The sequence below is a fragment of the Papio anubis genome, chromosome 11 (genome assembly GCF_008728515.1).
Source record: "Papio anubis isolate 15944 chromosome 11, Panubis1.0, whole genome shotgun sequence".
NCBI lineage: Eukaryota > Metazoa > Chordata > Mammalia > Primates > Cercopithecidae > Papio > Papio anubis.
Genome location: NC_044986.1, coordinates 39,123,069 through 39,192,663, shown reverse-complemented (window position 1 = coordinate 39,192,663; position 69,595 = coordinate 39,123,069). Strand labels below are relative to the sequence as shown.

Genomic DNA, 69,595 nt, shown 5'->3' with positions numbered 1-69,595 from the left:
CCTTGTTAACCTGGGATTCAATTATCTTCATTGTACCGAAGGATTCTAGTTCAGTTCGCATTATAATTTCTAACTTACAGAGAAGAACAACCGCAGAGTTCTTCAAGGATGCTGGGGATCCCCTTACAAATTTATTTCTCATAGCTGTGCTGAATGGTGATCCACTGGACCCTCCTTGGGATGTGTGAGCAGTTTTGATAAGATAAATTCATTCTGACATTTGAGTCTCTCTGAGTCTTTGAATCCCTTCATCTACAGTGTACCAAGAAGTTCTGCCATATTAACTTTGTTTGGTGTAGGCCATTTTTTATTCTCTGTTTCAGCCAAGCAGCCACCAACCAAACAAACAGGCTCTTTCTAGCCCATCAAGTTACAACATTGAATTTAGAATTTCTGCTTAGTGAACTCATGTCAATAAATTGGCCTGATCCAACTTTGTATTCCATTCACCGTTATCCCACACTCTTAGTATCCGCTCTTACACATACTATGCAGATTACTATCTGCATGAATTGGAAATATCATGCAGTCATTTTGGTGTTTAGGCTACCTCTTCATGGGTTACCCTTTCAGGCCTGCTGGGGCTTGAGTCTAGTTGTAGGTCTAGAAGCAAAGAAGGTTGTTGGGGGCCCTGCAGTGCCATGCAAGGCCTCAAAGGAGGCCATTATAGGTTCTTCAGGCAAAACAATAATAACCTCCACAGACAGGGCTGGAGGGCTGCTTCTACTGGCAAAGGAGCCACAACAGATTTTAAGGTTCAGTCTTCCCAGCTGCATTGGGATCTACTCTATATGCTCCTATTCCAACGTTCACAATTCCATTCCTTCCAAGTCCAGGCCCTCACTTTAACAGAAGACACCCTGCAATGTTGGGAATTCAATTTGTGTTGTAATTTTGCCACTTACAGAATGAAAGTCCGGGTTTGGTTTTCAGCAGTCTTAGTCTTGTAGCTACAGGAGATAAGGCTTTCTTTCTCTTTTTTTTTGAGATGGAGTCTCACTTCTGTTGCCCAGGCTGGAGTGCAGTGGTGCGATCACAACCCACTGCAGCCTCAACCTCCTGGACTCAAGTGATCCTCTCCACCTCAGCCTCCCAAGTAGCTGGGACTGTAAGCACACGCCACCACAACTGGCTAATTTTTTTTTTTTTGTAGAGATGGGGTTTTGCCTTGTTGCTCAGGCTAGTCTCAAACTCCTGAGCTCAAGTGATACACCCACCTTGGCCTTCCAAAGTGCGGAATTACAGCTGTGAGCTACTATACTGCACCCTGCCTTAAGCATATTTTTCAAGGAAGACATAGACACTTTCAGGTCATTTATGTGGAGCTTATGTGGAATTTGAAGCCCTGAGTTGAGAATTTGAAGCCCTGAGATAATCCTTTTCTATCCCCACTTTCTCCAGAGCGGTTAGGAACAGCCAACCAGTTGTTATATTCATTTTTTTGTACTAACATGTCCTAAGGTATCAAATACGTGGCACTCAGACCGTGCCCTTTATAAATATTTAATTATGAGCATTCAATGGCAATATCTTGCATATTTCTATTGCCACATTATGCCATGACCAATGATCTCATTATCACTGGAAATAAAGTCATTAGTGCCTTTAAATCTAATCAGACGAGAGAACCAATTTCAGACAGACCAGAACCAATTTAGAAAACTCATCCTTAAGATTCTGTTCCTTTAGAACCACTCTACCTACTAAAATCTGTGTTATTCAGGTTTCTTCAGAGAAACAGAACCAATAGGACACACACACACACACACACACACACACAGAGGGATTGGCTTACCTGTTTGTATGGGCTGACAAGTCCAAAATCTATAGGGCAAGCATGGAGGCTGGAAACTTGGGCAAAAACACGATGCTGTAGTTCCTAGGTAGAATTCCTTCTACTTCAGAAAAACCTGTTTTGCTCTTAAAGGCCTTTCAATTAATAGGGTGAGCCCTGTCCACATAATCAAGGATAATCTTCTGTACTGAAAATCAAGTGACTATAGATGTGAACTATATCTACAAAATACCTCTACAGCAATACCACATTACTGCTAGATCAAATAACCTGGGTACTACAGCCTAAACAAGTTGATACATCAAGTTAAACATCACAAATGAGAATAACTTAAATAATATTGATTTAATATGACTATCCTAAAAATTATATTACATTCAGGATATTTCAAAATTGCTGTAAGAGTAGATTTTTAAATATTCACACCATACAAAAATAAGTAGGTGAGGTGATGGATATGTTAATTAGCTTGATTTAATCATTCCACAATATATGCATATGTCAAATACATATATAAAAACATTACATTGCACCCCATAAACATGTGCAATTATTATTTGTCATTTAAATACTTTTATGAGTGGTTTTACTTTCCTCATGTTGCATTTTTAAAATTATTAATAATTAAATAATTATTAATATTTTGTCCCTTCTGTTTTGTGTGAACACAGAGAGAAGTAGCCATGTATGAACCATAAAGTGAACCCTCACCAGGCACTGAATCTGCCAGCACTCCATTTTTGAAAAATACAAAGTAAGCAAAGTAAAACCACTCATATAAAAAAGTATTTTATGCTAAAAATAAATATATAGATTGTAGAAATACTTATGAAGAAAAAAACCATAGACTGTCCCACAGGCCAGGCAGCTGCTCATCTCATAGGGGACCCATCTGAGCATAAACTTCCACAAAAAATCTACAGGAAAACTAAGAAACAAAAGCCTATCTAGAGTAGCTACATGATTCTGGTGACTGTTGGCCTTATTACTAGTAGTCTGGGTGCTTTCATTGGTTTATAATATGGAGCCCTAAGTTCTTCAGATAAGACATTGTTACCTTTTTCTTTCCTTCTTCTGTTTTTTTTTTTTTTTTTTTTGAGACAAGACCTTGCTTTGTCACCCAGGCTGGAACGCAGTGGCATGATCATAGCTCACCACAGTCTTGACCTCTCAGGCTCAAGCGAGCCTTCCACCTCAGCCTCCTGAGTAGCTGGGACCACATGTGCATGCCACCGTACCCAGAAAATTTTTGTATTTTTAGTAGAGACAGGGTTTCACTGTGTTGCCCAAGCTAGTCTCACTACACCTGGCCATAGGCCATTGTTTCAACCAAGCATGGTAAATATGAAGACCCATATTCACTCAAATGTGTATGCCCTTAGAAGGGACACCATGATCCCACATCCCAGATGACATTACTTTGGCCCAGGAGTTCACTACTAGAGATTACATCACCTCAGATGACATCACTCAAGTTCAAGACCTAATCAATGGAGATGACTTCACCCTTTTATCAGGGATGATTTCATCCTAGATACTAAAACCTCTGCCCCAGCAACACCCATGGATTACCTTTCACAAGGCACAAATTGAACACAGGACATTTATTTCTTTTCTTTCTCTGATATTAGAGGTCCTATTGTATTTCTGAGCTTGTTGACTGTTTAGCTTACCATCCTGGTATTCTCCTTGCTGTCTGCCAAAATGTACATCCTCACACTCCTATGCCTAAAGAAAAATCTGGTAGAGGTTTGCTATTGACTGAATGTGTCCCTCCAAAATTCATATGTTGAAACCTAATCTCCAGTGTGATGGTATTTGAAGGTGGGGCCTCTTGGAGGTGAATGGGATAGTTCCCTGATAAAACAGCCTCCAGAAAGCTCCTTTATCCCTCCTGTTATGTGTGAACGTAGCAAGAAGGGACAAAGGGACATCTATGAACCAGAAAATGGCCCCTCACCAGACACTGAATCTGCCAGCTCCTTGATCTTGGATTTCCCTGCCTCAAGTACTGTGAGAAATAAATTTCCATTGTTTATAACTCATCTGGTCTAAGGCATTTTTGTTATAGTAGCCCAAATGGACTAAGACAGGATTAATACTCTCTGTGCCATTCTAAAAATTAGAGGAGATTATTGCTTTCCCCAGGGAGCACCTGCCTCATCTGAGTTAACCCCTTGACCCCTGGAGAGAGAACCATGCACTCCTCCATGCCTTCTCCCATTAACACCTCTCCAGCTTTCACCATGGCCTTCTGCCCTGCATCTCTAACTATAACCCTCTTTTCTCCCTTAGTTACACACAACAACCACATCACTTTACATATAATTTACTAACTTATTATTTCATATTCTCCAATAATATAACTGCTGGACCTGCCACCTTAACTTGAGAAATACAATGAGATATTATTGTCAAACTCATATTTTCACTTTACAGCTCCACAAAGCTATTGTTAGAAACCCCTCAAAATTTTAGACCCATTTTATTGACTAATGCCATATAAGTGGGAACTTAGGACTCCTTATACCTCTAGTTGTGTTCCTCCTTTCTACTATCATAACACAATATTTTCTGTGCTCTTGAGGGCAACGTATGCTCTACTCTTTAAAAGTCCCCACTATTATCACCTTAAAGTTCTCTTAATATGATGTCAAACCATTGGAGGACAAATCATACTAATCGTGCTTTTTATTTTCTATGTTTTACGAAGTTTTAACATCGGGTCCTCACTGACCAGGGAGAGATTGCTTCTCCCTCCCCGGGTTAACTAATTCCTAGAGATAGTAAATGACTTTCCTGTGAGCGTGCCATGCAGACCAAGCAATCCTGAGTTCATACTCTCACCCATCCTCTCTATCTGGCTCACACACTCCAAGACACAATATTCCTGTCCCAATCATCCCAGGGCAGCTTGGGTCAGTTCTTACACCCCAGAGCCTGCTGAGATAATTCAAACTAGCCAGTCCTAAACTTACTCAGCTTACCTACTCGGTCTTGCCCGTTACTTCCCACAGAAACTGCAACAAAGGCTTTTGCTCCTGCTTCTCTTATGCCCCTCTTCTGGCTCCTGACCAACATGGGTGCTTTGCACGTGGCCTGCATTACATGGGGAATCTTGTTTGTAGGGGATAGTGAGTAAAAACCTCTTCCCTCATGACAAGAGTTTCTGTGTCTGCATGTCCTACCATACCTGATTAAAACCAATCTCAGGCACATTTTATTGCAAGTAGTTTTTAAGAACAAATGGGTTAAGTTTTCTACATATAAGTTCATGCCTTTGTGAAGAGGGAAAATTTTACTTCTTCCTTTCCAACATTCTGATCTGTTTTCTCTTTTCTTTGTCATGTTGCATTTACTAAGTCCTCTACCTAATGTAGAGTAGAAGTGAGAGCTTACCTTATTCTTAAAACTGTTGGGAAATTTTTCCATCCTTCACCATTAAAGATAAAGCTAGTTTAGACTCTTTATAGGTAAACTTTATTACATCCAGGAAATCTCCTTGTACTTTAATTTTACTGAGAGTTTTTTCCCCCATAATGAAATGGTGATGAATTTTTTCAAATGATTTTCTTGAGTGTATTGAGGTGAATTTATGCTTAAATTTATCATTTAGTTAACAAAGGTGGACTTCAAATATGGATTTAAAAAAGTTAACATGCCTTTCTGTTGATAAATACCATTGGTTATGTTGTCTTGTTCTTGTCATACGTTGCTGGATCAATATATGTACCTTTTGTTAACACTTTGTATAAACATGCTCTTGAGACATACTGGTATGTTATTTCATATGATGCTTTTGGCATGTTTGGTGTCAGGGTGAGACTGGTGCTCTACAACAAATCAGGAAGTGTTCTTTCTTCCTCCTCTTTCTGAGAGAGTTGTAAGGCTGGTGCTTTTACTTCTTTCAACTTGATAGAATTTGTGAGGAAACTCATCTAAAGTTGAAGTTGACTTTGTGTAGTCAATTTTGATTATAAAATCAATTTTGTTAAACCAATGTTGCTTACAGATTCCCTATTTTATCCTGTGTCATTTGTGTGACGTTTAATACTTAGTGTGTCTTGGGGCCTGTCCTTAGTTGAAAAGCTGTACACGTAGAGATCTCACTCCTTGTAGTTTCTGCTTCTCAGGTAATCCCCTCTAGGATCTGCTTGATTTGAGTGGCTTTTGAATGCATTCTGTGAATTATTTTCTGATGAATAAGTTGTTCAGAATTAATAATTGTTATCTGTAAGAAAGTGAGGCTGGACTAGTGACTCACCATTATTAGAAAGTGAAAGTCTCACACTGTATCAGTGAACAGAAATGAGAGGACCCCTCTTGCCTACAACACCCTTTTGCTCCAGCACCAAACAGTCTGCCCTTAAATGAATCACTGGGAATTAGGCTGGGCAACTCCGCTGCTAATTCTAAAGAATTTTGGATTTGGAATTTATTTATATTGGAAGCTTCCCAGGACCTCTGATATGCATTGATATGATTTGGATATTTGTCCCACCCAAATCTCATGTTGAAATGTAATCCCTAGTATTGGAGACTGGGCCTGGCGGGAGGTGTTTGGGTCATGGGGGCAGATCCCTTATGGCTTCAGGCTTGGTGTTGTCTTTGTGATAGTGAGTGAGTTTGTGTGAGATCTGGTTGTTTTACAATGTGTGGCAAGCCCCCGCAACCCCCACTCTCCCTTCTGTTCTCATTTTCACCCTGTGAGATGCCAGATCCTCCTTTTGCCCTCCACCATGATTGCAAGCTTCCTGAGGCCTCCCCAGAAGACAAGTAGATGCTGGCGCCATGCTTCCTGGACAGCCTGCAGAACTGTGAGCCAATTAAACCTCTTTTTTTTTTTTTTTTTTGAGAAGGAGTCTTGCTCTGTTGCCCAGGCTGGAGTGCAGTGGCTGGATCTCAGCTCACTGCAAGCTCCGCCTCCTGGGTTTATGCCATTCTCTTGCCTCAGCCTCCCGAGGTAGCTGGGACTACAGGTGCCCACCACCTCACCCGGCTAGTTTTTTTGTATTTTTTAGTAGAGATGGGGTTTCACCGTGTTAGCCAGGATGGTCTCGATCTCCTGACCTTGTAATCCACCCGTCTCGGCCTCCCAAAGTGCTGGGATTACAGGCTTGAGCCACCGCGCCCGGCCCTCTTTTCTTTATAAATTACCCAGTCTCATGTATTTCTTTCTTTCTTTCTTTTTTTTTTTTTTTTTTTTGAGACAGGGTCTTACTTTGTCACCCAGGCTGGAGTGCAGTGGCTCACTGCTGCCAGGGTCCAAGTGATTCTCATGCTTCAGACTCCCGAGGAGCTGGAATTACAGGCAGGTGCCACCATGCCTGGCTAATGTTTTGTATTTTAGTAGATATGGGATCTCGCCATGTTGCCTAGGTTGGTTTTGAACTCTTGGACTCAAGCAATCCACCCACCTTGGCCTCCCAAAGTGCTGATTATTACAGACATGAGGCACCTCACACGGCCTCAGGTATTTCTTTGTAGTAATGCAAGAACTGCCTACTACAGGCATTTTGTAATATTGGATCCACATACAGATAGGAAACCTGAGACTCTGTGGTAGTCAAACAGTCTGCAGTTTCCACAGTGTCATTACAAACTTTGATCTGGCTGACACCAAGGATCTGTGACACAGCTCCACTGAGGACTCTGACAGCTGCTTTGCTGAAAATGTTTGTGGCTCTGGACCAGGCTCAGAATCAGCACAGCCTCATCTGTCATTTGTAGTGTAAGACGGGTCTGAGCCTCAGACACAGGACTTGTTGCCTAAATTCCTGAGACCTCAGCTGTGCTTTCTTGTCCCATACCTTCCCACATGCCAACCCTGGGGATATGCTTGACTCTGTTTCAGCCCCCTCTGGCTGCTGAGCAGAACTACCTCTATACTTTGTCCTCAAGCAGCAAAGTCCCACACTCAGGCTTTCGGGGAAGATGTCAATGATGACAATAGCAGGTGAAGCCCAAAGATAGCATTTTGACAAGGAGGTGATATTGGGATAGGATTATTTTTCTTATGAAACATGTGAGGGCCCCAGTGGCCATCAGGTCTCCTGATAAGTTAGAACAGAGGAAAGGAGTCACAAGTGTAAGTCTTCCTCCTTCTTTAGTGAGAATCTACAGTAGGTGCTTGTAATCCCAGCTGAGGCAGGAGGATTGCTTGAACCCAGGAGGCAGAGGTCGCAGTGAGCCAAGATCTCGCCACTGCATTCCAGCGTGGGTGACAGAGCAAGACTCTGTCTCAAAGAAAAAAAAAAAAAAGGAAAAGATGAGCTGTAATATCTTGCTGTGCCAGAAAGTAAGGAATTGCTTAAGGATTGAGGGGGACATGACAAAAGGACTCAGAATCCAGTCATTAGAAGATAATTTGAGCACCAAAGTAAGTAATGTTATAATGGATTATAACCCATTGAACACAACTGAATTCATGATTCCATAATGATATAAATAAATACATGAATACATTAAAAACTTGATGAGGAATATATAGTTATGTAGTATCAAAGAATCTACCCACAAAGTATTTCTTTTTTTTTTTTTTTTTGAGATGAAATCTCGCTCTTGTCGCCCAGGCTGGAGTGCAATGGTGCGATCTTGGCTCACTGTAACCTCCACCTCCCGGGTTCAAGCGATTCTCCTGCCTCAGCCTCCCATATTTCTTAATTACAAATGCAGGAAGAATGACATTATGGTAGAGGACACAACCAGATACCATAATCAAAAATCAAAGTAAACGTCACCCATAATGGAACAGATTGAAATTATTTGTCACTAGATATGATGCAATGAGAAGTCAAAGCATCTTCTGTGATATTCCTGCCAAAGTTGCATAGCCAGAATCTGATTATGAAGAAACCTCAGATAATCCCAAATTGAGAGAAATTTAAAAAACTCCCAACCTATGCTTTTCAAAAGTGACAAGGTCAAGGAGGTTGAGGAAAGACTGAAGAACTGTGTCAGGCTGTGGTTGACTAAGGAGACGTGAAAACTAGTTGCAAAATGTGATTCAGGATTCTAAACTGGATTCCAAAATGAATATAATGAATATCATTGGGATTTATTGAGGAAACACTAATGGAAATGAGGATTAGATGGCCCTAATGCATCAATGTTAATTTCCTGAATTTGAAAGTTATATTTTGGTTATATAGTCAAATTGCCTTGCTTATAAGAACTGTATACTAAAATATTTCAGGTTTGGAACTTCAGGTCCAAAATTACTTTCAAACGTTCAAAATAGAGAAAATTCTCTGTTTGTACCTCCAACTTTTTATTACATTTATAGTTATTAAAATTATATAAATATATATATGCATTTGTGTATATATATGTATAGATATGCATACATATAGATATGCATATACATAGATAAATGATACATATAAAACCAACAATAGACTCATATCTAATCTATGCAAGCCCTTCACAAAAGATTTGATATTGCCAAAGGACATTTGAAAAAGCACCCGGCATCATGAAGCTCCACTGAAATGAAAATTAAAACTACAATAAGATATTATTACACACACATCAGAATGCTTAAAATGAAAAAAGACAATATACTAAGGGTTGGCAAGAAAGAGAAGCAGTTGGCACTCTCAGTAAAATTGTAATTTATTAAACCATTTGGACAATTATTTGGCAGTCATTAATAAAAGTAACACATGCACATCCAACAATTATGCTCATAGTTGTATCAATAGAAATCCTTATATTGGGATAACAATGTATTAGAGTAATAACAGCACTATTCACAATAGCCACAAACTAGAATCAACTCAAAAGTCCATAACAATACAATGAAAAGATAAATTTTGGAATTGTTATAAAATAAAACACTCTAAAGTAACCCTAACTTACCTACTGCTATTTATGACAACATGAATGAATCCTACAAACACAAAATTAAGTGAAAATACTAGATACTTAAAAATACATAATGTGATTCCATTTATATTAAGTTCACAAACAGGCAAAACTAACCTATGGCATAATACTGGAGATATCTAGTGGGGGAGGAAGGTAGGAGGAGACATAAAGGGACTTCTGGGGTCCTGGCAAAATTACTTTTCTTGATCTGTGTGTTGATTACACAGATATGTTTAATTCATGATAATTCATTTAGCTATATACATTTAGGATGTTTCCAACGTTCTCTTTGTATATTACATTCCAGTGAAAAGGTTTATTTAAAAAGAAGCAGTTTGCATTCACCCAATTCCACCCAAGCTGAGGTTTGCATTACTCTGTCACTGTGGAGGGCTTCAGCCGGATGCCCTCCTGACAATCCATTTGGGCAATAATAGGAAATCTCTGCAATGTGACAATCACTGAACTCGGAATTAAAACCTGGATTAAAAAAAAAAAATGATTATGTGCTGATGCACTGCTGACAGTTCACCTCACTTACTCACCAATTCCTTATTTCTAATAATAAAGTAGGGATTAGGCTCGTGGATCTCTGAGACCCCTTCTGTCTCTAACTGTCTATGTTTCTTTCATTCTTTGATGGGACCAGGCAGAAGTCTCAACAGAAAGGAGGAATAGAAACCCATTTTTCAAGAAATAAAATGATTGTTTTAAAGAAAGCCATTGAGGTCATTTTATCTAAAACAAGGTAGTGCACTTCTTTTAGAGTTCAGAGCTATGTGAACCAAGCAGTAAAATAACTGTTTCTCTTTGTCTCAGATAAATTATTCACCACAACCTGGACTGACTCAAATTCCAAAGGTTACAAAACCACACCCTAATTGTAATCAACCTATGTTGCACATGTTGAGTTGGTTAATGTGTATTTGAAAGTCACTGATTATCCTGAGTAATGAAATATTGCCTCATAGTACATGGTAAGTAAACGTTGGTGACTCTGGTTGAACTGAATTTCTTGCTTGGAGGGAATGATGTAAGAGTTAGGAGATAGGGTTCCAGCCTCGGCCCTATAATTTTCAGCCTCTGTGTCCTTGAACAAAATACTGAATCTCCAAGGCCCAGCTTCCTTATCTCTAAAGTGGGAATAATTTTACTATAGGCAAGGGTAATTGAGAGAATCAAAAGAGTTATGATGGGTATAAAAATTGTCTGTGAATTGTCAGAATCCCTGTAAATATGTTTGATAAAACATTGTTGATATGGGATCTTGACAAAACTTAATTTTTCCTTATTGCAGTTAGAAATAACTGCACGAATCCAGTATTATTTCCAATAGCCAAGATATAGAAACAACCTAAGTGTTCATTCACAAATAAATGGATGAAGAAATTGTGGTGTTTATTTATATACACAATGGAATATCTTTTAAACTTTAAAAGGAGATACTGCCATTTGCAACAACAAGGAATGAACCTGGAGGATATTATGCTAAGTGATATGAGCTAGATACAGAGGAAAAAAGATTGCATGATTTCACTTATATGAAGAATCTTTAAAAAGTCAAATACATAGAAACAGAGAGTAGAATGGTGGTTACCAAAAGTGGGAGGGGGAGAAAATGGAAAAAAGTGCTTTAAAGAGTCCAAATTTGCAGTTAGATAGGATGAATAAGTCTAAAGATCTAATAGACAGCAAGAGGACTATAGTTAATATACTATACTGAAAATTTGCTAAAAGAGTAGATTTTAGGTGCTTATACCACAAAAAAGAAGGTAATTATAGAATTGATGAATAATAAAATTTTACTGTCGTAATCATTCCACTGTTTATGTCTACCAATGTTGTATACCTTAAATATGTACAATGGAAATAAATAACTGTACTAGTCATTTAGAATACCACAATGATATCTTTACAGAATATGCCTTTGTACAAGCATTGCCATTAATGATCCAGAAATGTGTGTATCATTTTAGTGATACATAGAGCCTCATGACCACTAAATGTCATCTTCTGTTCAGGTCTGCACAACTGTGTTTGTTCTGTGCTGTGGGTCTGTTGAATGATTTCCCTACCTCCCATTCACCGCTGAAGCACATGCCTGTTGTTCTGCCTATAGTTCCCCTTCCTTGCTGTGGAATATTTCATTCCATTATTTCTGACATAGACCAAAAAAGCAATAGAAACAGTTGTGTCTGGAGGCGAGTGGGAGGTGGAGAAGCCATAGTTGCTGAGCTCTTACCCACTTAATTCTCTGAGATTGGCTCTTTCCTCAGTTACACTGACTAAGTTTCAGCTCTTCAGTAACAGAGAGGGGAGAAACTCTAGCTTTTATTTCTTCTCTTGAGAATGTACAGCCCTGTTATTTTGTGAACCGTGTGGTGTAGATTCAGACTGATGAATGTTTTTAGGATTTATTTTATTTTGCTAAAACTGTTCACAAGGCAGCTCAGGTGTAAGTGATAATATACTGCAGTGGGCATCAGAAGATCTCAGTTCAAATCCCAGCCTGCCATTTATGAGCTGTGGGACACTGAATAGGTCATCTCTTCTCCTAGAGTCTCCCTTTCCCCATTTGAAAAATATGAAATAATATTCTCAGCTGTCCAGGTTTTTCAGGGGGGTTAATGGAAAAAGGTGTGTATGTTTACTTAATTGATAACCGGTTTAGCCGTTTAAGATGAATGAGTTTGTTAGCTGCGCTATGTTTAGGCAGCTGTAATGTTAGTACTACACTAAAATATTTCAAAAGGATCTTATTTTCAAGGAAAATGATCCCAGTGTTTGAGAAAGCATTATAGTGTTGCAGTCTTCCTTATCCTTAGCTCAGCTAAGTCCGAGTTGCTATCTCATGCAGGAAGAATTAGGCACACAGACACCAGAGAGTGAGTGGAGTAGAATTTATTAAGTGAAAGGAAAACTCTCAGCAAAGAGAGAGGCCCTGAAAGCGGGTTGCGGATTGCCACTTCACAGTTGAATACCAGGATTTTTATAGAAAAGCTGATGAGGCTGGGATCCTTATTTGCATAAGGCGTGAATTCCTGGTGTTTCCACCCCTTCCTTCCATTGCGCATGTGGACTCAGTGTAAGCCACTCCATATTGATTTAATTCCGTTACTGCACATGTGTTAAAGGTAGGAAGTTTTCACTGCGGGCATATTTAGGCAAGCTCCCTGTGGAAGTTCCCTTATCTGCACAAAACATCTAGTGTAAGTACTTGGGGTTTTTGTGGATTGGGCTATGACCTGGAAGGGTTTGAGGTTCTCTGGGGACCCTTCCCTTACTGCCTACCTAAAGCAAGCTGGCTACCTCCTCTCAATAGGATAAATATTATTTTATATACAAGGGATATAATACACAGATTCCCCTCAAGGTCATATTTCCAACTGTTCATCAATCTAAGAATCCAAAATTTTGAACACTTTTTTGATGAAATAATTTATTTCATTTGTTCTCAATTTTGGCTGCACAGTGGAACCACCTGGGGTTTTGAAAAAAACCTAGGCCTGGCCGGGCACGGTGGCTCATGCCTGTAATCCCAGCACTTTGGGAGGCCAAGGCGGGCGGATCACCAGAGGTCAGGAGTTCGAGACCAACCTGGCCAACATGGTGAAACCCTGTCTCTGCTAAAAATACAAAATCAACCAGGCGTGGTGGTGCATGCCTGTAATTCCAGCTACGCCGGAAGCTGAGGCAGAATCGCTCGAACCCAGGAGGTGGAGGCTGCAGTGAGCTGAGATCTTGCCCTTGCACTCCAGCCTGGGCAACGAGAGCAAAACTCAAGCTCAAGAAAAAAAGAAAAACAAAATAAAACAAAACAAAAAAAACCTGGGCTCTGCTTCAGACTAGTTAAACCAGAATCTCCAGGGTGGGGCATTGGAAATGAGAACAAGAAAAAAGAACACCTTATTTTTATCTTTTTCAGTGAGCCAATGTTCATTCAGAAGAGAGATTAAAGTGCTTTTTGCTGACTAGTCACAGTCAGAGTTAGAATCACAGGTGGATTAACAGGGAGTGTTATAAAAACCTTGATGTGAAAGCCTACAGTTTTCTTACTAAGAAGAGAAGCCTTCAATGGATCCAGCTGTGGCTCTGGTGCTCTGTCTCTCCTGTTTGTTTCTCCTTTCACTCTGGAGACAGAGCTCTGGAAGAGGGAGGCTCCCGTCTGGCCCCACTCCTCTCCCAATTATTGGAAATATCCTGCAGTTAGATGTTAAGGACATGAGCAAATCCTTAACCAATGTAAGTATGCTTTATGCTCCTCTAGTAATGTACAAGGTGTATTTAACCTCACGATTCCTAAAGTTTTATTTCATTTTAAAGTGATAAATGGTAATTGAATATATTAATGGGGTGCAATATTACATTTTGACACATGTATACATTGTGAATTGATCATCAGGGTAATTAGCATATCCGTCATCTCAAATATTTGTCATTTCTTTGTAATGAGAACATTTAGAATCCTCTTTTTTAGCTGTTTTGAAATATACAGTACATTAACATTAATTATAGTCACCTTGCTGTCCAGTAGAACACCCGAGCTTATTCCTCCTATCTAACTGTAACTCTGTACCTGTTGACCAAAGTATTCCCTTATTTGGCCCATTTCCACCTGCCAGCCTCTGGTAGCCACCATTCTAATCTCTACTTCTATGAATTCAACTTTTTAAGATTCCACATAGAAGTGAGACCATATATGATATTTGTCTCTATGCCTGGCTTATTTTATTAATATGATGTTCTCTAGATTCATCCATGCTGTCATAAATAAGAATATTTTTTCCTTTTTAAGAGGCTGAATAACATTTCATTGTACATATATGCCACATACAAAATCGATTAATTTATTGATGAACACTTAGGTTGTTTCCATATCTTGGTTATTATCAATAGCACTGCAATAAACATGGAAGTACAGACATCTCTTCCACATACTGACTTCAATTCCTTTGGGTATATACTGGTAGTGGGATTGCTGGATCATCTGATAGTTCTATTTTTAGTTTTTTGAGGAATATCCATACTGTTTTCTCAAATCACTATGCTAATTTACATACCCAAGGTTCACATTATTCCACATCTTTTTCAACACTTGTTATCTTTTTATCTTTTTAATAATAATAATATCTACAAGTTGTGATGAGATATCTCATTGTGGTTTTAATTTGCATTTCTCTGATGATTAAATTTGTTGAGTATTTAAAAAATATATCTCTTCGCCATTTATATATCTTCTTTTGAAAAATGTCTACTGAAATCCTTTGCCCATTTAATTAATTAATTAATTGATAGAGACAGGGTTTTTCTCTGTTGTAGGCTGCAGTATAGTGATGGGATCACAGTTTGCTGCAGCCTTGAGCTCCTGGGCTCAAGCCATCCTTCCACCTTAGTCCCCCAAGTAGCAGGGACTACAGGTGTATGCCACCATGCCTGGATAATTTTTTAATATTTTGTAGGGATGTGGTCTCTCTGTTGTCCAGGCTGGTCTTGAACTCTTGGGCTCAAGCAATCCACCCACCTTGGTCTCTCAAAGTGCTGGAATTACAGGCATGAGCCATTGCACTTGACCCTTTTGCTCATTTTAAATAGAATTATTTGTTATTGAGTAATTTGAGTGTCTATATATTTTGAATATTAGTCCCTTATCTTATGTCTGAGTTGCAAATATTTTCTCCCAATCCGTGGATTGTCTCTTGACTCTATGACTTGTTTCCTTTGCTGTGCAGAAGTTTAGGTGGTCAGAATCTCATTTGTCTAGTTTTGCTTTTGTGGCTTGTGCTTTTAGAATCATATCCAAGAAATCATTGCCTAGACCAATGTCATGGAGTTTTTCTCTATGGTTTCTTTTACTAGTTTTTAGTTTCAGGTCTTCTGCTTAAGACTTTAATTTATTTTGAGTTAATTACTATATAAGGGGTGAGATTAGGATTCTGTTTTATTCTTTGCATAAGAATATCCAGTTTTCTCAACACCTTTTGCTGAAGAGTGCTTTCCCCATTGTATGTTCTTGGCACCTTTGTCAAAAATCAATTGATTATAGATGTGTGGGTTTATTTCAGGGTTCTCTATGTTTTCCTTTAATCAATGTGTCTGTTTTTATGCTAATGCTATGCTGTTTTGCTTACTATAGCTTTGTCACATATTTTGCAGTTCAATAGTGTGATGCCTCCAGCTTTATTCTTTTGGTTAATTTGCTTTAGTTATTTGGGATATTTTGTGGTTCCATACAAATTTTAAGATTGTTTTTTCTATTTCTGTGAAGAATGAGATCAAAATTTTTATAGGGATTGCATTGGATCTGTATATTGCTTTGGGTAGTATGGACATTTTACCACTATTAGTTTTTCCAATCCATGAACATGGGATAGCTTTGCCTTTATTTGTGTCACCTTCAATTTCTTTCGTCAATGATTTGTAGTTTTCAGTATATAGATCTTTCTCTTCTTTGGTTACATTTATTCCTAAGTATTTTATTTTTTGATGCTACTATAAATGAATTGTTCTCTTAATTTCTTTTTTAGATATTTTGTTGCTAGTGCATAGAAATGCCACTGATTTCTGCATGTTGATTTTATATCCTTCAAGTTTACTGAATTTGTTTATCAGTTCTAGTACTTTTGTTCTGAAGTCTTTAGGATTTTCTACATATAAGATTACATCATCAGGAAACAGACAATTTCACTTCATCCTTTCCTATATGAATATTCCTATATTAATATTTTCTATTTTTAGTCTAATTGCTCTGACTAGGACTTTCAGTACTCTGTTCAAGAGAAATGGTCAGAGGGGGCATTCTTCTCTAATTTCTGATCTTGTAGGAAAAGCTTTTAACTTTTCACCATTAAATATGATGTTAGCTGTGGGCTTGTCCCATATAACCATTAATGTCACATAGAAACTTCTGTATTACCAGAGGCCAGTTATTAAAGGTTATATGTTATAGGAACATTCCTCAACATTCCTCCTGTACTACCAGAGGCCTATTATTAAAGTATGTTATTGTAAAGCAAATACTTCCTGTGGAGTATGTTTTTCTTTTGTGTCATTGTCAGAAATAGTGGAATAAAATAATGCATTTTGCCAGAAGAGAAACATTTTAAGTTGTAAGGTAGAGTCAAAATGATAAAGGCCTGCTGCTTTTCTTTTCTTCACAGTCATTTGCTATAATTTTTTGCCTGAAAGAAAATGGTAATGGAAGTGTTTTAGGTAATTAAAGGTTTTGAGAAGTCAGTAACTGTATATGCTATGTATTTTGCTTACATTAGCCATGATCATTAAACTTCTTAAAAAAGCAAGTCATGCCTGATGTCGAAGAAATATCTATGAGTTCATCATAAACATAAATGAATGAAAGAAATAATTAGTCAGGGCCATCTGGGTGGTAACAGAATATTTATGGCCTCTGTACAAAGCTGCTGTCTGTGACCTATGAGTGTACAGCATGGAAAACATTGTTCCTCTGTGAGGTGCCACGTGTCCTGTTACTATCTCTGTAGGGTCCACTCTCTTTCTGTGGTGATTATACCAGTGGATCTCAAAGTGGACTGGGCAGTAGAATCATCTGGGTGATTCAAAAAGGTGTACATTTTTTAGTATTGATGACAGGACTCCTGCATCAGGATCCCTATGGGATGAGCTTTGCTGGGGATCCTGAAGCAGTGTCCCAGTGGCTGAATATTGGTCAAAATATGGACATTGGGAACTGATAAATTGCTCAGGCATCACAGGTTGACTAAGCAGGCTTCAAATTTGGACCTTCTGTTTATCAGTTGTGGGATACTGACAATGAATTTGAAATTCTTTAAAATTCAATTTGTCTTATCTGTAAAATAAAGTAAACAAATCTAGCTCAAGGTATTGATGTGATGACTAAGTTTAATAACCTGCATACTAATTTCCTAGGCCACTGCCTGGCACAATGAAGGCACTGTATACGTGCAGCTAAAACAATAATCATCATCTTTATGTAAAATCCACAAATATTTGAAGCTGTATTTGACAAAATAATCATATCAACATTATGATGCTAGTATCAGTCTAAATCACGGACAATATATAGACCAAATACTGAGTTTTGCTACTATTTGAACCTTCTTTTCTATGTTCAGTTCTCGAAAGTCTATGGCCCTGTGTTCACTGTGTATTTTGGCCTGAAACCCATTGTGGTGTTGCATGGATATGAAGCAGTGAAGGAGGCCCTGATTGATCATGGAGAGAAGTTTTCTGGAAGAGGAAGTTTTCCAGTGGCTGAAAAAGTTAATAAAGGACTCGGTAAATGTGCATGTATCGTGTGAATGTGTACATGTGTATGTACTGGGCAGTGGTTATAGGGATGGGGAGGATGGAAAACAGAGGCTTGAAGAGCTCCTGAGACAGAACTTGACCCATCCACGTGGCTGCCAAGTGTCAGCTCTGTTCTCCTTGTTTGGAATCTCCCTCCTAGTTTCTGTTTTCTGTTCTGTTAGGAATCCTTTTCAGCAATGGAAAGAGATGGAAGGAGATCCGGCGTTTCTCCCTCATGACTCTGCGGAATTTTGGGATGGGGAAAAGGAGCATTGAGGACCGTGTTCAAGAGGAAGCCCTTTGCCTTGTGGAGGAGTTGAGAAAAACCAATGGTGGGTGACTGACTTTTATTTTTTCCTGAAAAATGTTTTCTAAAATTTATTTTAATTTATTTTTAAATTGATACATAACCTTTATACATATTTATGGGGTACATGTAATATTTTGTTACATGTACAGAATGTGTAATGATCAAGTTACGGTGTTTAGGATATGCATCACGTTGAACATTTACGTTTCTATATGTTGAGAACATTTCAAGACCTGTGTTCTAGCTATCTTGAAATACACAATACTCTGACATTAACAGACTGCTATCTTCTCTAATGACATCCCTGGAAACCTCCTAGGGGTGGCCAGATCTCTCATGATAGGCAGTGGTTGTCAGTCTTCAATATGGAGGGGGGAGATTTGAAACAGAGAGCCAAGGGAGCTTTTGTACACCTATGCTTGTTGCGTTTGTACACAATGACTATGCATACAGTGTGAGTATAAAAGGCTTATTTAATCCTATTCTGTCTCAGGCTTGGTTTGTTTTCAAATCATTATAGCATTAATTTAGAAGGTTTTGTCTCATTTTTTTCAAATTATTAAAGAGTAATGTTTTTCCCATAGTATAATTGTGGATTATGTATTCTAGAACATTTCACCAGGGAATACTTGTGGCACAGACATAGTGGGAATGATTTCTTTACATCTTTTAGGCATGAAACAACTGACATGTACTTTCATTTGGTTGGTCTATATTTGTCCAGTCAGCCTCACTAACATATCTGGGGGTTTCTTCTGAGGTGTGTGTCTACAATTTCTACCATAATGATGCTTATCTATGGTTTTAAGAGACTAGGCATCTTTAGTGTAGCTTTTATCAATTTTAATTTCCCTGTTAATTAAGAACTAATTAAAATTATCAGCTGGAGTTATTTAATGTTACTATTTACTGTAATGTTTTATATATTTTAAGAAAATATATGCTATAACATAGTCTTTCAATTTAAAAAAATGCCAAATTATAAAATGTTTATTTAAATAAATTTTAAGTATTATTAATAACTCTTTATCCTACCTTCCCTAGTTGTACATTAGCTCTGTATTCAGCTTTCTTTGTATTTTCCTTCATCTTTATTTGTGTATTAATCATGTTTTTTATTTTCTATTTTTTTATGATGCTTCGACATCTTGGGGATTTTGTGGTCCTAGAAGGGACTGCCCCTCCCAAAGTCAGACAGTTCCCAGAGATAGCAAATATCTTGTCCACAGCATGTCTCTGATTTTCAAAGCAAACTGTCCAGAGCTCAGAGCCCCATCCACCTTCCTTATCAAACTCTCACACATGAATCCAATATAGTTGTCCCTCCTTATCAGTAAGACATTGGTTCTAGGACTCCTCTTGGATACCAAAATCCACATATGCTCAAGTCCCTTAAATATGGCATAATATTTGCCATATATTTGGAGAATATTGACAATATTATTTATAATATTTCCCAATATTAGAGAATGTTGACAAGAAAAAAGGTCTGTACATGTTCTGTACAGATACTTGTTTTTGCTCTGAATATTTTTGATTTGGGGTTGGTTGAATCCATGATACACCATGAATACAGAGTGCTGACTGTATTCTCCTTGTCTTAAATCATTACAGAGCCAGTTATGGGACAACTATGGACCACCCCTATATCCCAGAGCCCACAGAAATTGTTCAAACTATCTATTCCCAGGCTTACTCAGTCTACCCACCCTATCTCACTCATTTCTTCCTGTGAAAACACCAATAAAGGCTCAGCCCCATGGTTTCTTTTTGCTCTTGCTGCCTCCTGACCAACCCTGGTACTTCCCCATGTGGCTCCCCACACCCTCAACGTGGTGTGAAGTGCCCCTCCTCTAGGAACTGCGAGCAATGAACTGTCTTTTCAAGGGCAGTCTGTTTTGGGGCTACCTGATCTGTTGACCTCACCAAATCTAAATAGAAACAAAATCCACGGTGAATATTAAAACAATTGGTTTTAGGATTAAAAGTTATTTATCCTCTCCTCATCCCAGTTGGACTCATCTATAAAGTTCTTGTCATAATGAGTCTGATTTTCAGTTTGGATTACAAATTACCCTGATTTTTATTATCTCCCTGATATAGTATGGATGTGTGTTCCCATTCAAATCTTATATTGAAATGTAATCCCCGTACTGGAGATGGGGCCTGGTGAGAGGTGATTGGATCATGGGGCTGGATTTTTCATGAATAGTTTAGCACCAACCCTTTTGGTACTTTTCTCATGATAGCAAGTGAGTTTTCATGAAATCTAGTCATTTAAAAGTGCATAGCACCTCCCGCCTCCCTCTCTTGCTTTGGCTTTTGCCATGTGAGTGCAAGCTCCTACTTTGCCTTCTGCCATGCATCATGCTTCTGCACAGCCTGCAGAACTGCGAGCCAATTAAATCTCTTTTCTTATAAATTACCTAGTCTTAGGTATTTCTTTATAGCAATTCAAAAACAGCCTAATATACTCCCCCAATTGAAGTGAAAGGAAAGATCAGAAACCAGATTTTCACTATGAATATCATGTGCATGGGCATGTACAAACACACGTGCATGTGCATGCACACACACACAGAAATCTCAAACTAATAATCCCAAATTATCCCCTGCCTTCCAGGCTAGAATAAAAGATTTTCTGAAAACTTAGTGCCCTGGCATGTTTTAGCTGAAAAGAAGCCTGGCATAGGAGCAGTTAACTAAACACAGTCCTATTATTTAATTCCCCATCATTACCACACAGCATTTTTGTTCAAGTCACTCTTAATTACATTTATGATACTCTCATGTGTAGAGTTCATTGATGATTTGATTATAACAGTTTTATTTAAAAATTGCTCACAAATAATCACTTTCCTCTATAATAATTTATTGATTTGTAAAATGATGGAATTACCTAAATGATGATCAAATTAAAAAATTTATAATAACATAAGGTATTTTTTTGGATGGCTAGATGGACCAATAACCGAGGATTCTATAAGAGGTCAGGCTTTGTTCAAATAAATTGAAGATAGTGCCCAGTGATAATAGACACAATTTCTTAGAGCCGGAAATTCTTTTTTTTTCTTTCAATATCGAAATAAGGAAACAAAAGGACTCCATTTATCAATTTAAGTTTTTCTATCTGCCCTATTTGTAATTTAGGTTTGAAATGAAAGTTTCTTATTTACTTTTATTTTAGGCAAACCAGTCTATCTTCTTATTTGTGTTAGCTTTTTTCTTGTATAACATAGATGACTTCTGCTTTTTTACATTTGTTCCATCAATCTGAATTTTCCCATACTCTTTCTCTCTTTAGTCTCCCCCTCTGCTGGTTCTACACACAGTTACTTCAACTATTCATTATATAGAAGAAGTTTTCAGGTTCCTATTTTCTCCCTTCCTCTATCAATCAATTGTCTACAAGCTTTCCAGATAAATGTTATTCCGCACTGATAACTTGAATTATTAAGTGGTTTTAAATGTGGCCTCTTTAAATTTTTTTGTTTTCTCTTCAGAATAACAGGCATCTTGGGTCAGAATTGTATAAAGAAAGGCAGTGAAGTAAATGCAGTATTTGGAAAACCATTATTAAATAGCTAGGATGGAATAATTAATTCAATATTAAGGAAAAAGTGAGGTATTAAATTTCAATATACTATAGTTTATGTTGATAAGAGAATTTCTAGGTAGATATTGGTTTAGAGTTTCTAAAATTACTTTTCCCTGTTATCCAAGACAAAGTATTTTTTTATATATATATTTTAATGATAATTTAAAATATTTCCAATCCTTTAGCCTCACCCTGTGATCCCACTTTCATCCTGGGCTGTGCTCCCTGCAATGTGATCTGCTCTGTTATTTTCCATAATCGATTTGATTATAAAGATCAGAGATTTCTTAACTTGATGGAAAAATTCAATGAAAACCTCAGGATTCTGAGCTCCCCATGGATCCAGGTGAGATCAAGAGCTTCTCTTCCTAAGATATTATTTTTGTTATTTTATTAGACAGTTGAAAATTTTTTAAATTTTAAAAATTATGCTTTAAGTTCTGGGATACATGTGCAGAATGGGCAGATTTTTTTGCATAGGTATACATGTGCCATGGTGGTTTGCTGCACCCATCAACCTGTCATCTACATTAGGTATTTCTCCTAATGCTATCCCTCCCCTTACCCCCTACCACCCAACAAGCCCTGGTGTGTGATGTCCTCCTCCCTGTGCCCATGTGTTCTCATTGTTCAACTCCCACTTATGAGTGAGAACATGTAGTGTTTAGTTTTCTGTTCCTGTGTTAGTTTGCTGAGAATGATGGTTTCCAGCTTCATCCATGTCCCTGCAAAGGACGTGAACTCTCTCAGCATCTGCTTGTCTGTAAAGGATTTTATTTCCCCTTCACTTATGAAGCTTAGTTTGGCTGGATATGAAATTCTGGGTTGAAAATTCTTTTCTTTAAAAATGTTGAATATTGGCCCCCACTCTCTTCTGGCTTGTAGGGATCTGCACAGAGATCTGCTGTTAGTCTAATGGGCTTCCCTTTGTGGGTAACCTAACCTTTCTCTCTGGCTGCCCTTGACATTTTTTCTTCAATTCAACCTTGGTGCATCTGATGATTATGTGTCTTTGGGTTGCTCTTCTCCAGGAGTATCTTTGTGATTTTCTCTGTATTTCCCGAATTTGAATGTTGGCCTGTCTTGCTGGGTTGGGGAAGTTCTCCTGGATAATATCCTGAAGTATGTTTTCCAACTTGGTTCCATTCTTTTGTCACTTTCAGATACACCAATCAAACATAGGTTTGGTCTTTTCACATAGTCCCATATTTCTTGGAGGCTTTGTTCATTCCTTTTCATTCTTTTCTCTCTAATCTTGTCTTCTCACTTTATTTCATTAAGTTGATCTTCAATCTCTGATATCCTTTCTTCTGCTTGATAGATTTGGCTATTGATACTTGTGTATGCTTCATGAAGTTCTTGTGCTTTGTTTTTCAACACCATCAGGTCATTTATGTTCTTCTCGAAACTGGTTATTCTAGTTAGCAATTCCTCTTTTTATCAAGGTCCTTAGTTTCCTTGCATTGGGTTAGAACATAATCCTTTAGCTTGGAGGAGTTTGTTATTACACATCTTCTGAAGCCTACTTCTGTCAATTTGTCAAACTCATTCTCCGTCTAGTTTTGTTCCCTTGCTGGCGAGGAGTTGTGATCCTTTGGAGGAGAAGAGGCATTCTGGTTTTTGGAATTTTCAGCCTTTTTGTGCTGGTTTTTCCTCATCTTCATGGATTTATCTACCTTTGGTCTTTGCTGTTGGTGACCTTCAAATGGAGTTTTGCGTCATCGTCCTTTTTGTTGATGTTGTTGGTATTGCTTTCTGTTTGTTAGTTTTACTTCTGTCAGGCCCTCTTCTGCAGGTCTGCTGCAGTTTGCTGGGGGTCCACTCCAGACACTGTTTGCCTGGGTATCACCAGTGGAGCCTGCAGAATAGCAAAGATTGCTGCTTGGTCCTTCCTCTGGGAGCTTCATCCCAGTGGGGCACCAGCCAGATGCCACCCAGAGCTCTCCTGTATGACATGTCTGTTGACCCCTGCTGGGAGGTGTCTCCCTGTCAGGAGGCTCAGGGTCCAGGGACCCACTTGAGGCAGTCTGTCCCTTAGCAGAGCTTGAGTGCTGTGCTGGGAGATCTGCTGCTCTCTTCAGAACCATCAGGCAGAAATATTTAAGTCTGCTGAAGCTGTCCCCACAGCCACCCCTTCCCCCAGGTGCTCTGTCCCAGGGAGAGGCAGTTTTATCTATAGGCCCCTGACTGGGACTGCTGCCTTTCTTTCGGAGATGCCCTGCCCAGAGAGAAGTCTAGAGAGGCAGTCTGGCTACAGGGGCTTTGTGGTGCTGCGGTGGGCTCTGCCCAGACTCAACTTCTCAGAGGCTTTGTTTACACTGTGAGGGGAAAACCGCCTACTCAAACCTCAGTAATGGTGGACACCCCCCACTCCCATCAAGCTCGAGCATCCTAGGTGGACTTCAGACTGCTGTGCTGGCAGCGAGAATTTCAAGCCAGTGGATCTTAGCTTGCTCGGCCCCATAAGAGTGGGATCCTCTGAGCTAGACAACTTAGTTCCCTGGCTTCAGCCCCATTTCCAGGGGAGTGAATGGTTCTGTCTTGCTGGAATTCAGGTGCCATTGGGGTATGAAGAAAAGACTTCTGCAGCTAGCTTGGTGTCTGCCTAAACGGCCACCCAGTTTTGTGCTTGAAACCCAGGGCCCTTGTGGTGTAGGCACCTGAAGGAATCTCCTAGTTTGTGTGTCGCAAAGACCATGGGAAAGTGTAGTATCTGGACCAGATAGCACTGTCCCTCACAGCTTCCCTTGGCTAGGGGAGGGGGTTCCCCAACCTGTTGTGCTTCCCAGGTGAGCCAATTCCCTACCCTGCTTCTGCTTGCCCTCCGTGGGCTACACCCACTGTCTAACCAGTCCCAATGAGATGAACCAGGCACCTCAGTTGGAAATGCAGAAGTCATTGGCCCTCTGCATTGGTCTCGCTGGGAGCTCCAGACTGGAGCTTTTCCTATTTGGCCATCTTGCCCCAATCCCAGTCCAAAACTTTGTATGTACCAAGCTGTGAAGTGAATGTTTGAAAACTGGAAATTTTGGATACTCTTATGTGGTAACTCTGGAAATCAGAGTCTTTCCTCTCTTTAGGGTATTTTGTTGCCTGCTATAGTTTTTTTTTTGTTTGTTTGTTTTTGTTTTTTTCTTCTGAAGGCTATATCTTTCTTTAGTGACTTTTCAAAACTATTTTTGCAAATCATGTGTGGTTTCTGAAGTCTTTAGCTTATGTTCAGATAGTTTTGACAGAAATTTTCTTAAATGTGGAGAGGCAAAAAAGAGACATAGAAAAAATATATGTATTTATATATATAAATAGCAGAAGAAAGATGGAAGGAAGTAAGGAAAGAAATGAAGGAAGGAACGAAGGAAGGAAAGAAGGAAAGGAGGGAGGGAGGCAGGCCGGTCTTTCAGATTGGTTGGAGCACTCCTTGTCATAGCCTTCACTTACTGCTTAAGTTGAGCCTGGATATCAGCCAGAGGTGAAAGTTCAGGATCTTCTCACGTTTTTCTAATTAGCCTGTCCTGCTCTGGGCATGTTGATAACTTTCTAAATTTCTTAGTATACATAGGCACTTTTGAACATCCCAGTTTTCCAAAGAAACTGTCTCTCAGCTTTTATTTTCAGGATTTTAGTGCTGTACTGTGTGCCTCAACTGTTATCATTTGCCCCAGGTAGCTTTGGGTTGTTCATTTGTCTTAGAAGGTTTTTGAGAAATGGCCATTGCTTTTCCATCCTGAATGAATTTTGAATCAGGTGAAACAAAGGTGAGTGCCTCATGTTAGCCCATGGTAGTCCTCAGACAGGTGAGAAAGAGAAATATACTTTTTTGCAAGTACGGTCTTCTGTGGTCTCTCTGGAACCAGGAACCAGGGTCCTCCACTGGGAACAGGGCTACCCTTGACAAGATCACTGCCAAGCTGATGACGGAGGTGGGACAAGAGCAAATAAACATACCACAAAGCTTATGTAGCCATAAGCCATACTATGTAGCCATAAATACTTCATCATCATGGAATACTATGTAGCCATAAAAAGGAATGAGATCATGTCCTTTCCAGGGACATGGGTGGAGCTGGAAGCCATTATCATCAGCAAACTAATGCGGGAGCAGCAAACCAAACACCGCATGTTCTTTCTTATAAGTGGGAGCTGAACAATGAGAACACATGGACACAGGGAGGGGAACAACACACACTAGGGCCTGTTGGAGGGTTGGGGATGGGAGAGCATTAGGAAAAATAGCTAATGTGTGCAGGGCTTAATACCTAGGTGATAAGTTTATAGGTGCAGCAAACTACCGTGGCATACATTTATCTATGTAACAAACCTGCACATCCAGCACATGTACCTTGGAACTTAAAATAAAAATAAAAATAAACCCACAAAGCTTTTCTACTATTTTTAAGTTGCCATTTTCTTTATTCAGCTTTCTCTTGCTTGCTGTAAACCTTTGACTGATTTCCAGAGTTCTGTTAAAGTTGATTCTGACTTTTTTGTTTGAAGTTTTGGGTGTTTTCATGGAGAGATGGGCCCATGGAACTGTCTTTTGTGCCAATTTTGTAGGCATTATTACTCTGTGAAGTGAGTGGTTGAACACTACAGCTTGTCCATATCTTAGCATTGTGGCATTAACATCTGGGAAAGATAGATGATTTCTTTATTTTACAGACAAGAAAAGAAATGCCTGAATATAGAGCTGGAATTCAAGCCCATTAGCTAGTGTTTTTTTTTCCACCAAACCCCCAAATCCAGTTTCTGGCAGTACTTTGGTGACTGTCCAAAAGCACACACTCAATGGAAATCCAAGTCCCTTGTTGAAAAGCTGGCATTACTCACAGGCTTTTCCTCTAATTCACACCTAGAGACCTCTTCATCACATTATTTGGCAAAAGGGGAGAATGTTTGGGAGCACAGATGCTACCAGGAAGTTCTGAATAGGATAGGGGTGTTTGCTGCTTCAGCAAGGCAATTAAGATTAAGATGACAAAATGATTGGGTTTTGGGGTGTATGAATCATTAAAAAATTACAGTTTTGCCCTGTGCTGAGCTAGCGTGTCTCAAACTCTGTCTAAAAGATAATTGTGTGATTATCTTAACTACTCACGGAAGTATCTTAACTACTCTGGTGTACGGGTACTTATCCATAAAATGCTGAATTACATTTTATGGTATCTTTGTACCCCTCCCAGTTACAAAAGAGTGATTCTATTTCTGAGGCTTCCTGCTAGGAGTAGAAATAGCAGGGAACAGCTTTGTGGTCTATTTCATGTTATTCAAATTTCCTTAACCTCTGTTCTTATCTGCAAAATGGGAATTAAAGCAATTAATGTAATTCTATATTTCAAGGCTATAGAGAAAAATTAATGTAAAAAATGAGATAATTGACATGAAGATATTTTAATATTCTGAAAACAATATATGAGTATAGGAAATTATCATCTTTGATCCCTTGTTGAGAATATTCTAACTTAAATCTTTCAGTATAGAGGACTACTTTGTACGTACACTCAAATGCTCCTCTTAAAGAGGGAGACAATTTTTAAAAATTTACTTCAGTTTTAAACCAGCAGTTAACTTATGGTATATGTCTTCAATACATGTGTTTAATTTAATTAATTTTAAAAAATCTTTAAGGTCTGCAATAATTTCCCAGCTCTCATCGATTATCTCCCAGGAAGTCATAACAAAGTAGTTAAAAATTTTGCTTATGTTAAAAGTTATGTTTTGGAGAGAATAAAAGAACATCAAGAATCCCTGGACATGGACAATCCTCGGGACTTTATTGATTGTTTCCTGATCAAAATGGAACAGGTAAAATGTTATTTGTTTGCCTACATCTTGTGGTTCATTGATTAGTTCTATAATGATTGCTTAAATGGTGAGGCAAGAAACTCTTCACGATCACTTTAAGTACTTATTATGAGTATGGATCTGGGTGAAGCACCATGGAGAATTTATAATTGAATTGTTAAACAATTAGAATATGTGAGCAATATTTTTAGGTACTAATAATTTATCTGAGGAAAGACGGAATGCATGCCTCAGATGAAAAGGAAATACAAATAAGTTAGAAAATGCAAAATATATAGTCATAAATTGAAAGTGGGCATGGTCATATCACACAGCATATAGGAGAGTTAGGTGAAAGGCTTTAACCTAAATGGGCCTCCTGCATGTCCTGATGTTTGGTGTAAATCTTAAAATATTTACAATGAATAACGGGGCAGTCAATTTTTTAGTGTGCAGAACAGTGTGATGAGAGGTTCAGAGGTGTGTGGTGGCAAAGGGACAGAGAAGGGAGGCCTTAACTGAATGGAACCAAAAGTAAATCTGGACACATATGGAATTGGAGGTGTCTAACCTGCAGACCTGAATGCTGGCATGGAGAGTTTTGATTTGATCAGGTATATGTGTGAGCCCTAACAAGAGTGGGATGCATATAATTATTAGAGAAAATAATCCTAGGAGTTGTGTAGAAGGATATGTACAATGAGAATGGAGGTCAAAAACTTGCTACAAGACTTTTCATATCTTTGAATTTCAGCTTGCTGAAAGTGTGGGCTACAGAAACACAGATTCTGAAATAAAATCAAGTTGTCCATTTTGTCATATTGCCAAAAATCTGTAGATATTAGTTTCAGTTAGAGGATCAGATAGGAGCCAAATGATGAATAATAGTGGTAGGGTCAATATGGAAACTGAGAAGGGTAATATAGATACCCTCAGGACACTAAGGTGCAAAGTACTCTTTGAACTGAGAAGTGGTCCAATCCAGAACAAACTGAAAAGAGTTAACTCTAGAGAAGAAAATTCTTCCTGTGAGGTCACCATTATTTTATTTAACCACTTTACAACACTGGGTGGAAATGAAGAATCAGCCAGTAGGTGAAAATGGCATGGAGTCAAAGATGCTAATGAAGGTGACTTTCATGAAATTGCCCATGGAGTGTTAGCAGGACTGCTTGAATAATGTGTTCTAGATAGAGTGAAGTGAAGAAGATGAGATACTTTGAGGAAACTGGAGAAGGGAAGAAGCAAATTATTCTTACTGTCCACCTTCTCTACTGCTAGTTCAATGGTTCTGGGATCTAATTAATTTGAGAATCTCATTAAAATGTGGACACTTTGCCAGAAAATTGAAACTGTATGAGTTCTCCATTTTTGCACACATTTAGAGGGCTTTCCTTAATGCTATGAATCCTCTCCGTTAATTCCAGGTTAAGGAGAACTGTAAGGTCTATGGTGTTTCAGTGACCAGTGGCTATGTCCTCATTACTGTATTTAAAAAGTGTGTTGTTCCTTTGACCTCACTATAATATTTAGAATCTAGCTTATTTTATTTTTTATAACATTTTTATTGAGTTTAATTCACATACTGTACCCTCATACATTTTAAAGACAATTCAATAGTTTTAGTATTTGTCACAGAGCTGTGCAGCCACCACCACAATCAATTTCAGAACATTTCCATCATCCTGAAAAGAAAACCATATGCTTAACAGTCACCCCATATTGGGGTGGCTCTAGGCAATCTAATATACTTTTTGTCTCTATAGATTTGCTATTCTAGACATTTCATATACATGAAATTACACAGTATGTGGTCTTTTTTGTCTGACTTCTGTCACTTAGCACAATGTTTTCAAGATTCATTGACGTAGCATATATCAGTACCTCATTCCTTTATATAGACAATATTTGGGTGTGGCTATATCATATTTTATATTTCCATTCATTAGTTGATGGTTTTGATTGTTTCTGTTTTGGCTGTTATGAATAATGTTGGTATGGACATTTGTGTACAAGATTTTGTGTATAGATAAGTTTTTATTTCTCTTGGGTATATACTTGGCTGTGGAATTACTGGATCATGCAGCAATTGTATGCTTAATCTTTGAGAAACTGTGGCTGGATCAAAGACCTAAATGTAAGAGCTAAAAATATAAAACTCTCAGAAGAAAACCTAGGCATGAAATTTGCTGCACCATTTCGTATTCTCACTACAATGTTTTGAGGGTTCCACTTTCTCCACAACCTTGCTAATGCTTCTTATCTTTTTGATTCCAGCCATCCCAGTGGGGTGAGGTGGTTCCATGTGGTTTGGTTTGCATTTTCCTGACACCAAATAATCTTTTCTCTTGGTTATTGTTCATTTGTATTTGTCTTTGGAGAAAAATATATTCAGATCTTTTGTCCATTTTAAAATTAGGTTATTATATTTTTGAAATTATTGAGATGGAAATGTTTTTGTATGTGCTAGATAAAAGTCCCTTATCAGATGTTATTTAAAGATATTTTCTCCAATTTTGTCAAGTGTCTTTCACTTTCTTAATAGTGTCTTTTGAAATACAAGTTTTTAATTTTTGTGAAATCCAATTTATTTGCTTGGTTTCTTACAATTTTCTTGTCATGTTTAAGAAATGATTACTTAGTCCAATATCACAAAGATTCACCCCAAGTTTTCTTCTAATGGTTTTATAAGTTTAACTTTTACATTTGGGTTTAAGATCCATTCTGAGTCAATTTTTGGTTATAGTGTGAGGTGTGGGGAGAGCTTCATTCTTTGCATGTGCATATTCAGTTGTCCTAGTACCATTTGTTGAAAAGACATTCATTCCCCATTGAGTGACCATGGTACATTTGTTGAAATCAGTTGACTACAAACACAAGGATTTATTTTTAGACTCTCAATTCTATTTCATTGATGGCTTTCTTTATGCCAGTATGACAGTACGTTTTTTTTTTTTTTTTTTTTTTTTGAGACAGGGTCTCACTCTGGTTGCCCAGGCTGTAGTGCAGTGGCATGATCTTGGCCTCTACCTCCCGTGCTCAGGTGATTCTCCCACATCAGCCTCCTGAGTAGCTGGGATTACAGGCATGTGCCACTACAGCCAGCTAATTTATTGTATTTTTAGCAGAGACAGGGTTTTGCTATTTTGTCCAGACTGGTCTCTAACTACTGGCCTCAAGCGGTTTGCCCGTCCTGGCCTCCCAGATTGCTGGGATTACAGAAGTGAACCATGCACCTAGATGATGGTAGCTTTTATGTAAGTTTTGAAATTGGAAAGTGTCAGTTCTCCAATTTTGTTCTTTCCCAAGATTGTTTTGGTTCTTAGCTATTTTGGTTATGTAAAGTTCCACATGAATTTTATGGTAATCCTGTCAATTTCTATTAAAAAGATAGCAAATATTTTGATATGGATCACTTTGAATCTGTAGATCAATTTGGGAAGTAATGCCATTTTAACAATATTAAGTCTTCCAATAGATGAACACGGGATGTCTTTCCATTTATTTAGGTCTTCTTTAATTTCTTTTAACAATGTTTTTTATCAACTAGCTTAATTTTGATAGGCTATTTGTACATAACCACTGATTTTTCAAATTCACTTAAGCAGACGGAAATATTACTATTGGTTTACAAGTGCTCTACTCTTCTTCCTGGCCTTGGTGTAATTTTGAGTTGATAAGCTTAAAAAACTGTGTTAAGTTTCTAAATGTTACCAATGGGCATGATGACCTTTGTCTGGCAAGTACATCTGTTGAGAGGATGGTTGATTACATAATATTAGGCATGCCACAGGTAACATGGAGATTATAACAACCTTATTAAATTAATGCTGTTCTAGAGGATTGAATAGGAAGAAATCATTTTTTGTATGTTAATTACTCCCTGTAATCAGTATTTTAAACTGTCCCATTGTTATGGTCAATTTTGTGTTACACATTTCCCTCATCTTAAACCAGCCTTAGTTGCCTCGCGAAGTGCTTTGTTCTTCCACTCTCCATTTTATTATTAATGGCATAAACTGCAATTACTTTTTCACTAACCAAATATAAGAACTCAATTCATTCAGTCCCTTGTCCTAAGCATCTCCATTGCCCTTACTCTCTCCTTCATCCTGTATAGGTGGTTAATGTCTAAACTCTCTGTCTTCATGTCTGTAGTGTCTCTTCAGTTGCTATATTCTTATTCATTGCTGTGCTTGTTTACTAGATCAAGTTGATTATTACCTCACATCTGGAATACAATAATGGCTGGCCCCACCTTGTCTTGTCAATCTGTTCTCTTTCTCCATAATTTTGGATATGCTACCATGTTATCTTTTGCACATTTCCAAGTTCATAATGAGTCTGCAGGCAATATTGAGTCTAACTAAATTCTTTTTTTTTTTTTTCTCAGAGTTTTGCTCTGTTACCCGGGCTGGAATGCAGTGGCATGATTGTGGCTCACTGTAGTTTGACCTCTTGGACTCAAGTGATCCTCCCACCTCAGCCTCCCCAGTAGTTGGGACTGCAGGTGCACACCACCATGCCCAGATAATTAAAAATTTGTTTTTATAGAGATAGGGTGTCACTGTGTTTGCCCAGGCTGGAGTGGACCTCCTGAACTCAAGCAATCCTCCTGCCTCAGCCTCCCACAGTGCTGGGATTTAAGGCGTGAGCCACTGTGCCCAGTCTAAATTACTTATAATTCCTAATACAATGTAAATGGTTGTTATACTATATTTTTTAGGGAACAATGACAAGAAAAAAGTCTGTATATGTCCAATACAAACACTTTTATTTTCGGAATTTTATTCTTTTTTGTTTTAGAGGCAGAATCTTGTCCCGTTGCCCAAGCTGTTGTGCAGTGGTATGACCATAGCTCACTGCAGCCTGGAACTCCTGGGCTCAAGCAATTCTTCCACCTCAGCCTCCTGAGTATGTGGGACCACAGGTGCATGCCACCATGCCCAGCTAATTTTGTTTTTTTGTAGAGATAGGGTCTTTCCATGTTGCCTAGGCTAGTCTTGCACTTCTGGGCTCAAGCAATCCTCCATCTTGGCCTCCCAAAGTGCTGGGATTACAGACATGAGCCACCTCTCCTGGCCTCTTTTTCCAATTTTTTTTTTTTTGATTTAAGGTTGGTTGAATCAATAGATGTGATATCCATGGATAGGAAGGTGGATTGTACTCTATTATTACCTATATTCAACTGGCTGTGCAATTTATTATTTTTTAAAAGAGAGATCAGATTTTCTCCTCCATTCTAACTGAGGCTTTATAGCCTTTGACTAGCATCTCCCCTTTTCCCCCAACCCCCAAGCCCTCTGGCAATCAGTATTCTACTCTCTTCTATCAGTTCGGTTGTTTTAGATTCCACATATAAGTGAGAATATATGGTATTTGTTTTCCTGTTCCTGACCTGACTTATTTAACTTAGCATAATGTTCTGCAGTTCCATTCCTGTTATCACAAATAACAGAATTTCTTCATTTTTAAGACTGAATAGTATTCTATTGTATATATATGCCACATTTTCTTTATTTATCTATTGATGGACACTTAGGCTGATTCTATATATTAGCTGTTGGGAATCGTGCTGCAGTTTACATGGGAGTGCAGACATCTCTTTGACATACTGATTTCAAATCATTTGAGTGAATGCCCATAAGCCGAATTGCTGGATCATGTAATTCTATTTTTAGTTTTTTGAGGAACCTTTTACTGTTTTCCATAATGGTTGCACTAACTTACATTCCCATCAACAGTGCACAAGTGTTTCCCTTTTTCCATATCTTCACCAACACTTGTTTTTTTTCTCTTTGACAATCGCCATTCTAACAGATGTGAAGTGATATCTCACTGTTTTTAATTTGTAACTTTCTAATGATTAGTGTTGAGCATCTTTTTCATGTATCTCTTAATCACTCATATGTCTTCTTTTTAGAAATATTCAGGTGATTTGCCCATTTCTTAATTGGATTATTTATTTTCTTTCTATAGAGTTAAGTTCCATATATATGATCGTGTGTGTGTGTGTATATATATATATAGGTTTTTTTTGAGACAGAGTCTTACTCTGTTGCCCAGGGTGGAGTGGAGTGCAGTGGTGCAATCTCGGCTCACTGCAGCCTCTGCCTCCTCGGTTCAAGAGATTCTCCTGCCTCAGCCTCCCAAGTAGCTGGGATTAGAGGCATGCACCACTACACCTGGCTAATTTTTAAATTTTTAGTAGAGATGTGGGTTTCACCATGTTGGCCAGGCTGGTTTCGAACTCCCGACCTTGGGTGATCCACCTGCCTTGGTCTCCCAAAGTGATGGCATTACAGGTATGAGGCACCGCTCCCAGCCCTCTTATATATTTTGGATATTAATCCCTTATTAGATACAGGGCTTACAAATACTTCTCCTAATCCATTTGTTGTCTCTTCACTCTGTTTTTTCCTTTGCTGTGCCGAGGCTTTTTAGTTTGACTTAATCCCATGTGTCTATCTTTGCTTTTGTTGCTTCTGCTTTAGGGGTAAAATCTAAACAATTATTGCCCAGATCAATGTCCTGTAGTTTTTCTTCAATCTTTTCTTCTAGTAGTTCACAGTTTCTGGTGTTATATTTAAGTCTCATGTTGAGTTGCTTGAGTATATGGTGTGAGATAAGCATTCAATTTTATTTAGCATATGGATATCCAGTTTTCTCACCATTTGTTTAAGAGATTGTCCCCTTTCCATTGCATATTCTTGGTACCTTTGTCTAAAATCAATTGTAGTGGCATGAGTTCTTTTCTGGCCCTCTATTGTATTCTGTTGGTTGATGTATCAATTTTTATGCCAGTACCATGCTGTTTTAATTACTATGAATTTGTAGTACAGCTTGAAATCAGGTAATGTGATGCCTCCAGCTTTGTTCTTTTCTACTAATGATTGCCTTGGCTATTTGGGTATTTTTGTGGTTCTATATGAATTTTTTTGCAATGACTTTTCCTGTATCTATGAGAGATAACATTGGAATTTTGATAGAGATTTCAATGAAACTGTAAATTGCTTTAGATAGTATAGACATTTTAACAATATCAACTCTTCCAATCCATGCATATGGTATCTCTTTTTAATTTGTGTCTTCTTCATTTTTTAATTAATATTTTATATTTTTCAGTGACTTTCACTTTTTTGGTTAAATTTACTCCTAAATACTTTATTTCTTTGATGCGATTGTAAATGGGATTGCTTTTAAAATTTCTTTTTCATATCATTTGTTGTTAGCGTGTAGAAACACTATCAATTTTTGTGTGTTGATTTTGTATCCTGCAACTTTACTGAATTTAATTATCAGTTCTAAGAGTTTTTTGATGATGTGTTTAAGATTTTCTGTATGTAAGATCATGCCATCAGCAGAGACAATTTTACTTCTTTTCTTATTTGGATGTCTTTCATTTACTTTTCTTGTCTCATGCTCTGGCTAGTACTTCCCATACTGTGTTGTATTGAAGTAGTGAGAGTGGGCATACATATCTTTTTCCTGATCTTACAGGAAAATCCCTCAACTTTCTACTATTGAATATGAGGTTAGCTGTGCACTTGTCATATATGGACTTGTGTTGAGGCTAGTTAGAAGCTCCACTGTCAGGAACAGCAATTTACAGAACATGCTAATAAGTCTCATCTAGGCAGAAACTTGGACTTTTGAGCTTCATCCCTTTCTCTGTCCTGATCCTAGAAAATTAAACCTCTGGAAGTGCTTGTTTGCCAATATAATACTGGTACTTTTTCTGGTGGTCTAGAGAGAGACTCCTGCATACTTAGCCCTCTCTCCTCCCAGAGTTGGTAAGTTAAGTAGATAGCTGTGGGGAACCTTAGAGTTAGGGTGTTAATGTGTGGTCTAAACCCTCTTTTCCCCAGGGAGAAGCTGGATGTTGGGGATTCCTTCTCAATTGTATGGTGTAGTGCCTGGGTGAGGTTGGTGCTGTAGCTTTTTCTTCCCAGTCTATGTGGATTTTTTTTTTTGCTGCCCCGTATGTAGAAGTCTCTCAACTTGTTTCTGACTTTCTCTCAGAGGCAATTGATCTGTGAATGGATATTTATTTTGTGTATCCTTGTGTGGAAGGAGAGACTGGAGCCTCCTATTCTGCAATGTCACTATTGTGACACTGAGAATTGCAAACCCTTGATTATGGTTTATAATGTATTTATGTCTCTAATTTACTTATTTCTATTTCTAGCAATTAAGATCGTGTGTATACAAATAAGAAAAAAACCAATTAACATGGCTTAAACAAATAATGTGTTTATTTATTTCACATAAAGTGTGTCATGTTGGACAGCGTAGAACTAATACTGTAGCCCTGAAGCATCCTAGAACCAGGTGCCTGCCATTTTTGATCCCCACACTTACAACACGAACCTTCATCTTGATTATTATTATTATTTTTTTGAGACAGGATCTCTCTTTGCCATCCAAGCTGAAGAGCAGTGGCATGAACATGCTTCACTACAGCCTTGACTTCCTGGGCTCATGTGATTCTCTGCGTCAGCCTCCCATGTAGCTGGGACCACAGATATGTGCCATTCATGTGGTTTTTTGATTTTCTTTTTTTTTTGAGAAGGAGTTTTGCTCTATCACCCAGGATAGAGTGCAGTGCTGCAACCTTGGCTCACTGCAACCTCCATCTCCTGGGTTCAAGAGATTCTCGTAGCTCAGCCTCCCAAGTAGCTGAGATTACAGGCGCATGCCATCATGCCTGGCTAGTTTTTGTGTTTTTAGTAGAGACTATATTTTACCATGTTGCCCAGGCTGGTCTCAAACTCCTGACCTCAGGTGACCTGCCTGTCTTGGCCTCCCAAAGTGCTGGGATTACAGGCATGAGCCACCATGCCTGGCCAATTTTTTGATTTTTTTTTTTTTTTTTTAGAGCCAGGGAGTCTCACTTGTTGCCCAGGCTGGTGTCAAACTCCAGGACTCAAGTGATCCTCCTGCCTCGGCATCCCAAAGTGTTGGGATTACAGGCATGAGCCACCACAGATGGCTTTGTTATGATTCTTAAATACTCGTGTTCCAAGGTGATATCTATACCACCTCTACCTTCATATATGTGCTTTGAGTAAAAAGGAGAGAGAGAAAGTACCATCAGCAGGTACCTGCTTATGTGTCATAGACAAGAAATATGTTTCGTGGCCAACACAGCTTCTACTTATAAGTGAGAACATTCTATACTTGGAAATAGAATTTTTAGGCAAGCAATGGATAAGCAGGAATGGGAAATGAACTATTTTACATTCTCTGCCACACTGTGCAATTGTTGTAGTTTTAATACTGCACTCTGTAGTTTCCAAATTTCCTTATCTTTAGAACAACCTGATATATTTTGGATTTTTTGTACTTTCATATGCTGGCACACTATCAAATAATTAAATGATGAAATAATTTTTAGGAAAAGCACAATCTACAGTCTGAATTTACTATTGAAAGCTTGATAGCCACTGTAACTGATATGTTTGGAGCTGGAACAGAGACAACAAGCACCACCCTAAGATTTGGACTTCTGCTCCTGCTGAAGTACCCAGAGGTCACAGGTATGATGATACCATAGGTGAGCAGGGTGATTTTCAGAAAAGATGTTGGGAAGACACTGCTATTGTCCTCCATCTTGTTTCTCTTAGAGAAGCTTCATTATTGAAATTTCTGTGCCATTGGCTCTAAGTTGTCTAAATACGATGAAGGGGTAAGAATGAGATGAATTTGCACAACAGGGAAGAGGGACTGAGAGAGGTGAAGACAGTGTGATCACTAGCAAAAGTAATAAAACCCTGGATTTAAGTGACTAAATACTCTGAATAAAGTGTCTAGATTTCATGGGAGAGGATTTGTAGCAGGCACAGACATGATGAATTGGCCTAGGATTATATGTTGGTTTTCTTAAGAAGAGACTACTTTGTTGCAATTTCTTTTTTGAAATGAGTAGAAATTTTATTTCACTAAAAACCATGTCTACAAAATTCCATTTTCCAGCAGAACAGAACACTTTGAGTAATAGATATGCTCTTTTTTTCTTTTTTTGAGACAGAGTCTCGCTCTGTCGCCTAGGCTGAAGTGCAGTGGTGCAATCTTGGCTCACTGCAACCTCCGCCTCCCCGGTTCAAGTGATTCTCCTGCCTCAGCCTCCCGAGTAGCTAGGATTACAGGTATACCCAGCACACTGGCTAATTATTTTGTATTTTTAGTAGAGACAGGGTTCCACCATGTTAGTCAGGCTGGTCTCGAACTCCTGACCTCAAATGATCCTCCCACATCAGCCTCCAAAAGTGCTGGGATTACAGGCGTGTGCCACTGTGCCCAGCCAGGTATGCTCTTACAGATCTTCTCTTATTCTGAAAATGTAGTGTTTTAATGCTGGGACAGTAAAGACAGAGACTCTTTTTATTTTTAATTTTTATTATTGGCAATTCTTTTATGGTTGGTTTGATACCATTTTTTAATGTTTTGGTAAATTTCTATTTTTTTAGGGGTACAAGTGCAATTGCGTTCATGAATCTATTCCCTAATGGTGAAGTATGGACTTTTAGTGTACCCATCACCTGAATAGTGTACATTGTTCCCAATAGGTAACATTTCATCCCTCACCTCCCTCCCAGCTTTCCACCTTTTGGAATCTCCAGTGTCTATTATTCCACTCTGTATGTCTCTGTGTACCCAATGTTTAGCTTCCACTTGTAAGTGAGAACGTGTGGTTTTTGACTTTCTATTTTGAGTCTTTGCACTTAGGATAATGGCCTCCAGTTCCATCCATGTTGCCACAAAAGACATGATTTCATTCTTTTACATGGCTGAGTAGTAGTGCATGGTATGAGTTTGTGTGTGTGTGTGTGACACTACTAGATGCAGATTTTTAAACCCCACACATAACTTTTTAGTTGATTTTATGAATATGCCTTGGTGAATAGTGCTGCAGTAAACATATGAATGCAGATGTCTTTTTGATAAAATGATTTCTTTTATTTTGGATAGATACCCAGTAGTGGGATTGCTGGATCAAAGGATAGTTCTATTTTTGATTCTTTGGGAAATACTATTTATTGAAGTGTATAGTGGATATTCTAGAAATTTGATGAGATAGCCTGAGAAAATCTGCGTAGTCTGGGAAGTATTTTAAGCATGTAGCTGTATAATAAAGGTGTATGCTATTTAAGTAGAAAATGTGCCTGAGGAGTTTTATGATTATCAAAATTTGCACCTAGAAAAATGGTACTTGTCAATATTTTTTCTTAGGATCAATAATTTTATCTTTTACAAACAACTTTTTTTTTTTCTTCAAATTTTGTATTTATCTATGAGCAGATTCTGGCTCTGCATAGCCTATTAGCCACACATTTGTTTTTCTGGGGTCAGAATCACACTGAAATGATGTTAAATTTATTACATATGAGAATTACTCCTGTTAAAGTTAGAGTACAACCATCAAGTCTTTAACAAACTTCTGAGACACAGGGAGCAGATAGAAGGATGGTAACCAATTTGGCAGAGAGATTGAAGTTGCAACCTAAGGGTCATAAGAATTTGTGTTGCTATAGTCCCTGTAAGGCTGAGTATTCAAAAGAACCAAGACCCAAAGAACACAGAGGGAGAATGAGGCAGAAAACAGAAAATTCTCCCAGCCTAGATTCCCTCCACAACTTCATTTGTCAACTAATTGTTTTTTCCCCACAGTAAAGGGAGGTTCACTCTCTAGAGAAACTGAACCTAAGAGGCTCACTCATACACAACAGACAGAGACAGGGAAAGAGTGAGGGGTTAAGTAAGAGTCCACTTGAATTCTGAGGCCTTTAGTGCCTTTCTGCATCTTGTTCCTAAAATTCAGCAGCCAGGTGTAAACTCCTGAGAATAAGTAGCACCAGTGGAAAGACCTCCATTTTTCACCATTTAGATAGAAAATTCTTACCAAATGTCCAGCAAAGTGAATGAAATGGAAAATATTCATCCAAGACACCAGGCCATGAAATTTTAGAACATCAGAGTTAAAGGGAAAGTGATAAAAACATTCAGAGATAAATTAGTTCACCTATAAAGGATCAGGAATCAGAATGACATTAGAATTCTCAAGAGCAGCTGTCATCTTGTGTATTTTTAGATAAAGAATATTTTCAGACCTGCAAGTGGGCAAAAAAATTTTATCCTTTGTGTTTATTTTCTTAGATACTAGAGAATATTTTCCATCTAAATATCTGAAACCAAGTCAGAGGAAGTCATGGACTGCAGGTCTCAGGAGACTTCATGTAGGAGGATGGAAGTGTCAGGGAGGCTGCTGGACACCCAGCCTAGAAAACAAATGCTTTAGAATGGACCAGGTGGATAATGGAGGTGTGAGGGAAGACATTAAGGGCAAAGAGAAGTTGATTGATTATTTGATTATTTTTAGTATTTAGAGAATTATTAGTGAGAGTTTGAAACATTTCTGAGCATTCGCAGTAATTCTAAATTGGCATAAAATTAGAATTGAAATAGACACACTTAAGTCCAAGAATATACAAAAAAGGAGACATAATTACAGCAGCCCCACTTGTGATCAATATTTATGAAATAATAATGATGTGAACATGAGTATTAATATAATACAAATGTGATATAAATACACTGGGGAAACTAGAGTAGGGGGAAGTGTGAGTGTGTGTGTGTGTTTCTGTTTGTGCGTGTGTGTCTATTTGTTATGGGAAGGTGATGGAGAAAGTCCTCATCTTTCTTACCATGAAATTTTAGAAATTTTCTAAAAATAAATTAAAAATATCAAAAGAGAGTCATTATTTAGAAATATGAATATAAATTTCAGAAGAAACTTCTAGAATGTTTCAGCATGGCCACCTTTGTGGAGTGTGAGGATGAGAGAGAGTATCATTTCAAGTTTCAAATAAACATATGCACACAATACACAAATCTGCCCATACATATAGATCTGTTAGTAGAATTAAAGTTTTAAAACGTTATATATTATTCTGATACAACATTAATTGGATTTTTTTCTTTCTTCAAGAACAGTAATTTCTTGAGTTTATAATATACTAAATATTTATATTTTGAAGCATTTTATCATTTATATTTGTACTGATTATCCTGTATGCTAATATGTAGGTGGTTACAGATTTATCTTAATACTTAGCTTGTAGCAGAGTTAGATGTATCTATAATGTAGTAATTTCTTCTCTAAGTCTAGGTGTACTTTCAGTCCTATAATTTAAGTTTATAATGATGTTGGGACCCCTTCATTATGCTTCTTGTAACCTGAATTGCTACAGCAAATGTGCCATTTTTGTCCTTTTCCATCATTTCTTACTTATGTCTTACCAGCTAAAGTCCAGGAAGAGATTGAATGTGTGGTTGGCAGAAACCGGAGCCCCTGCATGCAGGACAGGAGTCACATGCCCTACACAGATGCTGTGGTGCACGAGATCCAGAGATACATTGACCTCATCCCCACCAACCTGCCCCATGCAGTGACCTGTGATGTTAAATTCAGAAACTACCTCATCCCTAAGGTAAGTTTGTTTCTCCTACACCTCCATGCTCTTGAAGTCCCCAGATTCGTAGTATGGTCCCAATCCTCTAACAACACACGATGAGAGAAGTGTAAAATTCATGCTTGGGGCAGCTTTCTGGACTCTGCTGTTTCCATTCCAGTTTGTTCCTATGAAGGTTTATAACAGTTCTCAGTATCTAGCAGTTTATGTCTTCCAAATTTGTTCTGCTTCTGTAATAATTTTTTGTGGCTATTCTCAGGTGTTTACATTTCCAAATAAATGTTTAAAGTATCAATTTGTCAATTTCCCAAAACACTGTGCTGGGATTTTTATCATGGTGACATTAAATCTTTAGATCAATTAAGAAAGAATTGAGGTCCTGACAGGTTGAATCTTTCAATTCGTGGATATGATTATGCTCTTAATTTATTTGGACTTTCTTCTATTTTGTCAGTAATGTTTTGTCTTCAGTTCAGTGGCTTTCACATGTATTATATTTTTTTCTGAAATAAATGATATTTTCATGTAATTGTAAGTTGTGTATATAATATATAATGGTAAATATGTAATATATAATATAAAATAAATCTATATAATATTAAAAATATTTTCAAAACAGAGTCTTGCTATGTTGCACAGATTGATCTTCTGGCTCAAGAAATCCTCCACCTCATCCTCTTAAGTAGCTGGGATTAGAGATGTGTGCCACTGCACCTGGCTTTTAAATAATATACTCAAAAAAATGCCTTTTCCATTTCTTTGTTTCTGGCACATGGAAATATAATCGATTTTATTATTTTGATGATCTTACATCAAGCAAATTTACTTAGCATTGCTAATGTTTTGTTTGTAAATTTATTTGTAATTTCTATGTATCCTGTGATCTGTTTTAATATTTATTTCTTATTTTTCAATTCTTATAACTCAATTTTATCTTTATTGCTTTATTTCACGGTTAGGATTTCCAGGACAGTGTTGAATAATTCATGATGGTGGGCATCCTTGTTTCACGTATGATGTTCAGGATGAGTGGAGGTTTAACATCTCACCAGTGAGAACAATGTTTTATGTATATTTTTGTAATTAAAAAATCAGATTAGAGAAGGTTGCCTTCTCCTACTTTTGATGATTTTTTTCTGGTCATGAATGTTTATACAATTTGATCAAATGGAGTCTCTGCATCAATTAATATGGCCATATATTTTGTCCTGCATATACATATAATATATATATTAGTTAAAATACACACAAATGCACACACAGAGACATACACAGCTGGATTTTATTCGCTACGTTTTTTTCAGGTTGTTTGAACTTATATTTATGAGAGACATCAGTTTGCAATTTTTCTTCCTCAAAATTTTCTTGTCAGATTTCTGATATTGAGGAAATGTTGGCTTTATAAAATAAGGAAGATAATGTTCCCTATTATGATTGTTTTTATAACCTTTTCTCACTCTCTCTTCTTTTTGTGCTCACTTAGTTCTGTCTTTGGAGTGACTCATAAGTTTTGGTTAAGTGCCAGTTATGACATATGAAAAAATGCAGAACGTCAGATGAAGTTCATCTTCTTCCAGAAAGGGTTCATCCCTCCTGTGCTAGGCAGACAGAATTATGCAACACCTTCTACCTTCATTCAGAATTAGATATGAACACGGTTGAAAAATTTTTTTTTTCAATTTTTTTATTATACTTTAAGTTCTGGGATACATGTGCAGAATGTGCAGTTTTGTTACATAGGTATACACGTGCCATGGTGGTTTGCTGCACCCATCAACCTGTCACCTACATTAGGTATTTCTCCTAATGTTATCCCTCCCTTAGGCCCCCCCCCCACCCCCTACAGGCCCTGGTGTGTGATGTTCCTATCCTGTGTCCTTATTGTTCAACTCCCACTTATGAGTAAGAAAATGCGGTGTTTGGTTTTCTGATCTTGTGATAGTTTGCTGAGAATGATCGTTTGCAGCTTCATCCATGTCCCTGCAAAGGACATGAAATCATCTTTTTTATGGTTGCATAGTATTCCATGGTGTACATGTGCCACATTTTCTTAATCCAGTCTATCACTGATGGACGTTTGGATTGGTTCCAAGTCTTTGCTATTGTGAATAGTGCCACAATAAACGTATGAAACACAGTCAGAAATTGACTGTAGCCATCAGCTGACCTCTCTGAGGTTCCCCTATGTCTGCAACCCTGAGTAATTTTTGTCTCAGCAGCTTTTCCAGTGCCTTCTAACACATGGCTTCTGTGTTTACTGAGACTTTTTAGTTGCTATGCTGCAAGTTGCTCCATTCCACTTGAAGCAAGTACATTATGCCATTATAAAGAAATAAAATAGCAAAAATTTAACTTTGAGAGGAAAAAGGATTGGAGTTTGTTAAGGATGAAGTCACTATTGCCATCTTATAGGGAAGAGGGAATTCTGAATGTCTGTATTGTGCCGTGTGGAATCCACTAGACACAGGTACCTATTGAGCACTGGAAATGTAATGAATGCAACTAAGGAACTGGAATTAACATTTTATTTAGTTTTCATTACTTTAAATTTAAATACAAATAACCATGGATTATTCATGGCTACCATATTACACAACACATATCTAAGTTTTTAATTTTCTGTAATACAGGGTTGGAAATATCTCATTCTCAATTATGCTGTACTAAAAGCCTGAATAGCTAAAAACAATTTAAGGTGGGTGCAATTTCATTTGGCTAAACCTTTACTTGCATGGATTGAATGTATTTTTATTCCTTATTTATCATACTTTGTATAAATATTTATGTTTTGCTAAAGAAAAGGCCAGCTAGGTGTGGAGGCTCACACTTGTAATCCCAGCACTTTGGGAGGCCAAAGTGGAAGGATCATTTGCACCCAGGAGCTGGAGGCCAGCCCGGGCAACATAGTGAAACCCTATCTCTACAGAAAATAAAAAAAATTAGCTGGGTGTAGTGGCATGTGCCTGTAGTCCCAGCTACTTGGGAGGCTGAAGTGGGAGGATTGCTGGAGCCCGAGAGGTTGAGGCTGCTGTGAGCTATGGTCATACCACTGCACTCCAGCCTGGGTGACAGAGCAAGGCCCTGTCTCAAAAAAAAAAAAAAAGGAAAAAAGAAAAGAAATATCACGTATTCAATTATTTGGTATCTCCCCACTCCCACATTATTGGGAGTATTAGAAAATCTATAGCAACTATTATGTATCATGATATCTTTCTAGAATGAATATATTTGTGTGTAGGCATATAGTATACATATAATATATGGAAATGTTTATACATCTACATTTTACTCTGTACATTTATCTGCATTTATCTATCATCTATCTACCTATGTAATCTAATCTGTCACATTTAACACCTAAGTACTTCGGTATATAATTCCCCAAAACAAGGACTTTCTCCTACATAATAATAATAATAACATTCACACTCAATGAATTATTATCAATAGGTTAATATTATCTAATATCTTACAATTACATTTTCCCCGTTATACTAAAATATCTCTTATAGCTTTTTTTTGGTGGACTTCCTGTAGTCCAGTCAAGGAACAAGCTTTTAATTTGGTTATCTTGTTTTGTTAGTCATCTCTCATTACTAACAGTTTTTTTTAGTTTGTTTCACTTTAATACACTGACAGTTTTTAAAAGTCCTGTCCCCTTGTTATGTAAAATGTTGCTCAGTCTGGTTTTGTTTGAATGCTTTTTTGACAAGTAGATTCCAGTTATGTGTTTTTGGCAAGAAAGTTACGTAGGTGATGTTATATATGTGCTACTGCATCACATGTGCGGTCCACATTTTGTAACGGTGTGTCTGCTAGTCTCTCCATTGTTGGGGTTCTGTTTTTCACATACAGTTAATAAAAAGATGGCATGGTACTTTAAGGTCTTGTGAATATTACTTTCCCAATTAATTTACCCAGTAGTTTTAAAGTTAACGGATGATCCTTGCTTGAATCTATGGTCCTACCTGAATGGCTGCAAAAATGATGATTTTTCTACTTTTATCATTCCTTATGTGTTTTTTAGGTTGGGTTCATCTATAATGAAGAGTTCTCCCACATGTTTTAATGAAAAGAAACGTATAACACTTCTGTGATCAACCCTTCAATTGATTTTAGTGTACTTGTTGATATTATCTCAGAAGTCATTTTTAATAGATCAGACCTCCATTTAAAAAAACCCTATGAACAGATTCCAAATTCTCCTGACTCTTTAAGCGCCAGCAGAGGCTTCTATTTAAAAATCTTCATCTGGAAGTCCTTGTCAGAGCAATCAGGCAAGAGAAGGAAAGAAAACGTATTCAAATAGGAAAAGAAGAAATCAAACTATCTCTCTTCACTGACGATATGATTGTACACCTAGAAAACCCTGAAGACTCTGCCAAAAGGGCCCCTGGAAGTGATAAATGACTTCAGTAAGGTTTCAGGATACAAAATAAATGTACAAAAATCAATAGCATTTTTACATATCAGTAACGTTCAAGCTGACAGCCAAATCAAGAACGCAATCCCATTTACAATAGCTACAAAACATTAAATCCCTAGGAATACATCTAACTAAGGCAGTGAAGATCTCTATAAGGAAAACTACAAAACACTACTGAAAGAAATCGTAGATGACACAAACAAATGGAAAATCATTCCATTCTCATGGATTGGAAGAATCAATACCGTTAAAATGGCCATTCTGCCCAAAGCAATCTACTGATTCAATGCTATTCCTATCAGACTACCAGTGTCTCTTGTAAAATTCATATGGAAACAAAAAAGAGCCTGAATAGCTGAAACAAACCTAAGCAAAGAGAGCAAAGCTGGAGTCATCGTGCTACCAGACTTCAAACTATGCTATAAGGCTACAGTAACCAAAAAAGCATGGTACTGGTACAAAAACAGACACACAGACCCATAAAACATAATAGAGAACCCAGAAATAAAGCTGCATATCTACAGCCATCTGATCTTCAACAACGCTGACAAAAAATAGACAGTGGGAAGGGACTCCCTATTCAATAAATGATGCTGGGATGGCAGGGTAGCCATATGCAGAATGAAACTGGACCCTATCCTTTCGCCATATACAAATATGCACTCAAGATGGATTAAAGTTTTAAATGTAAGACATCAAACTTTAAGAATTGCAAGAGAAATACCTAGGAAACACCATTCTGGACATTGGCCTTGGGAAGGAATTCATGACTAAGTCCTCAAAAGCAATCACAATGAAAAAAAATTGATATGTTAATTAAAATTGATACATTAGTTACAAACTAAAGAACTTCTGCATAACAAAAGTTAACTATTAACAAGGTAGACAGACAACCTACAGAATGGGAGGAAATATTTACCAAGTATGCATCTGACAATGGTCTAATGTCCTATAAGGTAATTAAACAATTGAACAAACAAAAAACAATGCCATTAAAAAGTGGGGAAGACATGAACAGACACTTCTCAAAAGATATACAAGTGGCCAATAAACATGAAAAAATGCTTCACATCACTAACCAGAGAAATGCAAATCAAAACCAAAATGGGATACCATCTCACATCAGTCAGAATAGCAATGATTAAAAGGCAAAATATACTATTCACAATGGCAAAGGATTGGAATCAACCTAAATGCCCACCAACAGTGGACTGGATAAAGAAAAGGTGGTACAAATACACCAGGAAACAGTATGCAGACATAAAAATGAATGAAATATTGTCTTTTGTAGCAACATAGATGCAGTTGGAGTGAATTAACGCAGGAACAGAAAACCAACTATTGTACATTCTCACTTACAAGGGGGAGTTAAACATCGGTACTCACGGACATAAAGATGGCAACAGTAGACACTGGGGACTGCTAGATGGGGGCTGGAGGGAAGGAAGGGTTGAAAAACTACTTGTTGCGTGCTGTGCTCTCTACTTGGGTGATGGAATTATTTGTACCCCAAACCTCAGCATCACACAATATACCCGTGTAACAATCCTGCAAACAAACAACAACAAAAAAAGGTAATCCATGTGTGAGATGTGTGAAAACTGAGGTGATGAAATACGACAGCAAGTGGGGATGTACACCAGGGTCCAAGCTTGATGATAAACAGGGGATTCAGAAGGATGCCCCCATGTACTCAAATGCTCAGGACTTCAAATGCAATTAATTGGAGGAGACTTTATTAAAGTCACTGCCACTTGCCTTAAATTCATCATGCTTCTTACTAGGTCTGTCTGCGTGGGAATGTAACTTCTTTGGACCTCAATTTTCTTATCTATTGATCAAAGAAATTGGACTAGGTGATTTCCATTGCTTCTTCCCACTCTTTGACTTCTTTATAACTTAGTTTGTCTGTTTTGCTGTTTCCAGGGCACGACCATAATAACATCACTGACTTCTGTGCTGCACAATGACAAAGAATTCCCCAACCCAGAGATGTTTGACCCTGGCCACTTTCTGGATAGGAGTGGCAACTTTAAGAAAAGTGACTACTTCATGCCTTTCTCAGCAGGTAATAGATACTCATTTTCATCTGTCCTTCAGGTGACATGATACCTTTTTGGGATCATTTGACTCTTACATGATGCCTCCTGTGGGGTCTGGCTGAATTGCTTTGCAGATCATTAACACCGTTCCCTATGCCTATGCGATTTCCCTGCTGATGAACATCCCCATTATTGGGCCACATTAATGGGGCTTTGGGGAGTTGATCCAGTTTTTCAAACTGAAAAAGCTAGAGTGTAGGTTAATTTAATTCTGCCTCTAGATACATCACTGAGCTACCCAAGAGCTCCTCTTACTGGGTGAAACTTATTTAGACATTTCTCATCTGCTATGAGAAAGATATCTAATTCCATGACTTTGAATATCTGCCCTGTGGTGTCCTTTGCTCCCTAGACTGAGCTCTAGGTATCTGAGCTCAGAAATATCTGAGAGCAGAGAATGGGCTCCTAAGAGGCTCACTTCTGATTTAGAGAAGTAGGCAAGTAAACAGATCATTGTAATATAGTAGGAGGAAGGCTGCCAGAGGGGAAAGCACAGGATGTTGGGGAGCTCAGCAGGGGAAGCTGCCTGCTTCCTGCTCATTCACAGGCCATAACACTTCCAAGAGGAAGGAAACTTAAGCTACCTCATTGGAGCAGGAAGCCGGACAAGAAGAGAAGGCAGGGAACTTTTACAGAGGTAATGGACCACAGTAGCAGGACATTTTTTGTAGATCTAGGTGGTTAGCACCTGCCAACAAATTTCAGGGTCAGGAAACCCTGAGAATATGGAAGAATAGTCTGTGATTATTCCAGAGTACCTTGATCTCCCTCCACTCATGATCATACATCTTGGATATTCAATCTCTACAGCTAAAGTGTGTGGTGAGTCTGTGGACATAGAGTTCCCTTCATTTTTTTCTCTGGCTTTTGATCTCTGCTTTGGATCTGGCACTGTATACACTAATAATGTCAAGAACTGATACCTTTTAAGGATCTCATGTTTTAGCAGGATAGAAAAACAAATACACAGATAATAGAATTCCAGGTGATTCATGCTTCAGCGGAAGCATGAATATGATGAGGAAACCTAGAGAGGGTGAGTTTCTATTGACTAGGGATCACAGAAATCAAAAAGAGGAAATGACATGAGACATAAATTCTGAAGGAAGCATAAGAGTAGAGCTTTTTAGACAGATGGGACAGCAAGGGATAACACTTGAAACTTTGTGGTGTGTTGGAGATTGATGAAGAATGGATATGCCTGGAGCTGAGAGTGGAGGAGATGAACAATGGAAGATGTGATATAGAATGTCAGCCTGGAAACAGAATGGGAAGAGTCAGGTCAAGCCATTTGGCCCTTATCCCATAGGACAGTTGGGTGTCGTTTAAAGTTGTAAAGTGAGAGAGTGACATGTTTAGACATGTACTTTTGAAAGTACATTAGGAAAAAATCTTTGGCTAAATATTGTGCCAGAGGTACAAAGGGGAACACAGTATATGAGCCTTCTCCTTTCAGCCCTTCTTCCCTGTGAGTGCATTTGCAGAAAAAGACTGATGGAAACTAGTAGTGTCAAAAGAGCAGTTATAATGTGGGAATACTTAGTGAAGGGCATGGCATAGTGCGATACTCTATAAATATTTGTTGAGTGAAGGGTACTTAGTAACATAAGATATTAAGTAGATAGGAAGTGTATCCATTTTTCTTTCTGTGTATCCAACCTTCCTTCCAGCCATTCTGCCTTTGATCCATCCATCTATTTAATCATTTATCAAATAGTTACTGCATACTTTTTGTGACTGTTCGTGACCTAATGTTCAGGGAACAAATCGCCTATGTCTGTTATTTACAGGAAAACGGATGTGTGTGGGAGAGGGCCTGGCCCGCATGGAGCTGTTTTTATTCCTGACCACCATTTTGCAGAACTTTAACCTGAAATCTCAGGTTGACCCGAAGGATATTGACATCACCCCCATTGCCAATGCATTTGGTCGTGTGCCACCCTTGTACCAGCTCTGCTTCATTCCTGTCTGAAGAAGGGCAGATGGTCTGGCTGCTGCTGTGCTGTCACCTGCAATTCTCCCTTATCGGGGCCATCACCCTCTTCCTTCCCACTATGAGAGATATCTTCTCTGACTTGTCAACCCACATCTTCCCATTCCCTCAAGATCCAGTGAACAACCCCCATTAAAGAGAGTTTCTTGGGTCACTGCATACATATATCTGCTATTCTCCACACTCTGTAACACTTGTATTGACCACCACATATGCTAATACCTATCTACTGCTGAGTTGTTAATATGTTATCACTATAAAACAAAGAAAAATGATTAATAAATGACAATTCAGAGCCATTTATTCTCTGCATGTTCTAGATAAAAAGGATTATTGTTTGCTGGGTCAGTTCTTAGATTTCTTGCTTTTGAATAAAATGAAAGTGAGAAATGAAAGAAAATAGAATGTGAAGAGGCTGTGCTGGACCTCATAATGTTAAGCACAAAAAGGGAGAAAGGTAAGAGGGTAGGAAAGCTGTTTTGGCTGAGAATCACCTAGAATTACTGGATATCTGGATTTGGAACAGAAAAATTATGTCCAGAAGCAGCTGTAACCTGTAGGGAAATACTGAAACAATCAGCCATAAGAGGAATGAACATTAAGTATTTGAATTCATGATCTGATTTTGTGTTACTGTAAACACAAGATCAAGATTTGGATAATCTTTTTCCTTTGTGTTTCCAACTTAGGTCATGTCTAAATATATGCTTTCGTATTGCTAATCATGTGTTAATGGCTGTTATTTTTCTCTTCCAAACAAGAGCAAACCAGAAATCCTCACCAGGTTTTATTTTTTTCTATTTTATACCGCATACTTTTTTTTATTTTTTATTTTTTTTGTTTTACTGAACATAAATGCAATGGTAATTAGATGCTACGATCCTGAAATTATTAGCCTTATGTCAACTCTAAAGCTTAAACAAGTGAACAACTCATAGACATCAAATTCTAGTCATCTTTTTTTCCTTCCTTCTGTCTTGAAGTGTATGAAATGAGAAGTGACACATTAACTTTTTCTCAGCTCATCTCCAAGAGAAAACCATTTATACTTATTGTGCATTTGTAAGATTACACATGTGTATAGTTTTATAAACACATACATCTATGTCTGTACACATAATATATACACACATGTATATATGAGATTAATAGTGGTTCTTTAATATGCTGGCTTTATATGACACACATTATATTATATAACTTGCTGTTTTTTTTTTTTAACTTTTATTTTAGGTTAGGAGGTCCAAACAAGTTTGTTATGTTGGTAAACTCATGTCACAGGTTTTTTTGTACATCTTATTTCATCACTCAGGTACTAAGCCTAGTACTCAGTAGTCATTTTTTTTCTGCTCTTCTCCCTCCTCTCACCCTCCACCCTCATACTGTCCCTAGTGTCTGTTGTTCCTTTCTTTGTGTTCATGAGTTCTCATCATTTAATGCCCACCTATAAATGAGAGCATGTGGTATTTGATTTTCTGTTTCTGTTAGTTTGCTAATGATACTGGCCCCAAATCCATCAATTTTCCTGCAAAAGACATGTTTTGTACTAAACAATACGCCAGGAAAACTTCCAAGGTAGTGGAAACATGGGCAAGTCATTTCATTGGGCAGATTACAGAAGAGAAAATGGAAATGGCTATTAAAAGTATTAAAATAGCTTAAAAATAAAAGGGATACATGAAAGCTACATTACTTGTAGTATTAGCAATAAACCAGACATTTCCTTATTTAACCAATAGATAATATAGAGCAACTTTTTCACCAACACTACAATCCCATGACTGTGTTGAGCTTAAAGCAGGGAGTGAGCAATGGTTGTATTAGCAATGCTCTCCAAAGTTGCCCTCCAGGTGGACTAAGGATTCTCTAAGTTAAGTGAAAATCATAGGCATTAATAGTGATAAGAGTCTTACAATACGGAGTCTTTTTCCAGTGTTGTGGGACATGCTGTCAATAGCATGAAACCATGAAGCCATTGACTTCTCATCCTGGTTTGCAATTTTAATGTCTCTGGTTATGGGCATTGGGAGGTTTGGTAAATTTTCTGTGTGCCCCACACATCAGGAATGAGGCTCGTCCCTTAAAATTAATCTAGTTTCAGATTACAGGGCTTCAGGAACAGTATCAGGTCCCAACTTTAGTAATTTCATAGAAGAAAATGGGATTAGAGAAATCTAGAATAATTCAGGATCTAGTCTAGCCTGTAGGTAGATAACAAGAACTAGAAAACAATGTACAAGGCTACAATCCAATAACAGGTCTAACTTTTCTCTACAAACATACTTTTTCTCTCTACATTGATTACAGAGGAATCTCAGATTTATTGTTTATTTCTTTTTTTAACTTTTAGGTTCAAGTTACATGTGCAGGTTTTTTATGCAGGTTAATTTCATGTCACAGGAGTTTGGTATACAGATTATTATTTCATCACCCAGATAATAAGCATAGTTCTTGATAGTGTTTCGATTTTCACCCTCCACTCTCAAGTAGGCCCCGATGTCTGTTGTTCCCTTCTTTGTACCCATGTGTTCTCAATGTTTAGCTCCCACTTATAAGTGAGAACATGCACTACTTGGTTTTCTGTTCCTATGTTAGTTCTCTTAGAATAATGGCCTCCAGCTCCATCCATGTTCCTGCAAAGGACGTGATCTTGTTCTTTTATATGGCTGTGTAGTATTCCTCAGTGTATATGTACACATTTTCTTTATTCAGTATACCATTGATGTGCATTTAAGTTGATTCCATGTTCTTGCTATTGTGAATAGTGCTGCAATGAACATATGTATGTACATGTCTTTATGGTAGAACAATTTATATTCCTTTGGGTAGTATATACCCAGTAATGGGATTGCTGAGTTGAGTGGTAATTGTGTTTTAAGTTCTTTGATTTATCATCAAAGTGCTTTCCAAAGTGGCTAAACTAATTTACATTCCCACCAGGAGTCTATAAGCATTCCTTTTGCTCTGCAGCCTTGCTAGCATGTGTTATTTTTTGACTTTTTATTATGATAGCCATTCTGACTGGTGTGAGATAGTATGTCATTGTGGTTTTGATTGGCACTTCTCTAATGGTTAGTGATGTTGGACATTTTTAAATGTTCATTGGCTGTATGTATGTATGACTTCTTTTGAAAAGTGTCTGTTCATGTTCTTTGCCCACTGTTTAATTGGATTGTTTGTTTTTTGCTTTTTAATTTGTTTAAGTTCCTTATGGGTTCTGCATGTTAGACCTTTGTTGGATGCATAGTTTGCTAATATTTTCTCCCATTCTGCAGGTTGTCTCTTTACTTTGTTGGTAGTTTCTTTTGCTGTGGAGAAGCTCTTTAGTTTAATTAGGTCTCATTTGTCAATTTTTGCTTTTGTTGCAATCACTTTTGGCATCTTTATCATGAAAGTTTTGCCAGGCTTTATGTCCCGAATAGTATTTCCTAGATTATCCTCTGAGGTGTTTATAGTTTTAGGTTTTACATATAAGTCTTTAATTAATCTTGACTTTTGTATATAGTGTAAGGAAGGGATCCACTTTCAGTCATCTGCATATGGCTTGCCAATTATTTCAGCACCATTTATTGAAGAGGGAGTCCTTTTCCCATTGCTTGTTTTTGTTGACTTTGTTGAAGATCAGATGGATATAGGTGTGTAGCATTATTTATGGGCTCTGTATGTTGTTCCATTGGTCTATGTGTCTGTTTTTGTACCAGTACCATGCTGTTTTGGTTATTGTAGCCTTATAGCATAGTTTGAAGTCAGGTAATGTGATGCCTTCATCTTTGTTCTTTTTGCTTAGGATTGCCTTGGCTATTCAGGTTCTTTTTTGGTTTCATATAAATTTAGCATAGCTTTTTCTAATTCTGAGAATAATGTCATTGATAGTTTGATAGAAATAGCATTGAATCTGTAAATTGTGTTGAGTAGTATGACCATTTTAATAACATCGATTCTTCTAATCCATTAGCATGGAATGTTTTTCCACTTGCTTCTGTCGTCTCTGGTTTCTTTCATCAATGTTTTGTAGTTTTCTTTATAGAGTTCTTTCACTTCCCTGGTTAGCTGTATTCCTAGGTATTGTGTTCTTTTTGTGGCTATTGTGAATGGGATTGTGTTCTTGATTTGGCTTTCAGCTTGGATGTTGTTGGTATATAGAAATGCTATGAATTTTTGTACATAAATCTTATATCCCAAAACTTTGCTGAAATTATTTATCAGATCAAGGAGCTTTTGGGAACAGACTTTGGGTTTTCGAGGCATAGAATCATATCATCTGCAGTGATAGATTGACTTCCTGTCTTCCAATTTGGGTGAGTTTTATTTCTTTCTCTTGCCTGATTGCTCTGGCTAGGACTTGCAATACCATGTTTAATAGGAGTGGTAAGAGATGGCAACCTTGTCTTGGTCCTGTTTTTAAGGGAAATGCTTCTAGCTTTTGCTCATTCAGTATATGTGGCTGTGGGTGTGTCTTTGATCACTCTTATTCTTTTCTTTATTCCTCCTTTGTCTTTCTCTGTTTCTTTTTAAATTACTATTGTTTACTAGATAAGATGGCTCTTACTATTTTGACGCATGTTTCTTAAAAGCCCGCTTTGTTGAGGGTTTTTTAACATGAAGGGATGTAGGATTTTATCAAAGGCCTTTTCTGCATATATTGAGATAATCACATAGTTTTTGTTTTTAATTCTGTTTATGCAATGAATCATGTTTGCTGATTTGTGTACATTAAACCAATCATATATTAGAGATAAAGCCTAATTGACTGTAGTGGATTAACTGTTTAATGTGCTGCTGGATTCAGTTTGCTGGAATTTTGTTGAGGACTTTTGCGTCAATATTTGTCAAGGATATTGACCTGAATTTGTGGGCATTTGTGTGTGTATGTGTGTGTGTGTGTGTGTACCAAGTTTTGATATTGGGATGATGTTGGCCTTAAAGAATGGGTTACTGAGGTATCCCTGCTACTCATTTTTTGGGAATCATTTCCATAGTAATAGTTCCTGTTCTTTATACATCTTGTTGAATTCAGCTATCGATCCATCTGGTCCTGAGCTTTTTTTTTTTCCTAGTTGGTAGGCTTTATATTGCTAATTCAATTTTGAAACTCATTATTGGTTTGTTCAAGGATTTGATTTCTTCCTGGTTCAATCTTGGGAGGTTGTATGTCTCCAGAAATTTGCCTGTTTCTTCTAGGTTTTCTAGCTTGTGTGCATAGAGTATTTTTGGTAGTCTCTGATGGCTTCTGTATTCTTGTGGGTTTGATGGTGATGTGCCAAGACCAGCTCAGTCAGGGAGACCCTAACCCAGTGGTGCTAGAGGAATTAAAGACACACACACAGAAATATAGAGGTGTGAAGTGGGAAATCAAGGGTCTCACAGCCTTCAGAGCTGAGAGTCCCAAACAGAGATTTACCCACGTATTTATTAACAGCAAGCCAGTCATTAGCATTGTTTCCATAGATATTTGATTAACTAAAAATATCCCTTATGGGAAGTGAAGGGATGGGCCAAAAAAAGGGATGAGTCTGGCTAGTTATCTGCAGCAGGAACATGCCCTTAAGGCACATATTGCTCATGCTATTGTTTATGGTTTAAGAATGCCTTTAAGTGGTTTTCTGTCCTGGGTGGGCCAGGTGTTCCTTGCCCTCATTCTGGTAAACCCACAACCTGCTAGTGTGGGCATTATGGCCATCATGAACATGTCGCAGTGCTGCAGAGATTTTGTTTATGGCCAGTTTTGGTGTCAGTTTATGGCAGATTTTTGGGGGGGCCTGTTCCCAACATGTCCCCCTTGTTTTATTTGCAAAGCCATAAAAGCAAGGGCAGCTTTGTCATGGTGAGCTACTTCTCTCAGGATTCAGGATCTGCATCTGCAGACTACGAAGACAAACAACACAGATTAAAAGCACATTCATCATTGAAACCACAGAGCTTCCAAGTGTTTTTATGCTGCTAATTTGTCTGCAGCTCCTTCAAGCACCCCAGTGCCTGGCATTAAGATCAGGTGTGCCTGGGATGCTTTACGTATTTGTTCTTTTCATTTTGCAATATCTAAAAACAAGTTTGTAGAGTGTCCTTCTAGATGCTTTTTTATTCGTTCCTAAATTTTGATCTTATTAAGCCACAAATCCTTATGTTTAGCTCCTACAACAGGCCATATCATTTGAGGTTGAGGTGCCACTATACTGCCATGGTTCCAGATAATAGGAACTTTTGCCATATTTCTTATCATTTCTACCATCTGACCATTTTGGTCAGACCATCTGAACATAGTGTGGCCTTGGCATATATACTGAGAGGTGCAATTCAAGTTAAACATCTCCTTAGGGGACCAATTAATAATGACTCCATGGGAATCATTGTGCAGCACCTCTGCCTGTTCTGCAATGCAATCTTCCTAAACAAGTATGTTCATTATTTCTGACCAGGTTCTATTTTGTTTACAAATAGGTTTTTGATGGCAGTATGCTAGTATGCCTCAATTACAGGAGCAGATTTATCATGGTAAATACTGAGATCAGAAAGCATGTGTAACTGTGTCATAGAGTGATTACATCTAGGCATTATTGCCAGCCAAGATTGATAAATATGCCCAATAATATTTATCAATCTTGTGTCAGCCCTTATTGAAGGAATACTCATGGCAGTGGTGATAACTGCTATCATAGCTACCATTAAATTATTCATTGTGACTGGTTGTCCCACTTTCCTCAGGTTTTCTTCCACCATCTGTGACAGCTTCTTGATCTGTCCCCAGGTGGGTGGCTGTGTTCGATGGGTGTTGCTCGTGACAGTTGTGGTCCTCCTCAGTGTCAGTCTTGGCATGGCTGCAACAGGGGGTCCTTGGTATCCTCCTGGAGTCTCTTCCTCAGCATCTGGCTCATGATAAGGTTTCAGGTATCTTGATGGTATCCAAATTGGCTTTTGATTTTGGCCTGAAGAAATACAAGAATAACCTCTACCCTAAGTTATTATTTTACCTATTTCCCAAATTTTTGTTATCAGATCTCGCCACCAAATCAGTTGTTCTGCTTCTGTCTTTGCAGATGATTTCTGTAAATGCTGTTCAGCTGCTGATAGCATCTGGCCTTCGGGCAGGCTCAAAAAATTTAAAGTTAATAATGCTAGATTCAGTTGCATCTATTGGGCTCCATATTCTCTATTTTCCCCTTTCTGCTTTTGCAACTGCTTTAGGGAAAGATTCATTCTTTCCACTATTGCTTGTCCTTGAGAATTGTATGGGATTCCAGTAATGTGTTTAATATGCCACATAGAGAAAAATGTAGCTAGACCTTGGCTAGTATAGACTGGGGCATTATCTGTTTTAATAGAACCTGGAAAGCCCATCACCACAAAACACTGCAAAAGGTGACATTTAACACAGACAGAAGACTCTCCTGATTGGCAGGTAGCCCAGACAAAGTGAGAAAAGGTGTCCACACATACATGTACATAAGCTAGTCTCCCAAACGAGGGAATATGTGTGACATACATTTGCCAAAGAGAGTTAGATTCCAATCCTTGAGGATTAACTCCTGTAAAAGATGAGGAATGTACCATTTGGCAAGTTGGGCATCATTGGATAATAGCTTTAGCTTCTTTCCAGGTAATGCTGTATTTGCGTTTGAGACCAGAGGCATTAACATGGGTTAAATTGTGAAAGTGACTAGCATTAGATATTGCATTAGCAACTAGGCAATCAGCCATTTGATTCCTTTCAGTCAAAGGTCCTGGAAGAGCTGTATGAGCCCTAATGTGAGTGATGTAAAAAGGGTGCATGCTACTTCTAAGTGCTGTTTGCAGTTATATGAATAAAGTCATCAGTTGTTCATCTGTATGAAATTGTAACTGAGCATTTTCAATTAACTATGTGGAATGAACCACATATGAAGAATCAGAAAACACATTAATAGGCATATCAAAAGCAGTCAATACCTCAATTACAGCTACAAATTCTGCTTTTTGAGCTGAAGTATAGGGTGTCTGGAAAACTTTACTTTCGAGCCAGAATAAGAAGCTTTACCATTACTAGACCCATCTGTAAAACAATGAAAACACTTAGCAGGCTACAGGTTGTTTACTGCACGAATTGTAAATTCAAACCGCTCACAGTCTTGCTCAGCTAAAGGGATAGTAAAGAAACAGTCTTTTAAATCTGTGACTATTAAAGACCAACTTTTCGGAATTATAGCAGAAGCAGGCAATCCTGGCTGTAATGCTCCCACAGGTTGTATAACTGAATTGATGGCTCTTAAGTCAGTTAGCATTCTCCATTTACCTGACTTTTTCTTAATTATGAAAACTGGAGAATTCCAAGGGGAAAATATTGGAGCTATGCATGCGTTTTCTAATTGTTTGGCAACTAATTTCTCTAAAGCCTCCAGTTTCTCTTTACTTAGTGGCCATTGTTCTATCCAAATTGGCTTATCTGTTAACCATTTTAAAGGTATAGGTTCTGGATTCTTAACAATGGCCACCATCAAAAATGATATCCTAAACCTTGGCAGGAACTTTTTCTTTCTGCTTGAAGTGGTTTTTCCAAACCTTGTAAATTTTTTCTAGTTCCATCCCAGGGACATACCCCATTTCATGCATTGTATGTTGACTTTGAAGGCTCTATAATTGTTCTGGAATTAGAACTTGTGCTCTCCATTGTTGTAATAAATCTTTCCCCCATAAATTTATAGGTACAGAAGTTATCATTGGTTGAATAGTCCCAGGTTGTCCACTGGGCCCTTCACAATGCAAAATATGCGACTTTGATATACTTTAGGGGCTTTACCTACTGCAACTATGTTAAATTGAGCAGTTTGAATTGGCCACGCAGACAGCCAGTGCTGTAGAGAGATGATTGAAATGTCTGCTCCTGTATCTACCAAACCTTTAAATTTCTTTCCCTGAATACATATTTCACAAGTAGGACATTTATCAGTAATTTGATTTACCCAATAAGCTGCTTTGCCTTGTTTATTTGTGCTTCCAAATCCTCCTGTTCATTTAATTTCACTTTTTCCCATTCCCACATATGGCACAATCAGGAGCTGTGCTATGCACTTTCCTGGCTCTGCTTTCCAGGGAACAGAAGTACATATTACAATTTGAATTTCCCCATTGTAATCTGAATCAATGACTCCTGTGTGCATTTGTACCCTTTTTAAATTTAAACTAGACCTGCCTAGAAGTAATCCTATCATCCCTGCTGGCAACGGTCCACAGACTCGTGTTGGGACCTATGTGGGGGTTCCCCAGGCAGAAGGCTCACAGCTTTTGTGCAGCATGAATCCACTGTGGCACTACCAGCTGTGGCAGGGGACAGACATTGTACAGGGGTGAGGGAATGGCTTGAGCTGGAAATGCCCCAGTTTAGAATGGGGCCTGGGATTGGCCCCCTCATTGCATTTCCTGCAAACTTAGAGTGACACTGATTCGCCCAATGTTTTCCTTTTTCACGTTTTGGACATATTTCAGGCTCAGCAGTTTTCTTTTTTCCCCTATCTGGTGGCCTGACTAGCTGATTTTTTTCTACATTCTTTTTTAGTATGACCATGCTTCCTACAGTTAAAACAAGCTATGGGAAATGGAGTATTTCCCTTATCCACTCTCAGTCCTGCCATTGCCTGTGCCAACAAAGTAGCTTTATGCAGCTTACCTCTGATACCATCACAGGCCTTGATATAGTCAACTAAATGTACTTTCCCTCTGATAGGTCACAGAGCAGCCTGGCAATTGGGTTTAGCATTGTTGAAAGCTAATAACTGCAGCACTATATCCTGAGCAGCTGAATCTGCAATCACCTTTTTAAGAGACTCCTGTAACCGAGTTATAAAATCCACGTATGGTTCTTTTGGCCCCTGTTTTATAGCAATAAAGGAAGGGTATTGTTCCCCACCTGAAATGATTTTTTTCCTAAGATCTAATGCACACTCCTCTAAGTGTTCTATTGTATCATCCTGCATGACCACTTGTGCATATAAACCAGCCCACCTGCCAACCCCCAAAAGTTGGTCTGCAGTTATATTAATTTGAGGTTGGGCCTGGGCATTGCAAGCAGCCTGAATGGAAGCTTCATCTGTCCACCAAGTTTTAAATTGTAAGAACTGAGCAGGAGTTAGATAAGCTCGAGTAAGAGTGTTCCAGTCAGTAGGAATCATCTGACTAGAAACAGCAACATTCTTTAACAGTCCTATTACAAAAAGAGAACCTGGTCCATACTGATTTATAGCTTGTTGAAATTCTTTGAGTAATTTAAAAGGAAAAGGCTCAAGTGTAGCTATAATATTTCCCTGTTGATCTGGGGGGTGTATTCTAACAGGGAACTACCAAGCCTTTAAATCACTCTCTCGTCTAGCTTGCTGAATTCCTGCCTGAAAAGAACTAAGAGTGGTTGCTTGAGGAACTGCTTGAACAGTCATTGGGGCAACTACTTTTTGCCCAGTGTCCTCCAGAAAAGAAAGATCTGGAGGGTCTTTTTCTTCAAAATAATAATGAGAGGGTGCAGAAAGGTAGGGATGAACCTCTCCCTCATTTGCCACTTTAGCTGGCAAACAAACCTGCTCTTTAACCTCTTCTGTTACTTCGTTATACTCTCCTTCCTCCTCCTCATCAGTGTGAAAAGGTTCTGAGGTGGAATGAACCACAGCCCACACTTGTTCCATTGTTACCCTGATGCTTCAAGCTCCCCTTCTTACTCACCATGGGGATTGCTTTAAGAGTACTCAGGTGTCCTCCAGCTAGTTCCACATTCTCCAGCTGTTGCTCTGGTGACACTTTGACCTGGATTCAAGCCCCCATGATGGACACCACTTGCCAAGACCAGCTCGGTCAGGGAGACCCTAACCCAGTGGTGCTAGAGGAATTAAAGACACACACACAGAAATGTAGAGGTGTGAAGTGGGAATTCAGGGGTCTCACAGCCTTCAGAGCTGAGAGCCCTGAACTGAGATTTACCCATGTATGTATTAACAGCATGCCAGTCATTAGCACTGTTTCTATAGATATTAAATTAACTAAAAATATACCTTATGGGAAATGAAAGGATGGGCCAAAATAAGGGGATGGGTCTGGGTAGTTATCTGCAGTAGGAACATGCCCTTAAGGCGCAGATCGTTCATGCTATTGTTTGTGGTTTAAGTATGCCTTTAAGCAGTTTTCCGCCCCGGGCAGGCCAGGTGCTCCTTGCCATCATTCCGGTAAACCCACAAACTTCCAGTGTGGGCATTATGGCCATCATGAACATGTCACACTGCTGCAGAGATTTTGTTTATGACCAGTTTTGTGGTCAGTTTATGGCCAGATTTTGGGGGGCCTTTTCCCAATAGTAATGTCCCCTTTATCACTTCTTGTTGTATTTATTTGGATGTTCCCTTTTTATTAGTGTAGCTAGCAGTCTATTGATCTTATTTATTATTTCAGAAAACAAACTGGATTCATTGGTCTTTTATATGGCTTTTCATGTCTTGACTTCCTTCAGTTCAGCTCTGATTTTGGTTATTTCTTGTCTTCTGTTAGCTTTGGGGTTGTTTTGCTTATTGTTTTATTGGTTTCTCTAGGTGTGATGTTAGGTTGTTAATTTGAGATCTTTCTAATTTTGTTTTGATTTCCAACTCTTATTTTAAATTCAGGGGTACTTGTGCAGGATATGCAGCCTTGTCACATACTTAAACGTCTGCCATGGTGGAGTAGCTGCACAGATCATCCCATTACCTAGGTTTAAGCCCAACATCCATTAGCTGTTCTTCCTGATGCTTTCCCTCCTCCAACTCCTAACCCTCTGACAGGTCCCAGTGTGTGTCTTTCCCTTAATGTGTCCAGGTATTCTCATCATTCACCTCCCGCTTATAAGTGAGAACACAAGGTATTTGATTTTATGTTCCTGTGTTAGTTTGCTGAAGATAATGGCTTCCAGCTCCATCCCTGTCCCTGCAAAGGAAATAATCTTATGTCTTTTTATGGCTGCATAGTATTCCACGGTGTATATGTACCATATTTTCTTTATCCAGGCTATCATTGATGAAAATTTAGGTTGATTCCATGTATTTGCTACTGTGAATAGTGCTGCAATAAACATACACGTGCATGTATCTTTTATTTATTTATTTATTTTTGAGGCAGATTCTCACTCTGTTGCCCAGCTGGAGTGCAGTGGCATGATCTCAGCTCACTGCAACCTCCACCTCCCAGGTTCAAGTGATTCTTCTGCCCCAATCTCCCGAATAGCTGGGATTACAAGCCTGCATGACCATGCCTGGCTAATTTTTCCATTTTTTTCCTGTAGAGACAGGGTTTCACCATGTTGGCCAGGCTGGTCTCAAATTTCTGACCTTGGGTGATCCACCCACCTCCCAAAGTATTGGGATTACAGGCATGAGCCACCACACCTGGCTGGATGTATCTCTATAATATAATAATTTATATATTTTTGGGTATATGCTCAGTAATGAGATTGCTGGGTCAAATGGCATTTCTGCCTGTAGGTCTTTGAGGAATCACCACACTATTTTCCACAATGGTTGAACTACTTTACACTCCCACCAATGGTGTAAAAGTGTTCCTTTTCCTCCACAATATTGTTAGCATCTGTTGTTTTTTGACTTTTTAATTATAACCCTGCTGACTAGGAGATCCTTTTAACTTTTTGATGTGGGCATTTAGCACTAAATGTTTCCCCCTTAACACTGCTTTAACTGTGTCCCAGAGATTCTGGTATGTTTTATCTTTGTTCTCATTAGTTTCAAAGAGCTTCTTGATTACTGCCTTAATTTCATTGTTTACCCAAAATTCATTGAGGAGCATGTTGTTTAATTTCCACGTAGTTGTATGGTTTTGCGTGATATTCTTAGTATTGATTTACATTTTTATTGCACTGTGGTTCAGGAGTGTGGTTGGTATGATTTTGATTTTTTTGAATTTGCTGAGAATTGTTTCATCATGAGTTGTGTGGTCTGTTTTACTGTATGTGCCATGTGGCAATAAGAATATATATTCTGTTGTTTTAGGGTGGAGCATTCTGTAGATGTCTACTAGGCCCATTTGGTCATGTGTTGAGTTTTGTTTCTAGTTTCTGCTTTGATGATATGTCTAATATTGTCTGTGGGGTGCTGAAGTTTCCCACTATTATTGTGTAGTTATCTGAGTCTCTTTGCAGGTCTCTAAGAACTTACTTTATGAACTAGGTGCTTCCGTATTTGGTACATAAATATTTCGGATAGTCAGGTCTTCTTGTTGAATTGAACCCTTTACTAATATGTAATGCCTTTTTTGTCTTTTTTTGATCTTTGTTGGGTTGAAGGCTGTTTTTTCTGTAATTGGAATAGCATCTTCTGCTTTTTATGTGTTTCTCTCCATTTCGCTTGGTAGATTTTTCTGCAAATTCTATTTCTTTTGGCTTCCATGGGTGCCGCCACGTGAGGTGGAGCTCTTGGAAGACAAAGTATAGTGTTGAGTCTACTTTATCCAACTTGCCACTCTGTGCCTTTCAATTGTGGCATTTTACCCATTTTACAGTCAAGGTTGTTTATTGGGATATGTACAGGTTTGATCCTGTCATCATATTGTTAGCTGCTTGTTATACAGCCTTTTTGTGTGTGTGTGTGTGTGTGATTGCTTTATAGTGTCATGGATCTGTGTTTTTGTGGCACTTTTCTTTCCATATTTAGCACTCCCTTTCAGGACCTCTTTGTAAGATAGGTGGGTCTTGTTAAAAATAAATTCTCCTAGCATTTGCTTGTCTGAAAAGGATCTTTATTTTTCCCTTTTACTTTATGAAGCTTAGTTTTACCTGGATATGAAAATTGGCTGGGATTTCTTTCTTTGAGAATGTTGGAATACGAGCCCCCAATCTGGCTTGTAAGATTTCTGCCAAAAAGTCTACCATTAGCCTGATGGGGTTCCCTTTCTAGGTGACCTGACTTTTAATATTTTTCTGCACAACCCTGGAGAATCTGTGTGTCTAGGGGATTGCTTCATTCTATAGTATCTCACAGAGGTTCTCTCTGCATTTTCTTGAATTTGGAATGTCGTTCTAGGTGAGACTGGGGAATTTCAAGGACAGCATCCTGAAATATGTTTTCCAAGTTGCTTTCTTTTTGTCTTCTGCTCTCTTTCCAGAGACACCAATGAGACTTAGATTTCATGTCTGTTGAGGAAAGCAATATGTCACCAACTCTAAATCTCATCTTGAATTCAGGAGCCCCATAATCCCCATGTATTGGTCGGAGAGGCCTGGTGGGAGTGTAATTGAATCATGGGGTTGGTTTTTCCCATGCTGTTCTTATGATAGAGCATAAAATCTCTATGAGATCTGATGATTTTATAAAGGACAGTTTCAATGTTCTCTTGCCTGCTGGTTGGCATAAGATATGCCTTGCTCCTCCTTCACCTTCTGCCAAGATTGTGTGGCCTCTCAGCCATGAGGAACTGTGAGTCCCTTTAAACCTCTTTTCTTTATAAATTACCCAGTCTTGCATTTCCTTCATAGCAGTATGAAAGTTGACTAATGCAGTAAATTGTCCTGGAAGTGAAGCACTGCCATTGAGATACCCAAAATGTAGAAGTGACTTGAAAACTGGATAACAGGCAGAGGTTGGAACAGTTTGAGGGCTCAGAAGAAGATGGTGTGGAAAAATGGGAATATTTGAAACTTTCTAGAGACTCGTTGAATGGCTTTGATAAAAATGCTGATAGAGATATGGAACAATAAGGTCCAGGCTGAGGCCTTGTGACACAGATGAGGAACTTTAGAACTGGAATAAAGACCACTCTTGCTATGCAAAGAGACTGGTGGCATTTTGCGCCTTCCCTAGAGGTCTGTGAAACTTTGAACTTGAGAGAGATGATTTAGTGTATCTGGCAGAAGAAATTCATAAGTGGCAGTGTTCAAGAGGAAGCAAAACATAAACGTTTGGAAAATTTGCAGCCTGATGATGCAATAGAAAAGAAAATCCCATTTTCCAGGGAGACATTCAAGCCTGCTGTAGAGATTTGCATAAGTAACAAGAGCCAAATGTTAACCACTAAGACAATGGGGGAAAATGTCAAAGATCTTTGTGGCAGCCCCTCCCATAACAGGCCCAGAGGCCTAAAAGAAAAAAAAAATTGTTTCCTGGGCTGGCCCCAGGGTCTCCCTGTTTTCAGTTTAGGAACTTGATGCCCTGTGTTCCAGCTGCTCCAGCCATGGCTAAAAGGGGCCAAGGTGCAGCTCGGGCTGTGGCTTCAGATGGTGCAAGCCCCAAGCCTTGGCAGCTTCCATGGTGTTGAGACTGTGGGTGCACAGAAGTCAAGAATTGAGATTTGGAGGCTAGATGTGGTGGCTCATTCCTGTAATCCCGGTGCTTTGGGAGGCCAAGGCAGGCAGATCACCTGAAGTTGGGAGTTTGAGACCAGTCTGGCCTACATGGAAAAACCCTATCTCAACTAAAAACACAAAAAAATTAACCAGGTGTGGTGGTGGACACCTGTAATCCCAGCTACTCGGGAAGCTGAGGCAGAAGGTGGAGTTTGCAGTGAGTCGAGATTGTGTCACTGCACTCCAGCCTGGGTGACAGAACAAGACTCCACCTAAAAAAAAAAAATAGAGATTTGGGAACCTCTGCCTAGATTTCAGAGGATGTATGGAAAGGCCTGGATGTCTAGGCAAAGTTTGCTGCAGGGGTGGAGCCCTAATGGAGAACCTTTGCCAGGGGAGTACAGAGGGAAATGTGGGGTGGGAACCCCCACACAAAGTCCCCACCGGGGCATTGCCTAGTGAAGCTGTGAGAAGAGGGCCACCATCTTCCAGACCCCAGAATGGCAGATCCACCAACAGTTTGGCTTGTACTGTGTGCCAGGAAAAGTTGCAGATACTCAACACCAGCCTTTGAAAGCAGTCAGGAGTGGGGCTGTACCCTGCAAAGCCACAGGGATGGAGCTGCCCAAGACCATGGACACCTATCCTTTGCATCAGTGTGACCTGGATGTGAGTCACAGAGTCAAAGAAGATCTTTTTTGAGCTTTAAAATTTGACCATTCTGCTGGATTTCAGACTTGCGTGGAGCCAGTACCTCCTTTGTTTTGACCAAATTCTCCCATTTGCGATGGGTGTATTTATCCAATGCCTATACCCCCTTTTATCAAGGAAGTAACTAACTTGCTTTTGATTTTACAGACTCATAGGCAGAAGGGACTTGCCTTGTCTCAGATGAGATTTTGAACTGCGGACTTTTGGGTTAATGTTGGAATGAGTTAAGGCTCTGGGGGACTATTGGGAAGGCATAATTGGTTTTGAAATGTAAGGACATGAGATTTGGGATGGGGCAGGGGTGGAATAATATGGTTTGGCTCTGTCCTCACACAAATCTCATCTTGAATTGTAGGTTTCATAGTACCCACATGTTGTGGGAAGGACCCAGGTGGGAGGTAATTGAATTGCGGGGCAGGTTTTTCCTGTGCTGTTCTTGTGATAGTGAATAAGTCTCATGAGAGCTGATGGTTTTATAAAGGGCTGTTCCCCTGCATATGCTCTCTTGCCTGCCACATGTAAGACATGCCTTTGCTCACCTTCTGTCATGATTGGGAGGCCTCTCTAGGCATGTGGAACTGTGAGTCCATTAAACCTTTTCTTCTTTACAAATTATCCAGTCTCAGGTATTTCTTCATAGCAGTATGAAAATGGACTAATATAGTGTCTTTACATAATCTCATTTTTTTTTTGGAGGTTTTGTTCATTCTTCTTTTATCTTTCTTCTTTATTTTTGTCTGAATGAGTTATTTTGGAGAACTGGTCTTGAAGCTCTGAGATTCATTCCTCAGCTTGGCCTATTCTGCTGTTAATACTTATTATTGCATTATAATATTCTTGCAGTGGTTTTTCAGCTCCATCATTCTAGCTAGTTTGTTTCTTAAAATGATCATTTCATCTTTCATCTTACAACTCATCTGTTAATTCCCTATGATCATTTGATTTTTCAATTGGTTACCTTTAAACCTAGGTTCATGGCTTAAAACTATTTTGCAAACTGAGGTTATCATGCTACTATTAATTTGCTTGAGCCTTCCAAGAAGAGAGTTTTTATGCAATCACTGTAAAATGGGGAGCCCTAGAAGCCAGGTTTTTACACACCGTAGCTTGTTTTTTCTTGTGGTTTTACCTGTAACTTGTTAAATTTCTGCAGAAGTGCAATTCTTAACAGAAGAATGCTGGTCCAGCACTTTGAGATTATAGCCATTACCTAGAGAACAGACAAAATTAACTTAACAGCCTGGGGACCACTTTTATGAATCTTCTTTGTTGTTCAGATGTGGCTAAAAGGGTTTTGGCACTGACTCCTAGTCACCGATCACTTCCTTCCAATGTGGAAGGGACCACATTGGAAGGGACTGGAAGGGACCCGTCCAAATCAAATAGGGAATGCTTCTTCTCAGCACCAAGAGACCTCAGTATTTATCTAAATGAGTTGAAAACTTATTTCTACACAAAAACCTGCACATGAATGATTTTAACAACTTTTTACTTGTCATTGCCAATACTGGAAGCAACCAACATGTCTTTCAATAGGTGAATAAAAAAGTAGTAAATCCATACAATGGAATATTGCTTATTGTTAAAAAAATGAGCTGTCAAGCCATGAAAAGACATGGGGGAATCATATGTATACCAGTAACTGAAATAAGTTAACCTAAAAAGGCTATATACTGTATGATCCATCTACATGACATTCTGGAAAAGGCAAAACTCTGGTGACACTAAAATATTATATTTTTAACCAAGAGCTTGGGGAAAGAGATAAATGAATAGGCAGAGCACAGAGGAGTTTTATGGGATTGAAACTATTCTGTATTATACTAACATGCTGGATACATGTCACACATTAGCCAAAGCCCGTCGAATGTACAACAGAAAGAGTGAACCCTATATAAGCTGGACTTTGTTGATGGTGATGTGTCAATACTGGTCTATTGATTGTAGCTATGAAACCTCACTGGTGAGAGTAACTAATTGTTGGGGAGGTTATCTGTGGGTGAGAAGAGAGAGTATGTGGGAACTGTGTATTTTCCAGTTAGTTTTGCTGGGAACCCAAAACAATCCTAAAAAATAAATTCTAATTAAAAAATCCCCACTGTAATCCACAATTCTATCGATGCTGAGGTTTGCATTATTCTGTGACTGTGGAGGGCTTAATGCTGATACTCTCCTGATCATTTAATTGAGATGTGTGTTTTACAGGATGGGATGTGCAGTATCATTAAACTGGGAGTTGAAAAACTGATTCTCACACACTTTTGCATTGGTGGCACTTTATCTCATTGAGTCACCAAATGCTCATTCCTTAAAAATGAATCAAAATTAAAGGTCCCCTCTATCTTTAACTTATCTATGATTCTTTCATTCTATAAAAGGCCCAGGCAGGAGACTCAGTTCATCAAAAGGGAGGAGGGCAAATCAGGACACTCACCTCAAGGAAATAACAAAATAAATTACAAAGAGAGTATTGGTGCTATTTTATCCAAAATAAAAGCGATGTAGTTGTAGTTCTTCTAGAATCTGTAGGTATGGGAGTTAGGCAGTAACTCCTTCACCTAAAATGGAATTAACTAGCATCTAGGATTCACTCAAGCACAAAGTTGTATAAAACTATACTCTCTGACCCCCATTTAATTGATTTGCACTGTAATTCATTAACTAAATTAATATTTCTACTGTAAATCACTCACTAGGCTGACTCCATGAAATATCAAACACAGCAATAATCAGTCAAATGTTAGCAAACCTGTTGAACTGAATGCTTCTATTTGGGAGAAAGGGTGCAAGACTCCAGGCTATGGGTTCCATAGCATCTACACCATGACTTTGGTTAAGGTATTGAATTTCTGAGGCCCACCTTCCTCACCCCTGTAATAAGAGTATTTTACCTTAGGCAAAAGTAATTGAGAGAATAAAGAGGAGTATGATGGTGTGAAAATTTATGTTAATTCGTCAGAACCTGTAAACAACATGACTTATCAAACATTGTGTAACTGCATACACTTTTTTAATGAATTTTTGGTGGATATAATTGTGGTGGTAATTTCTATATTATGAAGTACATTTGATGTTCTTGATACAGGTATGCAATGTGTAATAATCACATCAGGGCACTAGTCAAGCCACATTTATCATTTTGTTGTAGGTACATTCCACCTCTACTCTTTTAGCTATTTTCAAATATACACAAATTACTGTTGATTGTAGCCTACTCTACTGTGCTATCAAATACTAGGCTTTCCTATCATTATATATATAACTATATTTACACTCGGCTAACCATCCCCCTTTATCCCCCAATTCCCCTGCTACCCTTTCCTAGCCTCTGTCATCATTCTACTCTATCTCCACGAATTCAATCATTTTATTTTTTAGCCCCCACATGCTAGAATGAATATGTATTTGTCTTCTGTGCCTGGCTTATTTCATTTAACATAATATCTTCCAATTATATCTATGTTGTTGCAAATGACAGGATGTCATTCTTTTATGGCTGAATACGATTCTCATTGTGTAAATGTACCATGTATTCTTTATCCATTTATCTGTTGAACACACTCCAAATCTTGGACATTATGAATAGCGTAATAAACATGTGTTCGCAGGTATCACTTTACTATACTGGATTTCTTTCTTTGAGTATATATCTACAGTGGATTGATAATACAGTAGTTCTATTTTTAGTTTTTATGGAACTCATACTAGGTTGCTGGAAATGTTTTCCATAGAGATTGTACTAATTACATGCCCACCAACAATATACAGTGCTCTCCTTTATCCACATCCTTGCCAGCATCAGTTGTTGCCTATCTGGACAACAGCCTTTACTTTAAGTGGGGTTGAGATGATGTCTCATTGTAGTTTTGATTTGCATTTCTGTGATGATTAATGATGTTGAGTATTTTTCATATTATCTGTTTGCCATTTGTGTGTCTTCTTTTGAGAAATTTCTATTCAAATCTTTGGCCCATTTAAAAA

The 69,595-nt window shown here is 38.3% G+C and overlaps 1 protein-coding gene across 1 annotated transcript; it reads left to right on the top strand.

Annotated features, from left to right (window-relative positions):
- Positions 1–12,331: 12,331 nt before the first annotated feature.
- LOC101021773 (cytochrome P450 2C18) lies at positions 12,332–49,932 on the top strand. Its single transcript, XM_009215003.3, has 10 exons — positions 12,332–12,873; positions 13,590–13,906; positions 17,776–17,938; positions 18,133–18,282; positions 22,044–22,204; positions 27,484–27,660; positions 37,037–37,178; positions 40,942–41,129; positions 47,464–47,605; positions 49,430–49,932. The coding sequence occupies exons 2-10, from the start codon at positions 13,739–13,741 to the stop codon at positions 49,609–49,611; spliced, it is 1,473 nt and encodes a 490-aa protein (XP_009213267.3). The 5' UTR covers positions 12,332–12,873; positions 13,590–13,738; the 3' UTR covers positions 49,612–49,932.
- The last annotated feature ends 19,663 nt before the right edge of the window (positions 49,933–69,595 follow it).

Coding starts and splice junctions, on each gene's coding strand:
- LOC101021773 (XM_009215003.3), top strand. CDS start 13,739: ATGGATCCAGCTGTGGCTCTGGTGCTCTGTCTCTCCTGTTTGTTTCTC. Junction 27,661..37,036: donor TCCTGATCAAAATGGAACAG/GTAAAATGTTAT, acceptor AATAATTTTTAG/GAAAAGCACAATCTACAGTC. Junction 37,179..40,941: donor GAAGTACCCAGAGGTCACAG/GTATGATGATAC, acceptor ATGTCTTACCAG/CTAAAGTCCAGGAAGAGATT.